At 54.3% G+C, this 69,718-nt stretch overlaps 1 protein-coding gene and 1 pseudogene across 1 annotated transcript; both read left to right on the forward strand.

Annotated features, from left to right (window-relative positions):
- Positions 1-11,671: 11,671 nt before the first annotated feature.
- On the forward strand, positions 11,672-51,761 carry BCOR (BCL6 corepressor). The gene is made up of 15 exons (XM_040999934.1): positions 11,672-11,845; positions 29,388-29,520; positions 30,924-31,002; positions 31,581-34,439; positions 35,060-35,113; positions 35,607-35,793; positions 40,654-40,914; positions 41,390-41,632; positions 42,102-42,427; positions 42,633-42,893; positions 47,654-47,820; positions 48,602-48,747; positions 49,466-49,543; positions 49,782-49,938; positions 50,566-51,761. The coding sequence occupies exons 2-15, from the start codon at positions 29,435-29,437 to the stop codon at positions 50,855-50,857; spliced, it is 5,196 nt and encodes a 1,731-aa protein (XP_040855868.1). The 5' UTR covers positions 11,672-11,845; positions 29,388-29,434; the 3' UTR covers positions 50,858-51,761.
- Positions 51,762-59,728: 7,967 nt separating this feature from the next.
- LOC121171362 lies at positions 59,729-60,071 on the forward strand (annotated as a pseudogene).
- The last annotated feature ends 9,647 nt before the right edge of the window (positions 60,072-69,718 follow it).

The raw sequence follows: 69,718 nt of genomic DNA on the forward strand, positions 1-69,718 counted from the left end.
TGCGAAGCGGGTCTAGGCAGGCGGCTTCGGAGCTGTGTGCAGTCGAGCCGGGCCCCACTGGGCATGAATTTCCTTCCCCGTAGGTACTTAGATCAGCGTTTCCTCCAAGCCACGCGGGAGCCGGGCGAACCGGGGCTTTTAACCCCCTGCGTGCCGGCCCCGAGGCGGGGCGGGGGGGAGGGAGAGTGCCGCAGGGAGATCGCTGGACGCCGGGTGCGAGCAGTTTTGCCTTGGCGAACTGGAGCCAGGAGCTCGGCCCCAGCGTCGCACGCACGCTCTCCCTGGGGCAGAGCAGGCCGTGAGGTCTCGTTAGGTGTTCCAACCCGCCCAGGGGGCGCGCAGTCAACCGACCAGCCTGGCGAGGCGAGGTGCGGGCTTGGAGAGGCCGGGAGGGCGGAGGCTGCGGGAAGGGGGCGATCGGGAGGCCCCGGCGGGAGCCGCCCTCCCGCACCCTGCTCGCTGGCGCGTGCACGGCTCCCGCCCCGGGGTGGGGGCCTTGCGCTTCGCTGCACGGACGCGGCTCCCGGCTCGCAGCTTCCCTCCCACGGCCCGGCCCCGGCGGGGAGTTAATGATTGATTTACTGGCTCCGCGCGGCCGGCGCCCTCCCAGCTATTTGTCCAAGCTGAGGAGTTGCTGGGCGAGCAGCGCGGAGGCCTAGAGAAGTGGGGGTCGCCCGGGAAAGGGAAACTGCGGTGCGCTCGGGGATGGAGCGGTCACTTGATGAGATTCCCTCCTCCCGCGGCCTCCCCCCCAACTGCCTTGGGGCGTCTCTTAGCCGTATCCCGGGCGAAAGTGCGGGGAGGCCCGGCCCGGGCTAAGGCTGCAGAGTGGGAAGCGCCACATGTAAATGGGTTGGCAGCTGGTGATTAGGTCTCCGGGTTTTATGAGTCATAATGGGCCTCCTGCCTGGCCCTCAACCTGCTCGCCGTGGACCCGGCGCGCCGTGGCCCAGGCGGTGTGGACTGTTGGCAGTCGCGCCGAAGGGATCGCTCAGGAGGCCTGGGCCGCCAAACGCGTAGCGCAGGATTTCCTCTCATTTCTCGTTGAAGGCAACACAAACACCTTAAATCAAACCGCTCCGACAACCGAAGGCTCCACACAGACACATCAATAAGGATTTCGCCTCCCGCGTTCGAACGCACAGAAACACTTGTCCTATTTTTATGCAAATGACACCACACAAATAGATCTCGCAGGCGGGGGGGGGGTGAAGGAGGAGGGGCGCCGCCGTCCCAGCCGGGGGTAGGATGGGGGTGGCCGGCTGCTGCGAGGGGGGAGGGGCCGCCCAGCCCGCACCCTGGGGCCCACGCCGGCTAGGACTGCAGCGGGGCTGCCATTGGCCAGGCGGCCCGCCCCGCGCGCAGTGGCTCCCTGCCAGCGCCGCCGAGTGGGCCTCGTCCCCAGGCTGCCTGCAGAGGCGGATTAGGGAAGGAGCGAAGCAAGCCTATGACTAATCGCGGGGCCTCGGACCGGAGCTCCAAGGCCATGTGCGACTGACAGGATCGACACTAGCAGAGGACACGGCGACGCCTCGCTTAATTGCAGGCTTGAAAAATCGCCGCCTGAGCAACTCGGGTGCAGAAAGGCGCAGTATGCGCGTCCGATGGGGAGCACGCCTGGAAAGGGGTGGCCTGTTTTCTCGCCCCCCCCCCAAAGGAAGGGAGGCTTGGCTTCCCCTGGAGCCAAACACCTGGCTCTCTCCAGTGTGCCAACCCAGTAAGGCGCAGTGGGCCAGTCAATGTCGGATGAAACCTGAAGCACTAGCCTTGCGACCCTTGCTCCGTGGAACCCACGACTCGCCTTCTGACTCTAGACTCTAGAAAAAGGAGGAAGGTGTTGGATAAACCCTCAAAATAAAACCACACGCCCTCGCGAAAACACTTTCTCTTCCCTCCCCTTCCTTCTCCACCGGCTGATACAAAGCCCCCCAGTGAGCAAAGGGCCAGACGGGACTATCAAGAGCGAGGTCCCGGCACCCCGGGGCTGCTCTTTACCCACGGCCACAAGGTCCCAGTGACCTAAGCCACCCTCCTAGAGCGCTGCTGGCCCGTCCAGGGGAAGCGTCCTTAGGCTGGCTGGCTGGCTGGCTGGGGGGGGGGGGGGGAAGCCAGCGAGAGAAGTTTCCACCACGCTCTGGTCTGCTTGCTGCCAAAATCCCCGGGCCCCTCCCCGCCCGCACGGTCTTCCGCTGCCACCCCAAGTTTGGTTTACACGAAGAGCTTCTTTGGGACAAAAGGAAACGTTTTTTATTTTTTTTAATTTTCTTTAGACCCCCGAAAACAAAGATGGGGGTGTAGGGATGTGAGAAGGCGTGGCGGGGGGGGGCGTCAGCTCGCGTCCCAATGCCAGACCGAAGAGCAGAGCGTTTGAACTGCAGAAGCTGCGCGGGGCGGGAGGAAGTGCGAGGCGGCTGGCGGGAGGCGGGAGGGCGGCCGGGGGAGGGGCGCTGCGCCATGTTTCCGTGTCACCCGCCGAGTCGCCGGCGCTGGGCTCGGCCGCCGGCTCCCGCCTGCCTCCGGAACAGCAAGAAAGCGTGCGATTAGCCAGCCAGACAGGCGGGGACTCCGGGCCCGCGCGGGGCCGCCGCACACGCCGCCCGCGGCCCAGGGCTCGCGCCGCCTCCTCTCTCCCTCCCCCCCCTACCCCGCCACCCCCCGCCCGCCGGGTAATCATCCTCCCGCTGGCAAAACAACGCCTTCCCCGGCCGGGCCCAGGGCCAGGAGAGTCGCGGAGGGCGGGACGCGAGGCGGGAGCCGTGGTGATGGCGGGCGGGGGGTGGGGGGGAGGGGGGAGATGAGGCTGGGCTAAGCTGGGCAAGTCGGCCTGGCCGCCCGATCGCTTCGGGGCGCGGAGATGAGGAGGGGGAACCCACTGCCCCTCCCCCACGTGCAGCGGCAAAGTCCCGAACCGCGGACCCCCTTCTTGTATGTGTGGGGGAGGGGAGGCGCTGGTCTTGCGGGGACCTACTCCCGTCGTCCCCCCTCACCCCCCCGCCGGAGGCTACCGTGGAGCCAACGGGGAGATGAGTGTGTCTGGCTACGAGAGCGGGGGCGAATACTGGGAAGGCTCCCAAAACAGGTTTTGCCCCATCTGTCTTGCGAACGACCTGGTAAGGCCAAAAGCTCGAGTCTCCTGTCCCCTCTCTTCCCCCCCAGTGGTGGCGGTCCTTTCACAGCTGGCAAAGAGACCCGCTCCGGGGCTAGCAGGCTCTAGGCTTTCGGTTTGATCGCCCGGAGGGATTGGGAAGTGGCCGAGGATCGGCTGCTCCGGGCCCGGGTCTAGAGAGCCTCATTTTCTCCTCCGTGATCCCTGCACACAACCCTAGGCAGCCTCTCCCAGCACCACGCGCCCAGCTGCAGGGCCCGGGAGCAGGTGTTCCTGCCCGGCCGGAGTGACAGCTCCGCGCCCCTCCCGTCCCAGCTGCGGGGCTGGGAGGGAGGGGCTGTGCTGTGGCGGTCGTGGAGGGACGTGTCCCCGGACCGCGCGAGGACAGTCCTTCCCGGCTTCCCACCGGGGATACCCCCAAGACGCGGACGATCGCCTGAGCCCGAAGGCGATCAGGCCAGGGGAGACGCGCGGCCAAGGCTTCGTCTGGAGCTGCCCTGGGGGCCGGCGGAGGCCGCTCGGGGCGGCGCGAGGGTTTCCGGTCCCCGTGACTGCCGCGGCGGCGGCCGGGCGGCCGGGAAGTTCCCGGGGCGGCCGCGAGGAGCACCCTCCCGTTGCTGCCGCCGTCGCCGCTCGCTTCTCGGAGCGGCGCCCTAGCTAGCCTTTCAGCGTCTGCCCAAGGCGTTCTCGCCTGGCGTGGGAGATCTGGGGGCTGCGAGGTGGTCCCGGCGCAGCCCTCCCCCCCGGAGGAGAGGGGCTGGCGGGGGGGGGGGGTCCCTGCGGGAGCGGCGGCGCGCCTCCTGGCGGCCCCCCAACACGCGCGCGCGCACACACACACACACACACACACTTCGCCGCCGCTGATATGGCGGGCACGTGAAGCGCAGCTCGGCGCCCCGGCGCCAGCCAGGGAGCGGCCTGCCCCGCCGGCTCAGCTTACCCGCGGATCCAGGAACGCGGAACCGGGGCCGGGTCGGGCCCCGCACCCCCCCGGTCCGCCCCACGCCGGGGTTTTGGGGCCGCGCCAGAGACGGCTCGCCCGAGGGGAACTCGGGCTGACTAATGGGACGCGTGTGGGCCTTCCGTGAGGCCCGCTGTCAGCTCGCTGGGCGCTAAAGCCGCGGCCAGGCTTTTCGGGGAAGGGCTAAAGGAGGGATTTCCCCGCCCGGCGGTTTAGGCTCCCCGGGGACAATCCGACTGCGGCTGCCCACCCCTAACCCTCATCCCTGGCCTTTGGGTCTTTTTGCTTTTTGCTGCTTGGTCCCCCCACCGGAAAAGGCAGATGGTGCGCACCGGTGTGCCAAGGTCCTGATCCGGCCCAGGGACTTCAGGAGGTGGGAGCCCGGGAGATAGAGGTGGGCTCTGAGCTCCGCCTGGGGAGGGGGACCTGCCTGGGGCGCCTGTGATTGGGGGGTGGGTTACCAGCCACTAGGCTTGGGGGGAATTTGCAGCCCGCCCTACGGGCCTAAGTTCGTTCAACAAATACAAAAGTCTTCCGGAAATCCCTCCGTGAGATTCCTGTGTTGGGGGGCTGAAGGCTTTCTAAAACTCCGGCCCCGCTGGGCGATCTGGCGTTTCGATCGTGGGATACTTTTCTGTCCCTTGACAAAGGGGACCTGTAAAAATCTCCCGAGTTTCTTACGATTTAGCATTAACAAGCACCTCATGTTGACACAAGTTATATGACCCTTCCAAACATAACTAGCTGTGTAGCTTCCAAGCACCAGCTCAGCGGAGACGACAGGCACGCCGTGGCCGGCACACACCGTGGCCAGCACCCGCACCCGAGAGAAGCGAACCGCGGGAGCTGCCTGGCTTGCACGCGGGATAAACGCTCCTCACGCATCCCTGCTTTTATTTGGCCTAATTACACTAGTAATCCTGCTCCCCAGGAGAAACCCTAAAATCCCCACGGTCCAGGTGCGACTCTTCCTGAGGTGGAGCCCTGCTGCTGGGAAGGGGGTACTTACGTGGTGGAGGGGAGGTGGTTTTTAAATGTCATTTCCAAATGAAAATGCTTTTCCTTCAACCTTTTTCCTCTTTCTTTCGTTCCTTCCTTCTTTCTTTTCTTTCCTTTTTTTTTTAAAAATGTTGATGGTGTTTTCGAAAGGAGCATTTTTGCGAGATAAGAAGTGACCGATCAAAATCGCGCAGGGCAGGTTGTAAGCGCCGCTTCGCCGCAGCTTAGCCTTATCTTATCTTTCACACTTGCATGGCGGAAAAAAATTGGCTTATCTTTATCCCCACCCCCTTCTCGCCTTAATTGCTAAAAAACACTGGTGTGTTAAACCCGGAGGACGGAGGTCTCTGGATCCTGGGTAGAAAGAGAAGCCTGGAGAGCATTGGCTGGGGGGTGGGGAACAGACTAGGGTGGCACGATTTCTCCCCCTTCCTCCAAGTCTGGGTACAGGGGCTGGAGTTTGGGGTAGACGGCCTCAAGGCGAGATTTTTAATTTTTTTTTTTTTCACAAAGAAAAAAAAATCTGGGGGTGGCCTTCAGTCCTGCGGCTTCCCCAGACCTCGCTTTGTCAGCATTGCCTTTGCAAGTCTTTTCCCCTACGTTGCTGGAAAAACGAACAAGCAAGCAGGCAGGCAGGCGTTGGGGCTTAGGTTGCGGCCTCTCCTTCTGCCGTCTTTCCCCTTCTCTCTACACATTGGCCTTTTTGGGGAGGAGGGATGCGAGGCCTGGGACGCCTAGCCTGTTGGAAATCATGAAAATATATGCGAGTGCCTGCAAACACACTTTTAAATCATGGCGTTTCCCCTCCACGCTGGTATATTTAAACTCCAGAGCGAGCTGGATCTCCTCCCTCCCGGTCGTTTGTCTGTGTCACCGACAGGCCGCTAATGGCCGGGCTTCCAGGCGCTGTGCATTATACATTAGCCTCCTCCCTCCGCCGCACACAGAAGGTTCTGTCAGGCCTCTCAACACAAACCACCCTGCGCCCCACCACCTCTTCCCACCCCCAGCACTGGAGGCCGGCAGGGAGCTACAGCACTGCGAAGGCGCAGGGGTGGAGCGGGTGGGCACTGGGGGGTGAGGAGCGGAGGCAGAGCCGAGGGGGCCTGGGAGGTGGAATAGGAGCCCATAGAATCTGCCCACAGATTAAACCGTTTGGAATCTGCCCCCCCTCAACCCTGCGGGAGCCCCCGAGCTTTGCCCCCGTCTGCCACCTTCGAGAAGCAATCACCTCGCTCCATTCACCTCTGTGACCGAGTTTGTTGTGCGGGGGGTGGGAGGGTGGCGGGGGGAGCTCAGGGGTTATGTAGAAAGAGCACGCACAAGAGAATATCAGCGGCCCCCATTCCATCTGCTGTTTTGCACCTTCCTTGCTGCCCAGGGGGCCAGGGGCTGGCTGAGTCTGCCGTATCCCTTTGGCGACTCCCGCGAAGGGGTGGAGGGTGGCTGTGGCCCCGCGGGAGTGGACCCCAGAGTCAGCACACAAAAAAAGGGTAGGGCAAGAGATGGACTGGCGCCAGCCGGCAGCGATTTGGAGGGCTCCTAATCTGGGACCAGGCCCAGCGCAAAGGACCGCTCCCCGGCAGCCTGGGCTCCGGAGCCCACATCCCGGAAAGGATGCGGGAGGGATAGGGAGGGCGAGGCTACCATTGGGCCCTTTTCCTTGCAAAAACACACTCCAGAGGCAGAAGAGCCAGTAGTGAGGGGAGCAGCCCCTCGACCACCCCGGAAGTGCAGCCTCTCTTCTCAAGCGCCTGTGTGGCCTGGCTCAGTGATGGAATTAGAGTGTCACTGGGTCAGCCCAGAGTTTTTTGTGCCAGGAGCCTCCACGTGTGGATGTTCTTGCACCTTTAAAGTTAGTCAGTGTTCACAGACTACCTCGGGTCAAATATGTTATCTATTGTTCTCTGGGGTCATCCCAGTGCCACCTGTTTGAGAACAAACTCTGAGGAGAGCTCTGTGAGGCCTAGGGAGAGACCTTTTGGGGTCTATCCTCCACCTGGGTCACCTATGAGGCTCCCACACAATGGCATGGCCAATTTGAGGCTCTGCTTCTTCCCCCCCCCACCCCCCCACCCCTAACTCAGGTGAGGAAGAGGCCCTGGCAGGTCTTTCTTTGCACAGCCAATCTGCCCCCAAGAAATAGGCAACTGGGCTCCAGGCCTGCTGCAGAGGCCCAACTAACCCGCCCACTTGCAAAACCAGCTCGGAATGTGCAGCAGGGAGAAAGAACGAATGTGCTAGAACCCAAGGTCCAGCCGGATGGCGTAAGCTCCAGAGCCTTCCAGGAAGCTGGGAGCAGGTAGAGGAGAGGCAGGCCGCCCTGTACAGCCTGGGGGCACCTCTCGTTTCCACTCTGCCTGCACCAGCTCCCCTCCCTTAGAGCTTCCTGGTTTGCTTGCTCGGTTTGCTGGTCTCTGTTTGCCTTCGCCTCTGCTTTCATTGAAATCCTCCCCTGGCTGAGTGCTGGGTATAGCCACCTGACCCTTGGGTCAGCTCCCAAGGGACTCATGGGAGGGGAGGAACGGGAGGAGAGACAGTGTAGGCCGGTGGTGGTATCAGCCCCCAGAAGCCGTTCCTGAGTGGGCCCGTGGCCTGGGAGTACTGCGGGTCCCCGTCGCTCTGTGTTCCCCTTGCTGGTACAATGCTGAGTAACCAAGTTTGACCTCTAGGTGTTCTCACCTCCCCTGTGCTGTAGGACACCCCAGGAAAATGCCACCTTTTCAATCCCAGTGAGTCACGAGTTCTACGCTCCTCCGTGCCTCTTGGGACTCGCTTAATATTTTTTTAAAGCCCACAGAGTTGTAAAATGTATCCCTAGGAGATGGAGGAGAAACCCTGTAATCCCACTAGCAGGCACTTGGATGCTGTGGAGGCGAGGCACCCTAAAACAGGAAAGGTGAATGGTACAGATTCAGTCCAAGACAAACCTACAGGCCTGTTTGCCTCCAGCATCAAATTTCCCACCCCGCAGTCAGCGTCCCACAGCCCCTACCCATTTACAGCACCTCCCCTCATTTCGTTTTAACTCTTGGACTTTTAAACTCAAACAGGCCCCACCATCAGCAGCTGCGGGAGGCAACATGCCCTAGGCTTCATTCCTGGATTTTCCGAAAGTTCTGGATGCTTACTTGCCACTGGGAACCCAGGGAAAAATCTGTGCCTGGGGGGTGCTTGGAAGGAGACTTGGGGAGACAAGAGAAAGTGCCCGGGCACTGGGCCAGCACCTCTGCCAGTGCGGCCTAACCGAGCCGGAAGAGCCTGGCACAGCTCCTCTGTCACCCGGGCCAGCTCACCCGCCCAGCCTGCACCAGCTTCCTCGGCCTGGAACCGCATTCGGCGACTTTCCCTACAAATACCCAACTTCAGCCTTCCTGGTTATTTTAGTCTTTTGAATAAAAGGAGTGCGCTTCAAAAAGAAACGTTGCTACAACACAACCAGGGGCCTTTGCTGCAGCTCTGTCTGCAACTCGCATGCGTTCAGTCTAGTAACTTTTAATGTCTGGCCCTAAAATGTCTTTATAAAAAAATAGCTTTACAGCATAATAGTCCAGGTGTCTTTCTGCTTGTTACTGGAGATTAAAAAAATGTGTGGGTTAGCTTTGTGAGACATCCGCCCCCAGAAAGACTGCGGGAAGAAAAAAAAAAGAGAGAGAGAGAGAGAGGCAGACATTCCATTCTGCAGGGGCTCAGCCCCTGGACTGGTTCTTGCACCCAGTTAAACTGGGCACTGCAGGAGGGGGACACTGGCTTTGCCTGCCTTTTGCATCAGTTGTTCTAAGCAGCTCCGGAGCTTGAACACTTCATTCTGGTTGAAGTTTCAGGTTTAAATGGTAGAGAAGCAGAAGTGAAACATCTCAATGTGCTGAGAACTCCAACAGAATGAATAAAATCGCACCTAGTAGTCGTCCCAGTGCGTTGTGAGTCTAATTTTTTTAAGGGAAAATATCTACTAGCGAAAGTTGATTTTGGCCTTGACCTTGACTTAGTAATCAACTTGAGATGCTTTTGATTATTTTTGTCATGGGGACACTCCAGGATATTATTTTTTAAATATTTATTTTTATGGAAAGTCACATATACAGAGAGAAACATCTTCCATCCAATGACTCACTCCCCAAGTGACCACAACGGCCGGTGCTGTGCCGATCCGAAGCCAGGAGCCAGGAGCCTCTTCCAGTTCTCCCACGCGGGTGCAGGGTCCCAAAGCTTTGGGCCGTCCTCCACTGCTTTCCCAGGCCACAGGCAGGGAGCTGGATGGGAAGTGGAGCTGCCAGGATTAGAACCAGCGCCCATACGGGATCCCGGTGCGTTCAAGGCGAGGACTTTAGCTGCTAGGCCATCGCCCTGGGCTTTCTCCAGGATATTTAAAAACTTTCCGTGTGGATTTACAAGCCACCACCATTTCGGATTTATATTCTCATGCAAGCCTGCACCATCTTGTCCTTAGGCAGAAAGATACACTCCGCCCCCCTTCCCCAGCGAGAAGCTCCAGGCGGTCACCTCTGGCCGTGATGTCCTGCAGGCCCGCAGTCTGGGTGCGGTTAGACCGGAACCCCCCTCCCCCACTCCCACCCTTCCCGCCAGCCTCACGAACCGGGCTCTTCGGTTCGCCCTTGAGGCTGGGCGCTGGTGGGGGGCGGAGTGTGGGTGTGTTGCGCGGAGAGGCCGGAACCTCATTTCTCCGCTTCCCCCTCCCCCCAGCCTGCCTCCTGCCCTCCTCCCCGCGCCCAACGCCGCGCTGAGTGCGCTGGTGGATCTCTGTACGTGTCAGTAGAATTGAACTGCTGCGGGCGCAGGCTGTACGCCGCCGCCGCGCCTGATCAGCCCGACGCTACCGAGTGGAAATTTATGGAGCAAACGGCGTAAGCCAAAAGTTGTTCCTTGCCAAGGGAAATAAAACACTGGAGATCATCTCCCGAGCCTTGGGTGAGGGGCCCAGGCAGACCCTCCAACCTGGTGAGGTCGCAAACCTGGAATGCTGGACATCCCGGAGCGAATCCGGCGGATATCTGTTCCCCGACCCTCCCCCCGCCACCGGTCCCCCCCTCCCCGGCCCCTGGAACCCCTAAGAGGCTACTCCCCCTTCCCGCCCCCTCCGCCTGCAAACAATTCCCACACAATTGAAACGTCCGGGGGAACTCGGGCGCAGAGTTAGGGCGGAACGGCCACCGTTGCGTTGCCCGGGGTGGTGTTTTCTGCTTAGCTCTTGACACCGAAGTGGGAAAAAGAGCTCCTCCGGGAGGAAGGAGCGGACGGCAGCAAGACGAGGCGCCGACGCACGCCCGCTGGGCTCTGCGGGGGTCTCGGAAGGGGGACCCCAGGCCGAAGGGGGAGCGCTGCGCCGGCGGCGGAGAGGTGGCTGCCGCTGGGGTTTGACAGCTTGGGCTGAGCGCAGTGCGAGGCGCTTTATGGTAATTGCGGTCCTCCACTGGCCTTCTGGGTAGCAAGGGGAGTCTCGGCGCGCGGCTGTGAGAGTCGCCCCTGCCGCCCCCGGTACGATCCCGCGGGCCGCTACCGCCGCCGCCGCCTCCCCAGTCAGTCTCGGGCTTGCCCAAGGCGTGCGCCGGGAGCGGGCGTGCGCAGCCAACTCGGTGTGAGCTGAGAAAGGGGAGGGCTGGGGGCGTGTGTGTTGCGGGTGTGTGTGAGGGGGGGGCGCCACCCAAGTGGTCCGAAATTCGGAGCTGGAGAGGCCCAAATGCGCCCTGCCAGGGATGGATGACGGCCGGGGAAACTCGGGCAAATCATTCCTGGGGGAATCGCCCCGCTTCAAATCCCATCGCGGCGGCGCCGCAGCGCGGAGGGTAAGCGGAGACTGCGAGAGCTCAAACTTGCGAGAGCTGGAGGCGGCGGCGACGGGCGGGCGGGAGGCTGTAGCCTGAGCGCTGTGCCTGCGGGGGAGGGGAGGCGGCTGCTTGCTGGGAGGGAAGGAGGGAGGGCGGAGGGAGGGGGAGGAGGAAGAGGAGGGAAGCAGGGAGGGGGGACGCGTTGGGATCACGGCGTGCGGCGGCAGACGGAGCCCGGGCTCCCAGCGGCAAGGTGAGGCAGGGCTGCGCTCCTCGCTGAACGCGGGCAGAGCTCGGCGGCTGCGGGGGGAGCCGCAGCCGAGACCCACGATCGAAAGCGGGAGCGAAAGCGGGAGGCGGCGGAGGGGGAGCCCGCGAGCCGCCAGGCGGAGAGCCCAAGCCGCGCTGTCGCCGCGCAGGGACGACTTGGCCAACACACACACACACACACACACACTCACACACATCCAGCCCGAGCGGGCGCTCGCGGCGAACCGACAACATGGCGCTGGGGTTCCTGCCCGGGCGCGGGAGGCAGCGGCGGCGCGGGAGCTGCTGCTGCTGAAGCTCCGGCTGAGCCCAGTCCAGCTGCGGGAGCCTGAGACGATAGCGCGGGGCTGTCGCCACCTGCCCGGAGGCTCCGAGTCCGCCCCGCCCCGCCCCGCCCCCACTCGGCCCTGAGCCCACCCCTCGGCGGGGCCGACCCCGAGGGCAAGCCGGCTGGCAGCAGACGGCGAGGGAAGCGAGCGAGCGCGGTGCTGAGAGCGGGCTGCGGGCAGCCGGGGACGGCAAACTTTGCTGATCGCCGCGCTTCCCCAGCCCAGCTCCTTCTTCGCTCGTTACCGTCGCCCCCCCCACAACCTCCGAACCCCGCACACTTCTCCCTCACCCGCTCCACCTCCCCGCCTCGACTCCGCTGGGTGGCGGGGGGTGCGGAAACTTCAAAGCGCCGGATCACAGGCTCCTTGACTGCTCCTCGACTGGGAATTTCAGGTCAGTGACCGAAACACCTTTCCCGGGGGAGGCCGCGGGCGGACGGGCGAGCGGGCGCGCCGAGGGCTGCCATCGGCCCCCCTTCCCGGGGAACCCGCCCGCCGCGGGGTTTTCTCTTCGGACTCTTCGTGGACGCCGCCGCGAAGCTTTTCTGCTTCGCGCTTTCCTTTAGCTGCTTGGCTAGCTTTCGTTTTGATTTTATAGCTGTAAGTTATTAGAAATGCAGCCAACCCAAGCGGCCCCGCGAGGGCACCAGGGAGGGAGGGGCGCAGTGGAGAAGGGTCCCTGCTGTTTCCTCCTACCCCACGACCCCTGGGGGGGGTACGGAGCAGAAAAGGGAGTTCGCAGAGTGGAAGTTTGCAGCCAGTGTGTGTGTGCGCGGTCACAGGGAGTCGAACGGAGTGGCGCCGGGCGCGCGGGGCGGTGGGGGGGGGGGCGCCCGTTGGGCTGGAAGCTGGGGAGCTCGGCTCGGCGTTAGCTCGCGAGCAGGAAGGGGAGGGCGGTGGGTTCCCGTCTGCTTTCTTTTTCTACTCGGGAAAGAACTGTAAAAACCCCCAAGCCGCTGCCGCTTGGTCTCGCCTCTCCAGGGGCCGCTCGTTCTTCCAAGTGGAACGCCGGCGTGTGCGTGCGCTAGGGTGTGTGTGGCGGGCGCCTCGGGCCGAGCCGAGCTCGACCTGCTGCCGCCGCCGCGCAACTCGGCAGGGGAGTCCCAGGTTTTTTCTCGGCTTGCCCCAAAGCGTTGAATCACGTGAATTAAAAAAAAAAAAAATCTAGGAATTCTTGCCGAGCCAGGGGTTCGGATTCGGCCCGTCCGCCCGCGAGGTCGGACGCTTTGTTTTGTAAATGTTCTCTGTAGATTGCGTTCCGCGGCCCCCTCCCACCTCTGCTCTCTCCTCCTTCCCACCGCACTCACCCGTCGGTGGGGGAAGGGTGAATTTTTAAGTTCCTAGTCCCCCGGGGTGGGTGTAAAATGTGATTGGGAGGGGGCCGGGGGCCGGCGCGCTTGTATCGGGCTGTGGGGGAGTCTAGTGGGAAGCCCTGATGGGCGTGTGAAAGTCTGGGGCTGGAGGAAGTTGGTCCCACTTGAAGGGCGTGCGGCGCGGAGGCTCGGGGCGAAGAGGAACTTGCGCACCCGGGCGCGATCGGCGGCCCCGAGAGGGGCGGGCGAGGTGCTGACGCGCCGCGGGGCCCGCGCTCGGAGCGGCGGGAGGCTGTGCTGCAGAGCATTCGCCAACTCGGGGACTCCGGGCGGCGGTGACGAGCGCTTGCTGTTTACGAAGAGAGGCGCCGGGCGCCGTGAGCGGACAGTGGCAGTTGGAGGCACGCGTGGTGGTCCCGGCGGGGCTTGCAAATGCTCGCACGCTCGAGGGCACACGTACCCGCGTCCCGGAGATCGCCGAAGCTGGCCGCACGGAGGCCGAGACCGGACGAGCCTTAATTTGCTGTTAATGAATCTTTTCCAGAAAGTCCGCGATCTCTAGCTGGAAGCTGTGAGTGCCCGCGCGCGAGGGCGCGCGCCGCCGGCGTCTGGAGGTGGGGGTTGGGGGAATGAAAGAGCGAAGAAGGAAGCAGGAGGGTTATGTGTATTTAAAAACAAACCTTAAAAAAAAAAAAACCCAGCATGCTTCAAATAGGTATTCGTCCAGCCTCGCTGTGTCTCGAGAGCTCGGGGTTTTGGTTTGTGTGAGTGTGGGGGGGTTCCCCCCTTTTTTCTAGCCGAGAGGAGGCTAGGAGAGGAATGATGGCATTTGATTCCAAAGCTAGCCTGGGGCGGGGGGGGGGAATCCTTAAAATGGCCTGGGAGTAAAAAACGAGGAGGAAACGGCCCAACCCAGAAGGTGGTGGGTGGTGAGCTCAGACAAGACTTGGGTGTTTCTAGCCATCTGACACTTCCTGTGGCACTGCAAACGGACACCGCGGGCCGAAATCAATCCTTACGAGGTGTTAGATTCGGTTTTGCCAACAGAATTGCCTGTGTGGAAGGCATTTTAATTGTCAGCCTCGGCGACCGGTGTCCGTGGGCACTTGGGAGACACACTGGCTCCTTGGCCCCTCCTACTATACCTCCCCCCACTCCCTCCCCGACCTGTTATCTGGCCTGGGCTTTGCAGTGTTGGTTCTCATATTGATATCAGGCACGATTTCGCCGCGTAAAGGGCGGTGGGGGGGGCGGGGAGAAGAGGCGCTGATTAATATGCCGTCCAGGTTTTATCCAGGGCTGGCCTTCGGTGTGGCGGGTGAACACCGCCACGCACGCGAATGGCCTGGGGTGGTGAGGGGAGTGCGCCGGGTTCGGGCGCCAGGCGCGAGGCCCCGCAGGTCGGGGGCTGGGGCTCGGCCGGCCCCTGCGCTGTCCTTTGAGACGCTGTCACCAGTAGGTGACTGAGAGTTAATTAGGAAGTGTTCTCCGGATCAATGGGCCGCACAGCTCATTAGCGATTCTCTCCAGCCCCTTTGCAGGGCCGGACTGGCCTCCGCCTCCCACACAGGCCAGGGCTCCGAGGTCCCGGCTGCGGAGAGCGCCGCTGTGAAGCGGGGAGGGGCCGGCAGCCAGGGACAGCGGGGAGGCGAGTGTAACTTTGCGGGGCGGCGCGTCGCGTGCGGCGCCGCGAGGCCCGCGCAACCGACTCTTTTCTTCCTGCTCGCGGTCGCCTCCACTGTGTCTTTAACTCGCTCCCGCTCGCGTCGCTGCCTAGCTGCTCCTCCCCGCCTCCCTCGCCTATCTCTTGTTCTCTAAGCACGACGCCTGTGCTCCCCGCCCAGTTTGGGATTAGACAAGATAAAAATAGGACTGCCCTGCGCGTAAGAGCTGGGACTGTGTCCCGGTAGCATGGCTGGTGCGAGCGCCAGGGGGCCGGGGCCCCGCGGTGCGCTCTGGGCACCCAGCGCCAGTAGGCTCCTGCCCCCACCCTGCAGGCGCCGTCACGCTCCTGAGGTTCTGTCCCCCGTGAGCCGTGCGGGCCGGGGACCCGGGCAGGGTCTCGGGCGCTCTCGCGGGTGTTGTTGGTGTGCCGGTGATAGATCGGTCTAGACAGGCATGCAGGCTCCCTCCCGGCGGAAGGGCGGCCGGGAAGGTTGGGGGGGGAGCGCAGAGACGTCGTGCGGACTCCCGCGAGCGACGAGTGAGCGAGCTAGCCTGCGGGCCCAGCGAGCTGGAGTGAAGGCTGTGGGGGTTTCGTTTAACCCTTTAAGGGTGATGGGGTTTGTGTCGGGGGGAAGGGGCGCTGGGACTAGCAGGAATTCCTAGAGGCCAGTGGCTGGGGGGTGGGGGGGGAGTGGTCGCCTAGGCTGTGAAGTCCCCTTTCTGTGACTGGTCGCATCCTGCTGCAACGGGATCCTTCCACAAAAGCTGCTAGATGGCTGGTCCAGTTTGATTGGGTACGTCTCAACAGAGTAACTGTGAACACACATACAACGAGGGACACCCTCACTTTGGGAACTCGATGCGTGAGACACCACTGTGCACCTCAGAATTCTGTGGCCTTGAAAGAAGGGGAGGGATGGGTCTGCGCGGAGCGGTGATCCCGCAGAGAAAGGACTGAAGCCCCACACGCCCAGCCTAGCGAGTTCACCAATGTACGGGACAGAGCCCAACAGGCCCTTGAGTCATCTATATAAATATAGATGTACTTTTAACCACGAACTTGTGGGGAGTTGGATGTGTCAGTAGACAGCCTCCAAACAGGACTTGGACACAAGTGTGTGGTGAGACCCATTATTTGTGTCCACCCACGTGGGGGGCTGATCTTGACTCCAGTGCAAGTCTGTGAGCAGAGTACCCAGTGCATAAAATGCCCTCTCCACTGCCCCCTCTCCCTTGGAAGGCATTCTCTGCCCACAGCAGCTGCATAGTGGCCCAGGCCTGGAATGAGCCCCATTCCACGCAAGCAAGGAGAATATAAGGCTAGGGAGCGAATAGAGAAGACAGGATTGCTCGGATTAAGATGTGCGACTGAATGACAAATCAAGACACTTGTGCTGAGACAAATCAAGACACTTGGGCTCAGATGCCCACACGGAGTGCAGAGATAGCGGAAGAACTGGCCAGGAGGCCCGCAGACGCAGCTATGCAAATACCGTGATGTATAGCAATATCAAAAGAAGGAAAAAAAAAAAGGCCCAGGACTTGGTGGAGCTGCAAACTGGGGCAGAATTTCTCTAAGTTCCAGAGACAAAAGCCCATTTAAAGGTATGAAGAGGGCCACTAGGAAACACAAAAAGCATTCATATGTAGACATCCTTGCTTAGGTACACTGGCTGAATGACAAAAACTCCTGCTTGCCTAATGAAGGTGGCTGCGGAAGTGTGGGCCCCGGCCCACACTCATTCACAGGCTAATGGATCTCTGGCCCTGCTGGGAAGCTAGTGCCCCAGCCGCCGGCCCAGCCGAGGTGCCTCTGCTTAGGGTTTCTGGATCTGGCTGGGGGAGGGAAAGGTATGTGTAGAGCAGGTAGAATTCCTAAAGAGTTTTCCAGTCCTTGAGCTGCGGGGCGGGTTTGGTGGGGCAAAGAGAACTAAGTTTTCCACTTGGCAGCGGGGAGGAGATGGTGCCGCACGTCTGGGGTCCTGTGTGCGGCGAAAAACTGAAAGTGTGGCCTCTGGGAGGAATAAGGGGAAGGAGGGGAGACTGTCCTGTTGCGTGGTTTTTTTTTTTTTCCTGGAAGAGACCACGCAGGGGCCGGGGGCCAGGACGGCTTGTGTAGGGTGGATTAACAGACGGCGCCTGGGTGACCCAAGACGCGCACGTAAACTCCTGCGAAGGGTTTGGTTTTGCCCGCGGCGTCGATTTGCTGCGGTCCCTCTTTGTCTAAGCGCAGCCGGGAATTCCAGCTTTTATGGGGAAGACCGCACTTGGGTGGAGCCCGCGCAAGGCCGGGCGGGGCAGGGCTGGGCGGGCAGGTTCGTCGGTCCGCCGGTGCCGCCCCAACCCCAGGACCGGTCCTCGGCAGCGCCGGACAGCCCTTGGCGATGCCACGATGGTGTGGTTTCCTCGAGGGCTCCCGGGCCCAAGACAACCCGGTTGCAGGACTGCGTGGGTCGTCCTGGGCCGCCGCGCACCCCCCCCCCCCGTTCCCAACCTCGTCCCCCGCCGGCCCGAGGAGTGAAGAAAGCCTTTTGTTAGGTCCCGAGGTCACACCCTTGCTCTGGGGGCTGCCGAGGGGGGCGGGAGAGCCGCGCTCCGGACGAGGGAGCGGACCTTCTCCCCGCCTCCTCCGATGGGGCCTGGTTCTTTGCCAGTGTTTATGGCCGACGGGATTCCGCCTGTTTGCCGAGCCGGCTGCCGCTGCCGAGGCCTAGGTGGCAAAGCCGGCAGGAGAAAGCTGCGGGACTGGTGTGAGCGGCTTGCGTTCATTCCCCTGTGGTTACCAGGCGCCGCTTTCATCGCGAGCACTTGGCCAGAGTGGCCCTCGGGCTGCTCCCTGCCCGACGGCTTTGCCAGGTGGCCCGGCAGGAGGTTTTCAGGAAGGACTACGTGACTTTGTTGGCTGATGGTGCGTCCCTTCGCTGTTTGCTCACTTCCTTGTATTCCCCCTTGGAGGGTCTCAGAAATGTGGTGGGGGGAGGGGGTGCCTCTCACTAGGGTACTGTCTCGGAGCTCTGTCTCCTTGGCTGGTAGTGCCCACGGACTAGGCTCCCCGTGGCTAGACATGCAGGGCAAGTCCGCGAGGAGAAGATCCTGACAGCATAAAATATAATTTGTGATCTAAAAGACAGTTTCCAGTATAATCTCATTATGCACCACAGACTCCTGGTGTTATTTTGTGGAAGGCGGACAATGATCAATTTACATTGACCCGGGGCTGGGCGAGCTTTTAGATGGTAATTGCCATATTGATTTGCATGCAAAAAGGAGACCTGCTAAAATTAAAGACCGGAAGCTAAATTAAACCAAATTTATTGTCTAGGTGCAAAGCCCGGGAACTGTTGGGGGAGGGGGAGTGAGTTAGGTCAGGGTGTCAGGGGCCGAGCAGGTGAGAGACGGGAGGGCTTCTTGAGGTCACAACTTGAGCGATTTTAGCATCTGGGATCTGCTAGAGTGGGGAGGGTGATGGATGTAGAGGGGAAAAGTTACCTCCCCAAAAGAGCGCTCTTGTTGGAAGGCACCTGGGTCTTTCGGTTGCTGATGGTGAATGTGAAGGGGAGGGGAGGGTTATACGGGGTCTTCCTGCACCATGTCCGGCCCCCCTCTCACTTCTATTGTTCTGTCTGGGCACTGACAATCGTGCCAGGGATCACGAAAAACTCTTGTGTGTATGTGAAGTTTAGGAGAAAACAAGTAACCCTTTCCACTTCCCGCCTTGCGCTTTCTCCCCGTCACGCCCTCCCCACACCCAAGCCCAGTGCCTGTGCGCGCGCTCCTGCCGGCGGTTTGCTGTTGGGACTGCTACAAAGTTCCTGTCCCGACGTGATGGCCATCCGGCTGTGTTGGGACAAGGATCCCTTGGGGATGCAGTCCAATCCAGCTGGTCCAGCTTGGCAGGGGTGGGGGGTAGGAGTCGGGTCGTGCCGGAGGTGGGGTGGGGGCGTCGCTCCCCACTCCCCTCCCGGGTTTCTAGGGTTTCTAATCCGGCTACGAGCTGGGGAGGGAAGTGGGGAGGGCTGGAAACTGTCCGCTCGCTAAGGCCGGAAAGTTTAAAAAGAACGAAAGCCACTTGCGGAGGGCTGGCCCGGAGCCAGGGGCAGCCTGGCCGCCGGGGCATATTCGGCTGGTGAAGCGGGTGAGCGGCCGGCGCCGCCGGCGGCCTTCAGTCCTTCCCGCCGCCGGAGCTCTTACCCGCCCGGCTGTGGAGCGGAGCCATTTCGCACATCCGGAGCTTAATCGTGGGGCGGGGGGGGGGGGGGGAGCAACTAATTCGGGGACTGTAGAGTGTCCGTGCTGGTTCCTCGCTGAGCCGAGCTGCAGCACGTCCTTGGCAGTGGAGCCGGGGGCAGCCCTGGAAATAGTGAATGGGGGAACTGTGGAGGGCTGTTGGGTCGGTTATGAGGTTGTGGGAGGAAAGGCTAGGGAACTGGAAGATACTCCATCCCCCAACTCTGGCTGTTTTTTCCCCTTGTGGGAACACTGGCCTGATCCCCCTAGGACTGGGGTCTTGTAAAGTGGTTTCCCTCTGAATTCTCCATCGGAGCCTACTTTGGTCTTGGAGGTCTTTTTGTTTGAACTCTAGGCCTTCTCTCCAAAAGGGCTGGAGAAAGGCAAAGCGCGGCCTTGTGGGGGAACCTTAGCTTGGCTTACAGCTGGATGCTTTCCTATAGGCGGGCTTGGAGGATGCGAAGGGGAGAAGGGGGAGGTAGTGAAAGATTGTCCAAGGCATCCAGAGGGTTGAGTGTGGGAGGGCTGAAGCCTGGTTGTGGACTGAGGTGGGATGTGTGTTAACCATGACCCTCGTCCTTGGGGTTGGGGGGGTATACACGACCTGAGGAAACCTCGGGAACTTCTTGAAGGGGACAGTATGTGAAAATCCAGGTTTCCAAGGGCACAATTAGACCCATAATTGGCTCCTCTCCGCAACTCCAGGACTGAGTTTGACCGTGGCCCATTTTTACTAGCTGTGTGACCTTGGGGGCAAGTTATTTATGGCCCCTGAGCCTCTGTAAGTTTCTTCATTTGTAAGACTGGGAATAATTATCCACCTTGAGGATCAAAGAATACTTGGCACATAGTAGGCCCCAAGGATTAATAATTATGCTGAATGGCTGAGCCTGTTGCTATGGGCAGCTCTCCCCTATCTGCTGCCCAGGAGACCCTCTGGGACTCCCGAGGCCTGGCACCCAGGGCGCAGATTAAAGTTTCCGTTTGGAGTGAAGGCTATTCTTCTGGCCCGCCCCTCTTTCCCTTTGTTACTGTTCTTTGCAACTTACCCTTTAAAAGATTCCATATGAAAGGACTTGGAATGGGATCCTTGTATGGCGAAGAATTGATTCCAGAACCAGTATCCGGGTGCTGCTGGGCTAGTCCTGCCATCATGGGCGGGGGGGGGGGGGTATGGACTGAGGGGGGTGGGGAGCAGCAGCAGCTAGAGTGGACAGAGCTGGTTGGCAGAGGTGAGGGGTGGCCTGCCATGGAAGCCAGAGGTGCTGTGATTGGCTTGATAGGGATTAGGTCCGGATGTTAGCAGGACGCAGTGTGGTTTTCAATAAAGTCCACCAGGCATTGCTTCTTCTATATCGATATGTATTTAAAAAAAAAATACTAGCAAGAGAAGAAAACCAGACCCAGACCCGTATGGATCCAGGCCTCTAGTAAGGTACTGTGATCAGATTTCGTGCTGGACTCCCAGAGGGGGCAGGTCAGCGTTTGATTGAAGCTACACTTGGTTCTTGACTCTCAGGGGGATGCCTACTCTGAAACAGGAGCCCTCGATGCCCCCCCCCCCGCTTTTTTCCCCCTCTTCCCCTAAAAGCTTTCGTGCTGAAAGAGCTTCAGTAGGCACGAATTGCTGGTCCATCTCGAAAGAATGCCTTGCAGCCTTCGCTGACACTGATGTGAACAGTGGATTCAGTATGGTTCCCTCCGTTCCCTACTTTTAGCTCACTAGATTAGAGGTGGTGGCTGGCACAGGATGCGCCTATCTGCTCATTGCTGCAGGACACAGCGTAGGCCAGGCCTAGACTCCCAGACCACCTTAATCGTTGCCCTTTGGGGGTTCCTCTAGGATGAAGCGAAGGTGGGTAACTATTTTCTCCCGGGCCATGGAGGCTGGTGATGGAATCCGGGCAAGACCAGAGCTTTGGGTCTGATTTAAAACTTGATTTAATTGGAGAAACTCCTAGGCGTTTCACAGTTTGGTGCAAATGCAAACTTGAAATAGCTCAAGGCCTACGTCATTTAGGAAAGAATAAATGAAGTACAGAAATGCCCAAACTATGTAAATCCTGGAGTTGTCTGCCCTCCCATAAACACATGGCAAGTGCCGAGGCATTTCCAGTCAAAACACCCATGGACCAGGCAGCCTCCATCCTTTGTATTTCTGATTTTATTAAGGGCATTGTACACGGCTTTGAGCAAGCACAGCCTGCTGGCTTTGTGCCTATTGGGGCTCAGCAGATGGGAGGGGTGGCAAACGGATGGGGCGGGTGGTGGCAGGGATACTGTGTTTAGATGGGTCAGGAGAACATTGCCTGTAACTTCTGTTGGGCAAAGCCAAGACCAAAGAAAGTAGTGCTCAAACCACACCCCCATCCAGGGACTCAAGTTGTGTGGCCCAGGTGACAGCTGATCTCAACTTCCAGCCCAGAAGGTAAAAGAAGGCCTTTGAGTAGGGACACCTTCCCCAATGGTTCTTGGAGCTTCAGTATTTCTCAGGCTAGCAGGATCCTGGATCCGGGTGGAAAGTTTATAACGAAAAGTAATGCCTTTCTTAAGTCATAAAATGAGCCTTGTATGATTATTTAATTAAAATCTATTTAAGGACCGATTAGGCGTGTAATTTGCGCTAATAATGACGATTATGGAAATGTTCAACTTAACCAAAAATCATAAAGGAGACGTTTTGATCACTGGGGCGACCAGGAAGTATTCAGTAAGTTGGGCAATTCCTGGAAGACCAGAAGCGTTGTGCTGTGGGGCTGTAGACTGCACGCACCTGCCTGGACTCTGTTGTGACAGGGCAGGGAGAACTGGCCGGCCTCCCTTGGCTCCCAGGCCCAGCGGGGCTGCGGAGGACAGGCCAGCACCCCCAGCCCATCCCTTCACTCCCACTCCCGGTCTGCTGAGCTTGGAAGCCTGAACACCCTTCTTTCCTACACCCGCCTTCCCCAGGCTACCGGGAAGAGCAAACGGGACTGGGGGATGGGGAGGGGAGAGGGGGCTGCTGAGCCCGCACAGAGACTTCTGCGAAATGGCGGTGCTCTCTGGCAACAGTGCTGACAAACCCGCATTGCCTCCTTGGCTGGCCTTGGCTGGAGCCTGGAGGGGGTGGGGTGGGGGCGCCGGGGGTCCCTTGTTCCGGAGAAACCTGCCAGCTGCTGGGCTCGGTGCGAAGGCAGCGAAGGCAGACACAATGCTGCTGTTGTTGGTTTGATCTCTAACTGTGGATTGTTAGTCTGGCTTTAACTATGTGGTAAGGGGGGAATGTGAAGGCTGTTTACAGCGAGTGCAAATAATGTGACAGCTGTTGGCGCGCGAGCAGCACTGCGCCTCCTCAGCGCTTACACAAAGCGCGCACTATACAGGCCCGCCGAGGAGCGGCACAGGGGGCTGCCACTTTCTGGCTGACGCTTCCTCACGTAGCATTGCTTGCCCCCCCACCCAGTTGCACCTCCCTAGAATACATGCGTGTGTACACACTCACACACACCCCTTCTACCATTGGCACTGCCAGAACTGGGCTTGGGAGTACGGCCGCTTTCTCTTGTGGTTTCCCCTAACTTGCCAGACAGAGGGAGCGGCGAAGGCCTGTTGGGTCATGGACAGGTGTCTAGCCGTGATTTGGGGGGACTTCAGTTCTCAGCTGCTTTTTTCTTTTTCTTTTTTTAAAAGAGAGGTGGGGGGAGGATAACTTAGGGTTACCTAGTCCTAAGAAGGCTCTCCAAAACGGGCAGAGGCGCTGAAACCACTGTTCTGCCCTGGCCCTGTTATTCACACACTTGCCCAGATGGTACATGCAAAGTGTGTAGGTGCAGATTCCCAGGACTGTGTGTCTTCCCCCGACCACCCCCTCCCCCCAGAGAGCAGGCTGCCAGGAATTGGCTGCCCGCTGATGCTGACCCACTCCGTCCTTTCACCTTCCTGTTTTCCAGAGCAGGATGCCCAGGGGGCAGCCCTGCGGCCTGCCCACAGACAGCACCACCCACTACTCTGGGCATCAGCTAGATGCCCACAGCCACAGGCCTTCCCCTGGGGTTCCTGGTAGCCTGCCAGGCAGGCCCTGCAGGGAGGTGCCAGGGGAGTTGGGAGAGCAGTTGGTGTCAGCAATCATACTGGCTGACCCCAGGAAGGCAGGCTTTAGGATGGCCAAGTGTAAGGGCTTGACCTGGGGCTGGTGGAGGAGAAGGTGGGGCAAGTATGTGTGAAAGCCACTGGGTTGCCCCTAGGATTTGGAGGACCCCCCCCCCCCCACGCACACACACACTTCATTTTCCAGGTTGCTCTCTGGATGAGCCTTGCTGGACCGCCCATAGGATGCTTGTCGATGGGTCAGCAGCTGGCTGCTCAGTTTCACTGCAGGACCTCCACTTTTAGCTGGATTCCATATCGGGGAACTGGGAGATGCTTCTGGAGTGATACATGAACTTCAGTGCCAGTTCTATAAATTGGTCTCTTTTTATGACGTGTGCCATTTTCTGTAGGAATGCTGCTTGCAAAACGAGTTTCGCCTTGGAGGAAAGGCGGAAAGATAAACAAGCCTGCAACGCCAAAACACTGGCAGTCTTTCCCTCCTTCCAGCTCTCTTAAAGCAGCCAGCTTGTATTTCCAGGATTAGACGCTCATGCTTGTTAGGAGGGACTTGGGTAGGCTTGCCTCCCCCCCCCCAAAGCAAATGCAAATTAGAGAAAAATAATTTTCTTTCAACGATATGCAATGTATTAGTCACTTGTTATCGTGCTCCGAGGCAGGCCTCATTTGTGCGTCTGCCAGCTCGCTCACATCTGCTCCGCGCTGTTCAGGGCATTTTAACCTTGGCTGTGTCGTGTCTGGTCCCACGGATCAAGGAGGAATCATTAAGCTTGAACGGCTACAGAAATGCATGGGTGTCCCTCTCCCCTACAGTTGTCCCCCCACGGCTTTGTTTGGGGTTCCAAGACTGATTAGCCAATCTGGGATCCCTATTGTCCGCTCTGGTGCTTCCCTCGTGTCCCCGTCAGCCCCGGCCTTCCTGAAACTCAACCCATGCCTAGGCTCTGGGCTTTCAAGGGAAGCCGCCTGGAGATCACAGGATCCCTGTCTTGGGCGCATCTTTTGTGCGCTGAAAGTTCTTTTGTGGTCTCTGTGTATATCAATGTTAGCTGCCTTTGCTAGCCTTACGGTATAGGCTGTTTTCTGTTGAGAAGAGGGCACGTTACAATGCCTTTTCTTCCTACAAAGCCCTGGTGGAGACAGGAGTGCAAGGACCCGGTGTTTGGAGGTGTGCTATGAACCGTTTATTCTGGATTTATTCCTAGGTTGCACACACTGAAAATGGGGGCCCCCTGCGCTGCACCACAGGGATTAGAGAAGGCTTGTGTCGGGGGGGGGGGATGGGGGAGGAGAAGAAGAGGGAGACTAACGGGGTTTTCTGCTGCTGGGTGGCCTCCCATGTAAGGACACCTGTTTACAAATCCACCCCCTCTGAATACCCATGTGGTTCCCTGATTTCTGGTGTGGCATGACCACGGGGGAAAGTGAAAGGAACAAAAAGCCAGTGCGGTGGCCAGGACAGGCTGTCCCCAGAGGAAGAGGAAGTGAGCGGGCTGGGAAAGGACTACACACCTGCCTCTTGGGGGAGGGGGTATGTGTCTAGCAGCTACCCTCCGGGTGAATTCCTGCTCCTGCTGGTGTGCCTCTCCCACCCCCTTCCCTCAGCCCTGTTTCCTCACAGCCTTCCAGGGGGGGAGTGCTCCTTTGGGGATCCCAAGGGATCTCAGAATGACAGCAGGGAGGAGGGTGGGTTGGCTTTTCCTGGGAGGTCTCAGAGCCAGCCTCTCCCCGCACCAGCCCACCCCCCATCCCCCCAAAGTTTCTGTTTGTTGGAATGTAGCAGGACAGAAACCATGGCGGGTACTCGTGAAGGGGGGCGGACACAGAGTTTGCCTGCTGGGTCGCAGGGTCCCAGGGGTTAACTGGGGTCGGGACTGTCCTGGAGACACTTCAGAGGAGTTCCTGGAAGGCCTGGCGGGGGCGCCATGGGAGGACGCGATTGTGCGCCGGGTCCTTGGCTTGGCGGAGGAACAGCGCGACTGTGTGTGGTGGGAGAAAAATCCCTTTGTTGCTTAACGTTGGTGCTCAGCGCTCTCCGCTCTGCAGAGGCACGCTGGGAGGGGTCGCCCATCCCCCTCTCTGGCTTCTGCTGCTCAGGGCCAAGTTCACTCCCGACCGTGGTGGCTCTGCTTTCTGACCTAGGTGACCCTGGGACGAGGCAGAGAAGGTTTTGGGGGCTTGAAAGGTCAAAGCTGGGCAAGTTTCTTATTCCTTCCCCTCCTGCTCCCCAACTCGATCTATTAGTCATGCAAAACTTGGGGGTGTGGGTGGGGATGACCCCAGAGGTTGCAGTCACGGCCAAGGCTCTAGCTAGCAGTGTGCCAAGAGAAAGCTTCTGGCCCTGCTGGAGCACTCCTCCCACCCACAGCTTTCCCAGTCTAACCTTTAGGATACCCTTGGGGGCGGCTGGAGCCAGGGCAGCCACCTGGAGGCCTAGGACCTGGGGATAGCCTTGGGGGTCCCCTATTGCGGAGTTACATAACACATGAGGAAGCAGCCCAGTGGGACAGGCTCCACACTTCACATTCCAGAGCTTTCCATTCTCCCCCCACCCACCCACCCACCCCCACGCTCACAGCCCCTTCCCCCAACATTCTAAAAATAGCAATGCTTCCTTTCCACACACCACCCCCCCTTGAAGTAAAGTTCCCTGCAGAAACCCCTGAAGGCTGTTTTAGTTTTGAGTGTTGCTGAAGGTCTTTATCCAGCCCCCTAGCATCTTTACCCCAGACGCCACCCCACCCCGCCCACCTCCCCTACAGCCCTGCCTCTGGGGACCTACAGCTGCTCTGGGGGCTTGTCTGAAGTGTTATTGAAGTCAGATGCTATTAAATGGAGTTCAATGTGTCCAGCACCAGCTATTGCCAGGCAAAACTCAAGTCCATAGTGCAGCTTAATCCTCTGGAAAACATGGTGCCAAATATTTACAGAGGTGGGCTAGGCTTGGAGAGCTTCAGTCACCTGCCCAGAGACACACAGTGGGTGAAGGTGAGAGGCTGTGGGGGTCACCATGTTCTCTGCCTTGCTGCCTTGTGAACTGTGTGTTCACACAGTTTCCAGAATAGGACACTTGGAGGGTACCACCTATCTCTGCTGGGCCATCGGAGCTGGAAGTCCCTGCAAACAGATCCCATTTGGTGGCCACTGACTGGCTAAGTGAACCTAGGCAGGGGGTGCGCCTTGATTTGCAGGAGTTGGCGTGGGTGGGTGGCGATGGACGCTGTGCTTGGCCCTTGCCTGTGGAGGTGGAAATGTTGGGTGGAGCTGATGGATCGTCACCTCGAGGGCAGAGGCGACATGAAGCGCAAAGTGGCCTGGTGTGGCCAGAGCCAGCGTGGTAAGGGTCCGGAAGACCCTGGCACCAACCCCTGGGCTTCCCATTCAACCTCTCTGTTGTTTACAGGCACCTGCAGAGGAAAACCAAGCATCCCTGTCTTTTTCGCTTAGCCTGTAGGCAGGCATGAGTGTTGCTCCCAATGTGTAATATTCTTGCTCAGAGATGCCCAGGTCAGGTTGTTGCCCCCTAACCTGGGTCCCTCTGACCCCTTTATACCAGTCAGGCCCTTTGCCCTGCATGCAGGCCAAGTGCAGGCACTCGAATCAGAACCCTTGGCTCTGGAGCGATCCACTGCTCCAAGTGTGTCCAGGGTGACCCAAGTTCTCCTTTTATTACTAGCACCCTACCAAGAAGGAAGACCATGTAGCAAGTGTGCAACACCAGGGCTCCACGGCTCTTTCCCGACCTTGGACCTGAGTGTCCCAGCAGTAGGCAGGCTCTGTGGTCCTGGAGTCTGTCTTTTAGAAACCGGACGCCCTCCACTCCTGGCCTCAGCCATCTCTCTCCCCTTCATCCCGATCTGCCTCCTTGCCCTCTGGTCTTCACACGACTCATTTAGAACTGAGAGCCAATGTGCAGCTTAGCAGCCATGCCTCAGACAGGTTGGTGCTTGTAAAGCACCTTTCATGAGTGACTTCACACGGCCTGGCAGTTGCAGAAAGTATAGCCTGCATGTGGAAGAAGAGACATGTGGAAAACTAGGGGCTAGTGAGCCTCCCCCGTGGCAGCTGGACGCCTGGCCCTGCTGTGGGTCCTGGTGGTCAGATCGGGCCAGATCACTTGTGTCCCATGCTTCGGTTCCATGGCTGCCAAGCTTAGCAGAGTTGTTGGAAACAAAGGCTGGCGCTATTTTGACAGCACCTTCTATCTAGAAGCCAGCAAAGATGAATGTCAGTGGCCCTCTGGCTTGGTCTTTGTGTTTCTTACCATACACAGTCCCCATGGGGAGTGGGATGGGGGGTTGGGGTGCATGGGGAATGGTGATGGCTCCGTGGAAGTACACACGTGCTTGGGTGTTTGCCGATGACCAGGAGTTAGGCCGCTATTGCTTTGTCACCCCGGAGAAGGGGCCAGGCATGGTCCATGTGCATTAGCTCCTTGCACTGTGTTCCATCTTTGGCCAGGGACCTGAAGAGTTAAAAAGTCTTTAGCTTGTTGCAATGAAATTATAGCTGGCAGTGGCGCCGCTGTTTGTTCAACAGACCTCCACTTTTAAACAGTTCACAAGAAGTTCATGGGGCAGCTAAAGACTGTTAGTGTGTGTGAGTGTGCATGCATAACGGTGCCTCCTCCTGCTCTCTGTCCGAACCCAGCCCCCTTTACTGCTCCCCTCAGCACCCTCCCACCCCCCAACACACTGACGTCACTGACATGATGCACTCCTGGCCTCAATTTTCCAGCTGACCCCTGCGCATGTCACAGCTCTTGGTTCTGAGGGTTGGTGTCAAGAGAGAAAAGCACGAAGGACGAAGGCTGGGCTTAGCACGCAGTGGTGCCTCTGTCTCCTTAAGGCACCGAGAGGTCCTGGGTCACAAGGTGACCACTGAAGGGGAAGCCAGTATTGAAGAACCACCAGGCCAGAATATGGAGGTCTCTTAGGCACATGCCTGGTTGAGCTTCATTTCTTTGCTTGCTGTTGTGATATGGCCTGAGGCAGCAAGGGTTGACTTTTCCGCCTTGTTTGTGAGAGCAAGGTTTCCCTTGGGTTAGAAGTGTGGATAGGAGCTGGGGGTGGGGTGCCTTGTGGTCAGCCTAGCGCACCAGCGGGTGGCCTTCTCCCCTTGTCTTAGGTGTTCAGGAGTCTCTTCCTCTGGCCCCCTTCCAGCTCTTCCAGCTTCGTTGTTGAGCTCTAACTGTGCATGTAGGTTTTCATTAACAGCCGGTGTTCAGGGGGGCGGGGATGGTGCTGGTAGATCCAAGACCTAGCTGGAGGACAAAGAAGTGGCTAGCCTGGCCCTTGGCTTCAGCCCTCCCCAACCTCCCACCCCTACTCACTCTCAGCGGGAGTCCCTGATCTGGCCCTGGGTCCTGGTGTCTCCAACCTGGGGACCCGCCAGTCTGCTCCCCAGCGCTAAAGTGTAAAGCAAGCATTTGCATATTTTCCCCCTTGCTAACAAAGGAAATGTGTGGACTTCGGGAACATTTGGGCTTTCGGAAACTGTGTGGGTGGGTGTGTGAGGGAGGAGAAAGAAAAGTTCCCGTGGTGATCCGCACGCCCAATTATTTCGCACTTTGGGCTTGGGTCCCGTGGAAAAATGTCGCCAGCAGCCGAATCCGGACAAGGGAGACTGCGGGGTTGTGTCTGGGAGCAGGGAATTGCCGGGGGCCATGGGTCCCAGGCTTTAAAGGCTCCCCTACTTATTAACCCAGCATTTAACAGCAGGATATGGGCTGAAGCGCAGTCAAAAGAAACGGCTCACTCTCCAAAGAGCAATTAAAATCGTGCACGAGGATAAATCACGCGCCGTGATAATCCTGTTAATAAAATGCAGCTTGTCCTGACCCTTCACTCATGTAGCAAACTAGAATGTGCTGTGGGGGGAGGGGGGGAGGCAGGGAAGGTAAGTGGGGGAGGAGGTGGCCTGGGCTCCTCTGCCTCCCACAGTCTTGCTCCCTGACCCTGGTGGCCTTGAGCCCATCAGCCTGGGGTGCCAAGACCTCAAATGTGCGCAGGTGTCATTATGTTACTCAGCCAACTTCCTCTGTACCTCCTAGGCAAAATCACCCAGGCAAAGGCCTCCGGTGGGGCTCCTACCAGCCTACCGCATCCTCCCCCCACCTTTTTTTTTTTTTTTTTGCACCCTCAAGATTAAATTCTGTGCCCCATTGGCCGCAGTGTTTGCCTCTCTGCCAGAGATCCACCATCCCATTCATGGCAGCGGTCCCTGGCCCGGCGGCTGCCGCCTGGTCTCCCAGTTAAATAAGCTCTCCCTTCCCTTTTATAAGGGACAAGAACCAGTGATTTTTTTTTTTTTTTCCTTGACCACCATGCACTTTCAAAGGCTGGGAACAGCAAGGCACAGCTGCTGCCGAGTGCTGCTGTGACTTAGACAGGCCGCCTGTTTGGCTTTAAACTTCTCGCCCACCCTTCCCGCCCCCCTCCCCTCCCTCCTGCCAAGGGTGTTGCATTGCCTGTACACCTGTGAGTTAGCCAGCCCAGTGCACCTTGGTGAGGCTGTGTCTGGGATGAAATGCTGACAAAGAAAACCTTCTCTTAGTTCCCTGTTGGATTCTTCTTTATTCAACCTCCTGTTTTTTTTTTTTTTTCTTTCCATCTTCCCCCTACCCCGTCTTTTCTTTTTAAACAGACTAGACGCTTAACACTTAACGCAAACCTGTTCTCCAAGAAGACGACATGCTCTCGGCAACCCCCCTGTATGCGAACGTTCACAGCTGGATGAGTAGCGAGAGGGTCCGCATGTGCGGGACCAGCGAAGACAGGTAAATGTGCCTGCTGGGCCCGAGTCCCTGAAGAGGGAGCCAGTCTGTGCCGAAGCAAGCCCCCGGTGACACCCCCTCACCTTTCCCTAGCTGGAGGGGGTGCCCAAAGAGAGGGGTGGGGAAGAAACCGTCCTCTTCCTCCCCCCCAACAGCCCCTCCCCCCACCAAACCACCCTGCTTCGCTGGCAGCCCCTGATTTACAGTTGTAACAGGCAACCTGGCTCAGCCAAGCATTGCCGCCCTTTAAAAGATTAGCCCCGAAAGCGGCCTTTCAGTGCACTTTTGTCCTTAATTTATTATTTCATATTTATGAAGGAGAATTAATCCCAGCCTATATGCTGCTTTAAGTCTAAATGTCAGGAGCATGGGCCCAGGTGGATCGGTATTCGATGTGCTTTTTAAAACAAATAGTTGGCTCAGTAATAAACGGGAGAAGCTAGCTACCCTCTCGTGCAAGCAAGCCCTGCGTGTCTGGTTCTCTTCCCTGCTCGACTGCTGAGGCCACAGGCACCTACCTGGCTTTCAAGGCGCCTGTCCGTCCGTCATGGGCTCTTGTGCTGCTCTGGGAGTCGGGGAGCGGGGTGCGGGTTGGTAGAGGCAGCCAAGCTGGAGTTGATTGAAGCCACTCTTTGGGGGTAATGATGAAACTTCGCCTCCGCTGCTTGTCAGCGATTGGATCCTGGGGATTTGGAAGTTGGCACCAAGCACTGTCTTTATCGATGCTCTCTGATAACAAGTCCCAGGGCAGCCACAGCAGCCTGGCACAGATGCGTGCAGCTTCCTCTGCAGCCTGGCGCAGCCAACATTTGTATCGTGTTATCGTGCGTGTGTGTATGTGTGTCTGTGCGTATGTCCCCATCCGTATCCCCACCCCGGTCATTGTGTTATAAATGATGTCATTATCACCGTAGCAAAACGAGTTCTGTAGGAACTTGGCTAACTTTGTTTTGGGAAAAAGTTTTGAAGCCCTGCCCTCCCAGATAACCCCAAAGGGGTTGAGGTGGCCAGAGCCACAATCACAGCTCCCTCTAGTCTTTCCTCCCCCCGCCACACACACACACACCTTGGCTCTTTAACTGATAGATTTCCTTACCATGTGTCCTCAACGCTTATAAGGACTGGCTAGGATGACAGCAAGTGAAATGGGCCAGTTTGGTTTATAGAAGAAAATATTGGCATGGAATGTGTGAAGTTTGGGTCTGCTCACCCAGGGGACGTATTTGTGATTCCTTTTTGGGATCAAGTCGATTCACCATTGGGGGCAACTTTGACTATGCCACAGTGAGGGGCGCTGGGAAGTCTGGGGGCGAGGGGGGAATGAATGGCCTTTTTTTCCCTGGGGTGGGGGGTGGATCTCCGAAAGTCTGCTCTCTGACTTCCCCCGTGTCTTTCTTTTTTAATAGGAAAATTCCTGTGAATGATGGTGACACTTCAAAAGGCAGATTGGAACTGAGGGAAGAGAATCCCTTGAACCACAACGTGGTAAGCAATTCCTGGCTTCTGTTGATGTGATAACAGATCTGTAATCAATCGTGGGTTCATTTGCATGTCGTTAAAGGCCTGGCCCCCCGCCGTGGGTGGGCGGGGCGGGGGGGTGATGGTTAGCATAGGGCCACGCAGGAAGGCTCTGCTACTGGACAATTCATCCTGTCCAGTTGTCTTCGTGCTGGCCCCCAAAAAACGCCAACCACAGCTTGGCCCCTGGCCTGCATATTGATTGAAAAATGAGCCAGCTCAAACCCTGCTTTCCTGTCTTCCCAAGGAACAGTGTTAATTTGCCTTCCGTGCTGCCTTTGTTGTGGGGGGGAAGGGGAAGGCCCCAGCCCCAGCTTCAGCCCCTGCCAGGCCCCTGTTTCAGTTAGCTGTCTCCTTGGAGCGAAGCGTTTTTTGCTGAGAGTGAATTTTCCAGAGTTAATAGATGACCGAATTAGCGTATGGGCCTCGAATCTAAAGGTTGCATGCTTGCCAGGGCCGGATGAGGTGGTGGTGGCTGCGGGGCTCGGGGGAGGGGCATCAGACTAGAGTGTTCGGAATAAAACACATGGTGTTTTCCCACGCAGGTGGATGCAAGTCCCGCCCATCGCATCGATGGCCTGGCTGCACTGAGCATGGACCGTGCCGGCCTGCTCCGGGAAGGGCTCCGAGTGCCCGGGAACATTGTTTATTCGAGCTTGTGTGGACTGGGCTCAGACAAGGGCCGCGAGGCTGCCACAAGCTCCTTAGGTGGCCTGGCTTTCTCTTCGGAAAGGAACCCAGAAATGCAATTCAAACCCAATACGCCCGAGACTGTGGAGGCCGCTGCAGCCGCCGCTGCCGCCGCCGCCGCCGCTGCTGCCGCTGCCGCTGCAGCCGGGAAGCCCCCCAATGGCTTTAGTGCTATATATAAAACGCCATCTGGGATCCAAAAAAGTGCTGTCGCCAGCGCAGAGACGCTAGGCTTGGACAGGCCTGCCAGCGACAAACAGAGCCCACTCAACATCAATGGTGCTAGTTACCTACGGCTGCCCTGGGTCAATCCTTACATGGAGGGGGCCACGCCAGCCATCTACCCTTTCCTTGATTCGCCAAATAAGTATTCACTGAACATGTACAAGGCCTTGCTACCTCAGCAGTCCTACAGCCTGGCCCAGCCACTGTATTCTCCAGTCTGCACCAATGGGGAGCGCTTCCTCTACCTGCCCCCACCGCACTACGTCAGCCCCCACATCCCATCATCCCTAGCTTCACCCATGAGGCTGTCCACTCCTTCAGCCTCCCCGGCCATCCCACCGCTGGTCCACTGCGCAGACAAAAGCCTCTCCTGGAAGATGGGAGTCAGCCCAGGGAACCCGGTTGATTCCCACACCTACCCCCACATCCAGAACAGCAAGCAGCCCAGAGTCCCCTCCACCAAGGCCGTGAGCAGCGGCCTGCCAGGAGACACGGCCCTGCTGCTGCCGCCGTCGCCACGGCCCTCGCCCCGCCTCCATCTGCCCACACAGCCGGCCGCAGACACCTATTCTGAATTCCACAAGCATTACGGCAGGATCTCCACCTCGCCATCAGTCACCCTGTCGAAGCCATACATGACAGTCAGCAGTGAGTTTCCCACGGCCAGGCTGTCCAACGGCAAGTATCCCAAGGCCCCGGAAGGGAGCGAGGGTGCCCAGTCGGTGCCCGGGCACCCCCGGAAGACTACGGTTCAAGACAGAAAGGATGGCGCTTCACCTCCCCTGCTGGAGAAGCAGCCCGTTACCAAAGATGTCACTGACAAGCCGCTGGACTTGTCTGCTAAAGTGGTGGACGTAGACGCCTCCAAAGCAGACCACATGAAAAAGATGGCACCCACGGTGCTGGTCCACAGCAGGGCTGGAAGTGGCTTAGTGCTGGCCGGAAGTGAGATTCCAAAAGAAAGTTTGTCTCCTCCAGGAAGCGGCTGTGCTCTGTATAGATCAGAGATCATCAGCACAGCCCCCTCATCCTGGGTGGTGCCCGGGCCAAGTCCTAATGAGGAGGACAGCAGCAAAAGTGTTAGCCTGAAGAATAAGACCTTGGACTGGGCCTTACCGCAGCAGCGGAGTTCCTCCTGCCCCCGCATGGGGGGCACCGAGGCCGTGATTGCTACCGTTTCGGGGTCCATGTCAAGTGGGGGTCGCCCGGCCTCGGCGTCACCAGCCCCCAATGCCAATACTGACAGCACCAAGACTAGTAGGAGCTCCGTGGACACCACGCCGTCCGTCATTCAGCACGTTGGCCAACCCCCAACCACACCTGCCAAGCATAGTGGCAGCGCCAGCAGCAAGGGCACCAAAGCTAGTAATCCGGAACCACCAAGTTCAATATTCCTCTCTCCCAACGAGGCTTTCAGGTCCCCACCGATTCCCTACCCCAGGAGTTACCTCCCTTACCCAGCCCCTGAAGGGATTGCCATCAGTCCACTCTCCTTGCACGGCAAAGGACCTGTGTACCCTCACCCAGTTTTGCTGCCCAATGGCAGCCTTTTTCCTGGGCACCTCGCCCCAAAGCCTGGACTGCCCTACGGACTGCCCACAGGCCGGCCGGAGTTTGTGACCTACCAAGACGCCCTGGGGCTGGGCATGGTGCATCCCATGTTGATACCGCACACGCCCTTAGAGATCGCGAAAGAAGAAAAACCCGAGAGGCGATCACGCTCCCACGAGAGAGCCCGCTACGAAGAGCCCAGCGGCCGCAATCGCTTTTCAGACATGTTGGAGGCCAGTGGCACCAAGCTTCACCCCGAGCTTCCTGGTGACAAGACCATGAAGGCCAACCCCAGCTGGAACCCAGGAAAGACCGTAGTCAAGAGCGACAAGCTCGTCTACGTGGACCTGCTGCGAGAAGAGTCCGAAGCAAAAGCTGAGCCCAATGCAGCCAAGGCCAGCTTTGCCGCGGACGGGGCAGGTCAGAGCGTGGAGGCCGCCAAGCCCCCGGCGGAGCCCGCTCTGCAGCCACTCCGGGACTTCATCACCCTGCGAGAGGACTTGGGGCGGATGGGCGATTTCCATGACACTTATGCCTTCAAGCAGGCGCCGGGCCAACCCGTGTTCAGCCTAAATAAGGACACCAGCCCGGCCAGCACCAACAAAGAAAACCTCGGGATGCCAGCGGCCACGCCCTTCCTGGAGCCCACCCTGGGGGGTGATGGCCCTACTACAGTGGCTTTTGGTAAAAGCCAAGAGGATCCCAAACCCTTTTGTGTGGGCAGCACCCCTCCAAGTATGGATGTCACCCCCAGCTATACCAAAGATGGAGCAGAGGAGACAGAGCCGACTGACGGCAAAGTTCTGAAACCGAAGCCATCCAAGCTGGCCAAGAGGATCGCCAACTCGGCAGGTTACGTGGGTGACCGGTTCAAGTGCGTCACCACCGAACTGTACGCTGATTCCAGTCAGCTCAGCCGGGAGCAGCGAGCTCTGCAGGTGAGCCCCCTTGGGCTGGGAATTCAGGATCTGGTGGAGGGGTGGGGGGAGCGTGGCAGGGCAAGGCACCAGGCAGATGTGAATGACGCTTAAGGTAAAATTGGAATGCTTGCAATGTGCCCAGGAAGGGGATGCGAGTGGTAGTGCACTTGGGCGGTCCGTGTGCTTTAGTCTGTAGTTTATGCCAAGAGCTGTGCTCAGATGCTGGGGGTGGAAGTTTTAATTATGTCAAAGGCTATCTAGAGACTGTGTGACGTTTGCCTATCAATTGCTTTGATTTCTCTGCCTGTAAGATAGCAGATAATTGTACAAACACTGCTTACAATGCCATACTTGATACTTGGAGCAGTGTAAAAGCCGCATGTTTGTGGGAATCATACAATTTTGTCACAGAGGGACAGAGTGAGACAAGTTAGGTTAAAGGGATAGAGTATGTGTTTAATTTGCTGGTGACGTATGATAGATGTTGCTAGGAATTTCCTTAAGATATTTTAGTTTTACTTACAAGATGAATGAAGCCAAATTGTTTTTGCAATGTTAAGAAAAAAAATTGGTTTTTGCTTATAAAAATGGATGAAGTTATCTAAATGATCCATTGAGTGCCCATTTTAATTACATAGATGGAAGGATTACAAGAGGACAGTATTTTATGTCTACCCGCTGCTTACTGTGAGGTCAGTTCTTCAAATTTTTATTACTAGAATCTTCCATAAACCTTTTGAGTTAAATTTCATTTCCAAATATTACAAAGGGAAGTTTGTGGGCCATGGTCGTCTTTATTCATTTGTGCATTTGTGTTTCTTTCCTGTCGTGCTGTTGTCGTGTTTTTCCTTTGCGTTGTGCTTTCTCTTGTGTTTCACTTATCTCCGAGAGAGAATGTCTGTCTATGCAATCGTGTATGTGTGGCTATGCATACACACCGCATACCTAATCTATAGCCGTATGACTTAATGAATAAAAGAATATGTGGCTCCTCACATATAGATACTCTTAAATTATATCACTAAATACCTGAGTTGTATCTCATAAATTGTGGTTGGTTTTGGGCAAACTTTTTCTTTTGATATGCTTTCCTTTAAGGTAAGACCAATGAAATTGCTTTTATGGTAAGGTGTTGTTTTTCTTTTTTTTTTTTTTTTTTTTCCTTCATCTCCACTCTCTTTCTAGCGTGCAATGATGCGCTTCTCAGAATTGGAGATGAAAGAACGAGAATGTGGCCACCCAGCTACCAAAGACACCGAGGTGTGCAAATTTGGCCCCGCCGACTGGGACAAGTTGAAAGGAAATCAGGACAAAAAGCCAAAGTCGGTCACCCTGGAGGAGGCCAGTGCTAACCAGAATGACAACGAGAGATGTAAGTGAACCCGCACAGCTGGCTAGGGGGCGGGCTGGCTGGGTACCATCAGGATGAGCACAGGACGAATGTAATTGCAGATCCTGGACAAGAGACGGGGTGTGCCCACCCCCAAAAATGGCCTGTTGTGCTGGTGCTGTCTGCCCTGAGCGGTCGCCTTGGCCTTGGCTTTCGCTAGCTATAGCATTAACCAGGTGTTTCTACATTTCAACACTGTAGCAAGCCTCCAGGCCGGGGGGCACCTTCACCAGATTCCTTTCTGAGACTGTCTCCTTCCAAAGAAGCACTGGTCCCCCATGCCTGGTCGCGGGTCCATCCAATAAAACAGTGGTTCCGTTTCCTAACTGAGGTGTGTGACATTCTGTCCGCCACCTGCCACTGTGTGGCCTGAGATGGAGGGACCTTGCGTTCTCTCCTCTGAAGGCGTATAGGTTTGGTTGAAGTGGGATGGGGGAGGGCGCCGTCAGGATGAATGTGGTTGTTTAGCGCATTAGTGGCTACAAAGCCCTACAGAAATAGTGTGGCTCTTTGTGCTTGGCAGAAAGTGAATGGGGTCCTAGAGATCATGTGTGGAGAGAAAGCCAGGGCTTGCCTTCCTCCGGCTTTAGTTGTAGGAGCTGGTCCCCCCACTGGGACCGAGCTTGCGATGCTATCTGGGGATGAGACTTTGAGAGTCAGAGTGGAATGTCTTTGTCTTCATTTCTTGAATGCGCTTGCTGGATTGCTTCGAGTGGCAGAAAGCCGAATCCTCAGTGAAGGTGATTTCGGGCATCTGAGTGAGCACAGCAGGGAGAGCAGGTGCAACAGATTCCCCAGAAGGGGCGTTTCCTAGGGCTCCATGCAGTGGAAGGTGTGGCATTCCCAGTTCAGTTCATCTGTGTCTGATGGAGTTTGGGAGATTGCTGGTCAGGGAGCGAGTCCTTGTTCACTGCCTGACCCATCTCCAGGGAATCCCCTGTGGTTTGCTACAGGCTTTCTGGGTATGACGTTGTTGAACGTTAGTTTTGCAGAAAATAGTTTTGAGTTGCTGGCCGTGGGGAACCTTGCCCATTTGGCAGAATCCCTTGCTCATTTGCACCTTGGGAGGTGGCCGTGTGGCACTGGAAGGGCCAATTGTTCATGGGTGAGCCTGCGGAGAAAGCTTTCTTCCTGGCACGTGCCTCATGACATTGGCTCTTGCGAAGGTATCTGGGAGGACTTGGCAGAAGTGGGCACCGTGGAGTGAAGACTGAAGGAGGCAGTGGGGGCGGGGAAGGGGTTGATGGGAATTCAGCCAGCTTCAAGTCTTCTGGTCTTGTCTCTAGTTTCCAAAGAAGGAGGTGGTTTGTGGTGGAGAGTGCCATAGACAAGTTGCTATCCTTTGCTGCCACTGCCACATTGAGCTACCAAATTAACTTTGCCTTCACAGCCTTTCGTGGGAGTCCTGCTTTCTAAGGGGGCTCTTCAGTTCTCTCTTATGAGTTTCACTGTGACCAAGAACTAAACTATCATCTGATAGGAGAGGGAGTAGGGAGGGCTCGCCAATCCGGTGCAGGAGGCAGCTCTCCCACTCCTGGAGGCACCATTGGCTTCTGAAATGGGGGAGGAGGGGAAGTTGGGCTTGCTTAAGGAAAGTGAATGAACACCAGTCATGGCTTTCCTATCTTCTTTACAGTAATGTGGGTGGCCGAGTCAAAGCTTTTACTGTCAACTGGTCATTGTCGAAACTGATCCAAATTCTGCTTTTTGGGAGCCATCAGCAGCATTAGGAAAGTGGAGAGAGGCAACAAGGAGGAATTTTTGAGCACAGTCACCATCTCCGTTGTTCACCACTTGGCTGGAGTAAACCTAGAACCTTCGGGGAGGGGTGTGTCTCGGGGAACTTGGAGAAGGCCTGAGTCAGAGGGCCTGGTTGGGACCTCGTTCCCCTGGCAAGTTGCTTTCCAAGGGAGCACGTGCAGGCTTTGGGAACCCCTTGGAGGTTGCAGCAGAGAGAGAGAATGCGTATTTTCAATGTAGGCTGTGCAAGTCACAGCAAGAGCAGATTCTGCTGGAGGTGACACAGTTGCTGCCCAGGGGCTTGACCTCTTGAATAACCTCGGACTCAACACTCTGCCTACTGGTTTGTTTTAGGGCTCATTGGGCATGGCTGCCTCAATGGTGCGGTTGCCGTGTTGCCTGGGTGACATGTAAATGTCATGTGGTGGTGCACCTATGAGGTGGTGCTGCGGCACAACTTGGTAGATTGTGTGAAGTGTGTCACCTGACCATGGTTTGGGGGAGAAAGCAAGTGTCAAACCAGTAGCCACACAGCCATATTCATGTCATGGAGTTAACAGTGACCCTGGAGTCTAAGGGCTAGAAGCCCTGTCTGTCGCTCTTGGGCCACCTCGTTGGTCCCCAAGGGTAATCCAGGAGGTAGCGGTTTGAGGAGGTCCTGTGCCAGCTGTGAGGACTGGGCATGGAATGCATCCCCTGCAGTACGTGGCACTTGGGGTGCGGTTTTTCAGGATCGTCTCCTGGCTTGTGAACCATCACCCTAGTCAGTGAAGATGTCTACGTGGGCAGTCAGAATCTGTGCCCCAAGAAGCTGGGAGATTGGGGGAAGAGGATAGACCCAGTTTGCAAGTTATTCCTGCGAACGGAGGAGAAAGCAGCACTGGCTGCTGCCTGTGCCTTTGGGTTTACAGTACGGGCATCTCCGGATGTGGGGGAGCCACCATGACTGCTCTGCCAACACCAAGGCACAAGTGGAGCTGGCGAACTAGCGGGCAGTGAGGCGCTTTTCCCATCTTGGCAGCCCGAGAGGAGGCAGGTGGCAAGCCATCTCACCTGGGCAGGTGAACTATTAGCCCAGGTCTTCCGGGTGGTTTTCTGTGGGCCAAAGTTGTGGGCATTTTTGGCAAAAAGATGGGGTAGGTGAATTTTCTACTCCCTATGCTGCTAGGAAGTTGGCAGTAGGAGTGACCACTTGGAAGGAAAGACCTTCTCCCCGAAAATAGATGTCTTAGGATGCAGGAGGTGTTAAAAACACCCTGACTCTATGAGCCCTGGAGTTCAAGTGTCAGATGGTGAAAGTGAATCTAAAACGGGTGGAGAGAGATTGTGCATCTGCCATGACATGAAGGGATTAGGCTGCTAGGAACAATGCCAGGCCACTCTCATCTTCACTCTTATCTCTGATCTCTGCTTTTCGAAGCCCACCCAGTTTCAGCCATCTTTCCTACCTCAAGAGTTAGGGGAAGGAAGTGCTTTAAGAGCTTTTAAGCACTACAGTTCAAATCCAAATTGGTCTCAGGACTTTAATGCCCAAGTCTTGGGGCCTCCCCTTGGCTGCCCCTGGGGACATGGTGGCCACGCTGTCTTTGTCCCACCTGAAAACAGGGGCCAGATATGGGGGCAGCCCTGTGGCTTACTGAGCCTGATGGTAGGCCCCTGTTGTGACGTCTGGGGTCTGGCTAAGTCATTCCCAACTCAGCTCTGCCAGTCTCCGTGGTGCATCACCAGGAGGAGGAGGAAGATTGCAAGGCACTGGGTGGGGGTGGGGAGGTAGGTACAGCCCTGTCTGTTGTACTGTGGGAGGGACACCCCCAGAGAGGAAATGAATGAAACCTTCCAAGTGTTGAGAGCTCAGGTTAACCCCACCAGCATTGCAGCTTGAACCCATGGTCATCTAGAACTGGAGTGTCTGCCCAGGTGGAGGCCTGGCGGACAGGTTCTCCTAGATGAGGGGAAGTTTTCATCATTGTATCCAGGAGCCAGCGATTTCTGCTTCTCACCTCTGTGCTTACCAAGCTCTCAGACTCACACCTCGGGAGAGGAGCCGGAGCGTTTTAGTGGGCCAGGGGCAAACACCTTGATGGTGGTCATTTCCATATTAGAGAAGAGCAGTGGATGCGCTGTTCATCAAGCTATGGCACAAGTGGGAAGGGCTAAGCTGACGCTAGCACAGTCCCCCGGCACTGGGATGGGCAGCTTCCATAAAGCCACACCTGCTAGTGAAAAGGAGAGAGGGGCGCCTTGTGCATGGAAGTTGGCACAAAAGGAGCAGGAGTGCCAGATGGGATGGGGTGACTGGGCCCTTGCCAGTTCCTTCCATCTCTAGTGGACAGGAAATGGGAGCCACTTCCTGATGACAGACACCTGATTCTCCACTACATGTGTGTAGCCATGGAATTGAGTCCTTTGAGGTTGCCTTTGAACTTCAGCTAAGGAGATCTTGCCTTTGGCTTTGCCCAGCATCCTTGGCCCTTGCACAAAACGCTGTCACTTTTGGCTGGCAGGACTGTCAGGCCAGGCTGAGCTTTCCACGTCTCCCAAAGGTCAGTCATCATCTCCGCTACTGACCCTTGTGAATTTGGTGCCATCTCTTCTGTAGAATGGCATTTTGGGAGGTGTGGAAGCTATTTTGTTAAATCCACTTTCCATTCATTTCAAAAAAATTTGCCTCATACCAAAATGTTCCTAGAGAGATGGTTTAGGGCAACAACCCTGGCTTGTTTGGACCTTAGCTGCTGCAAAAGCCGAATACAGTGTGTGCACAGACCTCATCTTTATTCCTTCATGCCCCCACGTCCTCAGGGGCACTTGAAAAGCTCAGGGCAACACACAGTCGCAACATAATGGTGTGAAAAGTTTACAGTATGCGTGTAAAGCTTTTCCCCGCCATGCACTTTCTATGAGCTTGTTGAGGAGCGCCCCCCAACACACACACGCCAAGGGCATGTGAGTGTGGCCTTGATACTGTACCCCCCAATGTGTGAGCTCCCGTGGAAGCAGATGACCTGGCCGTCCTGCTTACACACAGACACACAGAGCCCACCTTCTCAGGGGAACTGTCTGCCCCTCACTGTAGGTGGTCTTGTCTTTTCTCCTGTGCAGGCGACTTCAGTGCAGCAAACAAGCATGAGCCCTTTGAAGGCTCAGAGGACAAAGACCTTCCTGTGGAGAAGTACTTTGCCGAGAGGCCACCTGGCAGTGAGCCGCCCGCACACCAGGCGGCCGCTGACCTGCCGCACAGCCCCACTGTCCGCTTGGATAGGAAACGCAAAGCCTCGGGTGACAGCAGCCACCCCGACACCGCAACCGAGGAACTGCCAGAGGACCCCGCGCTCAAGGCCAAGCGCAGACGGCTTTCCAAAGGTGAGGCCTCTGGCGGCCTACTGGGGGCCCTGTGCATGTGGGCGTGCGCGCAACCCCGTAGACAGAACCAGTCAGGGAGGGGGAACCTCACCACTCCCACACTGCCTCCCTGAGACACCCGTACCGCCCCCCACCCATGTGTGCACCCCTTCCCCCACCCCACCCCAACCCTGGCGTGCTGCACCCCACTCCCCCAACCCTGCCCCCAAACAGGCACTCAAAAGCAAACGAGGTGACCAGCTCAGGCAGAGGCGGTCACCTCTCCCTCTCTCCCCCCCATCCCTTCCCCTCCCCAAGTAGTGATATGTATAAGACAGTTTTGTTCCCCGCTCCAGGGAGCTTGGTGATTAATTTGTAGTTATTTCTCCATTAGATGACTGGCCTGAGAGGGAAATGACAAACAGTTCCTCTAACCACTTAGAAGACCCACATTGTAGTGAGCTGACCAACCTGAAGGTGTGTATTGAATTAACAGGGCTCCATCCTAAAAAACAGCGCCACTTGCTGCACCTCAGAGAGCGGTGGGAGCAGCAGGTGTCGGCCGCAGAGAGTAAGTGTGCCCGGCAAGGCAGAAAGGAAGTGGCCCAGGCACTTCCGTCTGAAGTCACCATCCAGGGAAATAACCTCAGCGAAGAGAAAGCCAGCAGGAAAAGGACCGAGGCCAAAGGCAACAGAAGTTGGTCCGAAGAGTCCCTTAAGTCCAGCGACAACGAGCAAGGTACAGCAGTGCACCTGGCTGCCTGGCCTCCTGGCCCTAGGGGAAAGGGCCTTCCAGGTCTTCATCTCCCTCCTCCCACACCCTCCACTGCACTTCTCCCACCCCAGCTGCAGGGCACCAGCCTGGTTTTGTCAGGCCTGGGGCCCCTTAGCTAGCCTGAGACTGAGCCAGGAGGGAATTCTTGGGTGGCTACTGGGCTTGCAAGCTTAGGGGGTGGGTGGAGCCAAGAGAGTGGGAGGGCTCATCTTGTAGCTCTGCAGTGAAGAAGCCCAGCCACTTGGCATTTTGTGGGTTAACCTCTTTGCTGGCTCAGTGTGGGATGATTAAAAAAAAAAAAAAATACTGGAGCCGTTCTGGTGATGGGGGTGGAGGTGATCGGGGTGCATAGACCATGGGCTTTCCCCACTGCCCCCGCCACCCGCTTACACACACATCCCTGTAACGCCTGCTTCTCTCCCTCCCCCTCCAGGCTTGCCTGTGTTCTCCGGCTCTCCGCCCAGGCCGAGCCTGTCATCCACCCATGTGAGCGGGAAGAAGCAGAGTCAGCCAAACTGCACGCCGGCCCCAAGGCTGCCTGCCAAACAGCCGAGAATTAAAGAAAGCCCGAAGACAGATGCGCTGTGCGCCGACGAGGAGGACGACTGCTCGGCGGCCTCTCTACTCCAAAAGTACCCCGAGCACAGCGAGAAGCCGGCGGGCAAGAGGCTGTGCAAAACGAAACACCTTATACCTCAGGAGCCCAGGCGCAGCTTGCCGCTGCCAGGGGATTACTATGTGGACAACGCCGACGGCAAGGTAACCCCTGGACCCCTTCCCCCGCCTGCTCACCAGTCATCACTCCTTGGTACCCGCCCCACCCCCCAGCCATCCCCGCCCAGCCGTCCCCTCCCCACGAATGTGAACAGGAAGCAAAGTGCCTTTCTCTGGTGGTGATGGTGGTGGACAAGGTGTTGGCAAGGATGCAGCCTTATCTGTGTGGCCTCGCCTGCCTCCCTAACAGATGACCGTGCGCAGAGTCCGAAAGCGACCTGAGCCCAGCCCGGACTACGATGCGTCCCCGCCAGCCAAGCAGGAACCCAAGCCCTTCGACCGCCTGCAACAACTGCTGCCAGCCCCGCAGGCCCCACCGCAGCTGCCCCGCTCAAGTTCTCCTCAGGAGACCACCCAGTCGCGCCCGATGCCACCGGAAGCACGGAGACTTATCGTCAATAAGAATGCTGGCGAGACCCTCCTACAGCGGGCTGCCCGGCTGGGCTACGAGGTCTGAGCAATGGGAGGCAGCTCCTGGGAGCTGGGGCGGGGAGGGAGTTGGAGGGCAGAGCCCGCCCCCTCGGCATGAGGGCCTGACTGCTAGTGTTTGCGGGGCCTCCTGCCTCTTTGGTGGCTGGTTCAATCGCGCTGCTCTGAGAAGAAAGGCCTTTCTGATGTTTAGTCCGCATCCAGGCTGGATGGCTGCTTGAGCCTCCTCCAGTGACCGTCGCTTATCTCTCATACGAAATCAGACATGCGCCAGGGCCAGGCTACCAGGGGAATTTTAATGAGCCCTTCTGGGTTCTGATGAACCAGAGGGAGAGGTTATTTATTTGTTCTGTTTGGGGTTGCGTCTTGCTGTCCTGGAGGCAGCGGCTGTGTGAGGTCACAAGAGGTACAGATCTAAATGGTTTTTTTCTCTCCCGATTATCACTTATTTATTTACTTTAAAGGCAGAGAGGGAGACACATACACACACACAAACAGATCTTCCATACGTTGGTTCACTCCCCAGGTGCCAGCCATGCCTAGGTCTGGGCTCGGCTGAGCCAGGAGCCAGGAACTCCATTGGCGTCTCCCACGTGGGTGGCAGAGACCGAGCACTTGGGCTGACCTCTGCTGCTTTCCCAGGTGCATTAGCAGGGAGCTTCATCAGAAGCCAGACAACAAGGATTCAAGCCATCAATTCCACATGGGCTGCTGCTGTTGCAAGCTGTGGCTTCACCCACTGAGCCACAGCACTGGTCTAAGATAGGATGAGGCAGCCCCAGAGGTCAGGAGGAGGTGTGCCATCCCTTCTGCAAGCCCTCTCAGTGTGGCTGGGGGAGCATTCAACCCTGGGCTCCGATCCCTGCTAAGGCTGTCATCACCTCCGTGTGGCAGGAAGAAGTGTTAGCCCCTGTTTCAGATGAGGAGACTGAGTTCCAGAAGGCTTATAAGCGACTTGTCCAGGCAGCCCAGCACTCCCTGGGACTGGCTTGGTGCAGTCTGAAAAGCTCGGTGAGGTAGATGGCATCTGCTGCCTGGCACCCCAGTCAGTTGAACTCAGTGGTGTAATAGCCCGTGGAGCAAAGGTTTTTTTATTTTCTTCCCACTGGCACCAACCCTCTGGTAGCTGACTGTGGGGGTGGGGGGGAAACAGCTCAGCAAATGGTGTGTAGAGGACAAGTGGGGTAGTGGGCTCTATGCTGGCTTCACTTTGGGGACCCCCTCGACCCTGCTACTCAAGGCCTTGCACCTTGAGTCTTTCCCACCAGTACCACGCAGCCACCGCGCTCCCTGCCTCCCCGCCAAGTCATGAGTGTGCAAGTAACACCTTGGAAGCGAGCCATGGGGCCGGCCTGTGTAACACTAACCGGGTACTTGATTGTGTGTGCCTTTCTGGGTCTGTACCAGTGTGTCTGTCTCAGAGAGAACTCTCCAGAATGATTTGGTAATTAATCCAAGTGACAGCCGCTTGGTTGCCCGCAAGTACCTGGGGGGGTGGGGGAGCTGCAACATGCTAGCGGGCAGGGCCACTTGTGACTAATGGTGGGTGAGAAAACAGACGTGTGGTTCCAGCAGGCACCAGAGACGAGCGAGGGCAGGAAGGCAGTGAGCTGCCCAGGTTCTGTGGCTCGGGACTCCTGCCTTGGCCTTTGATCTTGGCATCCTTGGCACGCTATTGCCGCAGAGACGGTGCTCTGGCCTCTAAGCGAGCATTTCCACGTTGGAGGCTTTTGTATATACAGCCTGCGTGGGCGTAAGGCTGGGCTTCTGGAGTGCTTAATGCAGAGTCTATAAGGCTACCAGGCTGGCCCCTGCGAAAGCCTAGGCTACCCCCTCTCCCCTTTCAGAATGTCACTTGCATGGCGTAAATTGCACAGGGCATCTGTTTTGATACTGGAGGCTTCAAGTTGCTAGCTGAAAACTTTTGACTTTCTGAACTTTAACTTTCCAGGATTGGGGGAGCAGAGATTTGTACACGGTTGGCGTGGTGGGCCATGGTGGGCGAGCATCGCAGTGGAAGGTTGTGTCAACTGCCTTGGGGGTGGCTTTTTGGAGTTTCTTCTTACTGTTGCTTAGCTGACGATGCCACGGCCTGCGACGGGTTGGCTAGGCTTGGTTAGGGCTTCCTCCACTGCTGTTGTTTCTTGGTGCTAAACGGCAGCCCCTGTCCCCAGGTGCATCTTACACGGACCACCTGGGCTGCCAGGGAGCGTCAGACTTCTCCCTCCCCGGCAAGAGGCCTTCGGTTTCTTAGGCTACAGTGCCAGCGTGCGACCACATGCTTGTGCTTTTAGTGGTGATGGTTAAATTTTCTATGAATTGAATAAGTTATGTTTTTAAAAAAGTTAATGAGGCATTTAATTAATTAGCAATGTCGGGTTTATGGCCTTTATGGTTACATTTTGCGGTTAATGGCATTCAGCTTATAGCCACTTACCAGAGAATTGTCCAACAAAAACAGTTTGATTTGTTGTTGTTGTTGTTGTTGTTGTTGTTGTTGTTGTTGTTGTTTGGGTAGGCTGCCCTGCGAATGCTCCCATTGGTAGCTCAGACAACGGGGTTCTGCATCTGCTTTTGTCACCATTCTCTGTATTGGTCATGGTGCTGGCTGTCCCCCCTCTTTGGCTGGGATCTCTGTGAGCATGCTTGACCCACACAGAGAAAGAAAGTCTCCAAGGGCTTGGCCACGGCTGGCTGGCTGGCCTCGGGGAACTGGGTGGCAGGGGAGAAGCACTACGACCGTCAGTGGTGCCCACGCGGTTGAGTGAGGGCAGGCCACAGCAAGCTATCTGACCTGGTTGTCGGGTGATGCTTGCCTTTGCTCCCGTCCTCTGGGGGGAACAAGCTGGCTTGCCCTTCCGCTCCGCTGTCCTTTCATTTCTTGGCTCCCTCACATCAGCCGGAGCAGCGCTGACGGTTTCCAGGTGAAGGCCATAATTGTCAGAACAAATAAACCCGGGGTTGGTAGGACACCAGGCAGGCCGCCGGGATCCGAGTAAATTGATCTGCGCACAGCAGTGGGTGGTGCTCGGAGCTGATCCCGGAGTCACATGATGGGGGCCTCTCCCCGGCTGGGGCACACAACTCATTAGCTTGCCGCCATGCACTCGAGTCTGGCTAGTGACGGCCGGTGAAAAGAGCAGCAGCTTCATGCTGTATCCTGGATACCAGCGCTCGGGGCAGGTGGCCTGCGAGCTGCGAGGACTGCGGGCTGGGCTGCAGTTAGGACCCGAAGGCAGGAACCTGCTGCAGGCATGCCTTCTGGCTTTCTTGTCTTGTTTCTGGCCTGGAGTTGCTGCTCTGACCGGAAGCAGCGAGGCACTAGTGTGCAAACCGCGGCTGCCGGGAGGAGTACATTCCTTCTTAGCACCACCTTGATTGGCTTGTCCTAGAAAGGGCAGATCAGATTAAGACCCCACCTCGCATTCCTGGGTGGCTCAAGTTGGACAGCGGAGTGATTGAAGAGAACTGGGCCCAGTGGCTCTAGGCTAATCCACTGGCAGGGCGAATTCCCAATCCCACAGCCTTGGCCCGCTTTTCAGACCTGCTTCTCTGCTTCTTATCCAGCTTCCTGCTACTGCAGAATCCTGGAAAGCAGCATGGCTCAAATGCTTGCACACCTGTTACCCATTATGCAAGAACCTGAGAAAGCTCAAATGAGCATTGAAAAGGAGTTGTCACAAAGGAAGTTAGCTGTGTGCCACAGGCACCCCTCAGCATGTGCAGCATGGGTTGGGTCGCCCACCCGCTTCATGGCACCTGCAGCTCTCTGCTGGGCGCCTTGAGCAGGGCGGTGCCAGGACATGTTTTCTGATGGCAGATCCTGTTCCATGTGTTTGAGAACTTAATCAAGGTAATAAAGCCATGGAATAAATTGCTGCTTTGCTAACTAGCAGTGGTTCACACTAGTGTTTTCACAAGCCAAAGAAGGAAGGTTAGCTCCAGCGATTCCCATGCAAACTGTCAGTGTGGGGCGCATCTGGGCAATGTGTCAGTTGCACTATGTGCTGTATTACAGCCCTGCCATTCACTCAAGTCAGTAGGAACAGAGCCCATGGATTTGGCCCCAAGGGAGGTGGCGAAGTGAGGCTTGGGGGAAAAAAAAGGGGGGGTAGCCTTATTTAAAGCCTGTCATTTTTTGATGATTTATGTAGTTTACAGGGAGCCTCCTCTTGAACTTGACTTCCCATTTGAACAGAAACAGTGCAGCCCAGGCTCTCCTCCTAGTCTTTTTTTTCATTCGCACTTTGTTTTGGAAGGCAGACCAGACACAGGGATCTTCTCTGCTGCTTCACACACACCCCATAGCAACAATTACCAGGGCTGAACCAGGCTAAAGCCAGGAGCCTACCAACTTCCATCCAGGACTCCCCGCACCTGCTACCTACCAGGGTGGGCATCAATGGGAACTTGTGTCAGAAGCAGGGAGCTGAAACTCAAACAAGGGCCTGGCTGACCTGCACACTCGTTGAATCTGTTGTACATGAGTAGTCTTCACTGTTGTCAACTTGGGCTATCACCCACCACTGCCCGCTGCATGAGCTGATCAAGTCGACTGTGCGTTGGCATCTTAGGAGCCAGCTGCTTAGCTGTCTCTGGTTCTGGAAGGGCTGGGGGGCAAGCAGAGGCCCCAGTGACGTGCTCCCTATCACTCATGTGATTGGCTTCCCCAAAACCACGACCCAGCCCGCCTGAGGCCCCACTTCCGGATGTGTGTGTGTTTTGGGAAGCAATGAGCATGGTGGGGTTGACCTGACAGTGTTCCTTGTCCCCTCTGCACAGGAAGTCGTCTTGTACTGCTTGGAAAACAAGATCTGTGATGTCAATCATCGAGACAACGCAGGCTACTGTGCCCTGCACGAGGCCTGTGCCAGGGGGTGGCTCAACATCGTGCGGCACCTCCTGGAATATGGCGCTGATGTCAACTGCAGTGCTCAGGACGGAACCAGGTCAGTGGCGTGTCTTGCCAGGCTCCTGCCTGGCCCTGTGCTGGGACCCAGGCAGTGGCTTCTCTGGGTACACGGGGAACCCCCTTAAGGAACGGCAGCAACAGGTGACCTGCAAGCACCATGGTGTCTCTGAAATCCCTGGGAGTTGGGAGAGAGTCCCTAGGGTGCATCTCCCCTTCTTGCCACTCCTGCTTCGCTGGCCCTCACCCTGTCCTTGGCCCCAGTTTATTGGTCTGAGACCCAGGTCTGAGTCATCACTAGTGTCTAGCTTGCGGGTGGCGCTGCCGTGAGGCAAGGTGCTGTGCTATTCCCCAGTGGCCCCTGGGCTCCAGGGCCTGGAGTGCTGCTGTCTGGCAGGTGTGACATCCTGCAGGGTCAGGTCAGTAGGAGTCTGGATTGCCTTCTGTGTGAATGAGACTCCGCCCCCACTCCCCAGGAGCCTGTTGCTGGTTTGAAGCTTTTTTTTTTTTTTTTTGAGAGGGGGTGGAGTTTGAGTTCTTCCTTAGCCTTGAATTCAGGTAGATGTGCTTTGTGAGAAGGAAGCTTGAAGCAGTGCCTTCACTCACAAGGTTGAGGGTTAGGTGATGTGTGCCTTGACCTTGGGGACCTTGGTCTTCCTGTCTGTGCAGTGGCGATGATAACACAATATACATTCTGGATAAAGTGCCATGCCCAGGAGACGCTCCCCATGTTCCACACATGTTCGGTGCTGTCTGTGGGCATCCACCGGAGACAAGTGGCACATCCGGGAACTCAGTGCCACCATGTGCCTCTTCCCTAGGCCTTTGCACGACGCCGTGGAGAACGATCACTTGGAAATTGTCCGCCTGCTGCTTTCCTATGGTGCTGACCCTACCCTTGCCACGTACTCAGGTAGAACCATCATGAAAATGACCCACAGCGAACTGATGGAAAAATTCTTAACAGGTACTACCAAAAGGACCCAAGAAATGGTGTCTCCCTCATTGGCCCCTGTTGCTTGGCACTTGACAAAGCTCAGGCATCATGCGTGGGAGGCGGGTGGGGACCCAGTGATTAGGCTCTTTGGCCTTTTATGTCAGGCAACCTTGTTCTTGCAAAACTAAATGCTTTCCCCTAAGCGCCTTCCAAGAGTGTTTTTGTATTTTCTGGGACTCGCAGGTCTACGTTTGGCGTCAGCCTGAAATGACTCAAACAGCCCATACACAAAAGGCTTCTACCAGCTCGTGTGGGGTTTGTCGTAGGAAAAATATGTTCCTGAGCCCCAGGCAGATCCCTAAAGCAGAAACTCCAGATTGTCTTGCATGGCAAGGACCTGCAGTTAAGCGCCTAGCTACTAAAGTTACCCCTGGCCCACCCTTGTTTACCTGAAGAGATGCAGGAATAAACTGCTCCTCTGTGTCTGCTGAGAAGAGCTAAGAGTTTTAGCTGGTGGCTCCTGTTGGGGTGGAGTCGGCATACATCGGTCAGATACTATGAGAACAGGGTTGTAGGGAAATAACATCCTTGATGTATACAGAGAGGCAATAGGAGCGGACCGGCAGCTGGAAAAGAGTTTATGGGGGGGGAGCAGACATCTTCCCCCACCCCCCAAAATTTGATCAGCTTCTTGTTCTCATGGAGTAGAGTATTTTCTTGACTAGGCATTTCCTGTCTCTTTCTCCAGATTACTTAAATGACCTACAGGGTCGCAGTGACGATGACTCCAATGGCTCCTGGGAGTTCTATGGCAGCTCTGTATGTGGTAAGTGTTATAGCAGCCTTATTTTTCTTTATGTATATATTTGGAGTGGGAAGTGAGCACGTTAAAACTGCTTGTGGGCTGGGGGAGGGGAAGCCAGGGCAGAGGGCGGCTGTTGGAAGCCAGGTTCAGTTAAGAAAGAAGTTTGTTGGCTTAGAGCTCCTCCCTTTTGGGGTGGGGCAGCAGCTGACATCTTGCTCTAGTTTACTGATGCTTTTTTCCCTGCTTGTTCCTACATTAGAACCCGATGATGAGAGCGGCTATGACGTGTTAGCAAACCCCCCAGGACCAGAAGACCAGGATGAGGACGATGATGCCTACAGCGATGTGTTTGAATTTGAATTTTCAGACAGCCCCCTCTTACCTTGTTACAATGTTCAAGTGTCCGTCGCTCAGGGGTGAGCATGGCTGTCCTGTGTGTGTAACACAAACCAGGCTTGGGGAGAAGAGAGGCGGGGTAGAGATAACAGTGGGTAATGAGCCTCACATGACACAGTAATCCTTTATTCCAAGGGGTGGCCCATTGCACATGATGTAAACTTCCCTCATTAGAACAGCAAATTAGTGATTGGGGTTTCACAGAAGAGTCAACAACTTGGGTACCTTCATCACCAAAATGCTTTGAGATGTATTAAGACGATCATTATACATGGCACTTGGGACCTTCCAGTGTCATCACATCTGGCTAGAGCTTGTCTTACTCACATGGTTAGGCCATTGTAGCCCAGTGATCAGTCCTTGGCTCTACCCTATGTTCACGAAGGTGCCTAATGAGTAAAATCCCCCTTAGGCTCTGAAGCTATAAACATGTATGCTGTTACAAACAGTGAGAGAAATCATAAAGTATGGCAGGATATATGCAACCAATGAGATACTGTCACTCTCAACAGAGTTGAGGGGTGTAAGGGAAGGAGAGATCAAACAGGGTGCAACTCAGAGTCTTCCCCTAGTGCCAGTAATGGGGCACACACAGAGGTATGGCATTTTTACCAGGAACTCTAACCACTTGCCTTTGCATATCCTAGGCCACGAAATTGGCTACTGCTGTCAGATGTACTGAAGAAATTGAAGATGTCCTCACGCATCTTCCGCTGCAACTTTCCAAATGTGGAGATTGTCACCATTGCCGAGGCAGAGCTCTACCGGCAGGTCTCCACAAGCCTTTTATTCTCTTGTCCCAAAGACCTGGAAGCCTTCAACCCGGAGAGCAAAGAACTGCTTGATCTGGTGGAATTCACCAGCGACCTGCAGACTCTGTTGGGCTCCACCATAGAGTGGCTGCACCCCAGTGAAGGCATCTCGGAAGCCAGCTGGTGAGCTTGGCAGCTCCTTGGCGGATGGCGGACAGTGTGTTCTGTGGGAATCCTTGTGCATATGTGTCATAGTACAGCTATTTCTGTAAAGAAAGGACACTATTACATAGGAAAATATCTCTTCTTTATATAAGAGAAAGTGCTCCAGTCAGAAGAACTTCAAAATCTGTTGTTTTCTTTTGAAACTTTTTAAGTCAGTTTTTATAAAGTTGTTATATAGTGTTTCTTTTACTTTTGGATGCACACATGCTTTGGAATTGGGATAGATTTGTTTTTACTTGGAACATTTTTTTTTCTTTACTTTTTTTTTTTTTTTTTTCTAAAGGGGAAGCAGACATGAGGAAAAGGAGCTTCACATTTTGATTTAATTTCATTAAAAGTTTTGATGCCAGAGGTTCTAAGTATGTAATGTGTGGTCTGAATTTGTGTGGTTGGTTTTGGGGAGCGAATTTGGTGAAGGCACTTGGTGGTGTTGTACCTTTATGTTTTGTTTACAGAGTACCTGCTTGGGCCAGGTAAATGCTATTGGATATAATCCAGTAGTGTGTAATATAAATTCAAACCATATCCACACACAACAACTAATTGTATGAAACTTTTATATCCTAATTTAAAAGCTGTGAAATTAGTTTTCACGCATCAAACCGGATTGTTTATATGTTTAAACATTTTATGCTCTTATTTAAAGAAGACTTTGAGCTATTTTTTTCTGTACCCTGTAAAATATTGAAAACTAACATAATATGTTGAGGTTGCTTGAAAAATGTACATAAAACTAAAATTTTCTGAATTGTGTGTTTATGTTTGAAATCTGTGTTTTAACTTTGTAAGTAAATTCTCTGCCTTTGTATTTATATTTTACAAAAATTTTCTTAAAAGGCAATAAACCCGTTGAGGAAAGGAGAAAACCGAAGTACTTTTGTGTCCTATGTATTTCTAATGTGTTATTGTTGTCACCGGTTTTTTAAAAAACGCTGTTGATGAGACAAAGTTCAGGCCATTTATAATCCATGTAAGTTGGAGGATTCCAAATAAGATTTAAAGTCCTATTCTAAACGCCCAATTCTGGACTTGATGCTTTCTGTCTCTTCCTTCTCTTCTCTGTATCCTTTGATTCCCCTCAGGCTTAGTCATCACCTTGGACCTTGACCTGCTGTAATTCCTGCATCATAGCCAAAACCTTATGTTGATACCAACCAAGCTTTGTTGTGTGTGTGTGTGTGTGTTTTAATTGGGAAGTCATATACAGAGAGAAAGATTTTCCATCTGTTGGTTCACTTCCCAAGTGGCTGCAACAGCCAGAGCTGAGTTGATCCGAAGCTAGGAGCCCAGAGCCTCCTCCACGTCTCACACACAAGTGCAGGGTCCCAAGGCTTTGGGCCATCCTCAGCTGCTTTCCCAGGCCACAACAGGGAGCTGGATGGGAAGTGGAAGTGGAGCTGCCGGGATTAGAACAGGCACCCATATGGGATCCTGGCACGCTCAAGGAGAGGACTTCAGTCGCTAGGCTACTGTACCATGCCGAGCCCTATTGTGTTACTTCTTTTCCTCCAGATAGTTTTCCTCTGTTAGCTTTAAAATCCAAGTGCATGCTTGGTTGGCCTAGTCAAAGTATGTACCTTCCATTGTTCAACTGCCCTTTTTTCCTAAAGTATCTGGATTGGTCAGCTGATGCAAAATTTCTGTACCACATCCATTTATTTGTAGAGGCTAAAATGTTGAGAACTACCCAGACTCCCTTGCAGCTATGTTTCTGTTTCTGAATATCTTTTCTTTGAAAGCAGTGTAGAGTAAATGTAAATACCTTCCTACTGTAGTGGTTGCTGATAAGAAAGACTGAGGAAATGGGTCCAGCCAGTGCCTCAGAGCAGTATTGTAATCAAGTATCTGGAAGCCTTGTGGGTGATGAGGTGCAGTAGTGGTTATGCCATTGGTGGCTTTCTAAGTCCTTGGATAGTAGCTTCAGCAAGTTGTTCTTGAACCTCGTAGTTCTGCAGCTGCCCCTGACTCTTCTCCAACTCTTACAAAAAATCTTGTAACCTGAGCCACTGGGTCACAACCATGTGTTCTCCATACTATGAGATTGCTCATTTTGTACTGACCACTGGGAACCCCAAGGCAGAGCTGACAGGAAGGAGGCCACGGGTATGCTTTGCTTGAGTAAATGGAGAGGAAGTAGAAGACGCGGGCAAGGCATTAGGAGTAGGAAAATCTAGTCGGTCAGCTTGTTCTGACGGGAAAGGGAGTCCTTTATTGGAGAAAAATGGGCAATGAATAAAGTCTACAATGTATCCTGCACACAAAAAGCAACTGACAAGTTTTTGAATCCATTCATTTTTCTGATTGCTTAAAAAAAATCTTGTTTGTAAAAAATAATGCTAATCATTTCATAGATAACTCTTCCACTACTAGTTCTGCCCTGCCCTGGCTGGAAGTAATCACTCTTAATAACGTGTAAAACATTTGCTTTGAGGGAGACCAGTAAAGCAGACCTACAGAAAGATTTTAAGTAAAAGAGGACTGGGGAGCTTGGAGTACTTCAGGCAGCAAGCTGTCTCCAGAGAATCCGAATTGTAAAATGAAAAGCTGACCCACACACTGGGGAATTCGGCTCTTTGTATTCGTATTTGGGCTAGAGGCAAAGGGACAGGCTAAAGCTAACTGGGGTTTCTATCTGGAATAAAGGTCATTCTATTCATTAAACCAAAGAAATAGGTGCCTCCCTACCAGCTTGATAGCCTAGCAGCTGAAGTCCTCACTTTGAACACGCCAGGATCCCATATGGGCACTGGTTCTAATCCTGGCAGCTTCCCATCCAGCTCCCTGCCTGTGGCCCAAAGCTTTGGGATCCTGCACCCGCTTGGGAGACCCGAAAGAAGTTCCTGGCTTCTGACTTCGGAACAACTCAGCTCCAGCCGTTGCAGCTGCTTGGGGAGTGAATCATAGGAAGGAAGATCTTCCTGTCTCTCCTGCTCTCTGTATATCTGCCTTTCCAATAAAAATAAATCTTTTTAAAAAAGAAGAAAAGAAAATAGATGGGAGCCATGAACTTGGAGGTGGGGGAGGAGTAATGAACTTGGTTTAGGAAACATGGAAGATTATATAATAGCTCACAAAGCTGGAGGAGCTGGTAGATGTGAAAGCCACCAGGGTGGTTCATGGATGTGGCAGCGCTACCTGGAGTATGGGCCAGAACCCCAGCTGGGTGAGGAGGAGTTGGTACCTGTCCAGGAAGTCCCCTTGGGTATAGAAGAGCTCAGTACAGGAACAGAACAGGGCATGGGGTGGGGAGGAGAGATACCCCCGTGTCTACAGGAATTCCACATGTGTAGTCAGGTGCCCTGCACAGGCAAGGGGTGACCACTATGGGACTGGGAACCCCTTCCAGAACAGAGTTGTTTATTATCACATATGTGGAACCCCCGAAGTGGGGGCTGAGGGGAGGGGAGGAATACAGGAGAGCTCAGCAGGGCTATGGCGCAGGAAATAGGAGGGAGGCAGGCCTTGTGGAAGTGGACAGGCCCACAGCACAGCGGCGTGGGGAGAGGGCACGCTCAGGAGTACCGGAGGCTCATCCCGGTGTGGAGAGTGGGAGTGGGAAGCTCCCTGGGAAAAGGGCCCGGGAAAGCCCAAAGCCTTGAGAATCTACCAACGTGGTAGATCTGCAAAAGGCTCCTCCTGGCTCCTTGGCTCAGCTTTGGACGTTGCAGACACTTGGGGAGTGAACCAGTGTATGGAAGATCTTTCTCTCTGTCTCTCCTCCTTTCTATAACTGACTTTGCAATAAAAAATAAATACATCTTAAAAAAAAAAACAAAAACAGAAAAGCAACAGAAGATGGCCAAAATGCTTGGGCCTCTGCACCCACGTGGGAAGCCTGGTGGATTGATGTCTGACTTCCACCTTGCCCACTCTCACCTTTTTCAGCACATGAAAGATTATCTCTGCCCACCTCCTCTTCTTGCCAGCCCACACCCAAATTCTCTGTAACTCTGCCTTTCAAATACATAATTTTTTTCAAGAAAAGAAATCTTTGTGCTTCTGGGTTTTCTACTCCTTCAGTAAATCTCCTTGTAATGCGCTTCCTATCTGGGTCAACTTGGACCCAGCTCCTGCTCAGCATTGTTCTGTTGTGTCAAAATCAACCTGAGGGTTCAGGCAATGGAACAACTGGTTAATTCTCTCCCTACAAGTGCCGGGATAACATATGGGCACCAATTCGTGTTCTGGCTACTCTATGTCCCATCCAGCTCCCTGCTTGTGGCCTGGGAAAGCAGTCAAGGATGGCCCAAAGCCTTGGGTCCCTGGGAGACCCTGCATGGGACCCTGGGAGACCCTGCATGGGAGACCTGGAGGAAGCTTCTAGCTATAGTCTGGCCTGGGCCTGGCCATTGCGACTATTTGGGGAGCAAATTAGCATATGGAAAATATGGACATTCTGTGTGTGTATGTAGCTTTGCCTCTTCAAACAAATAATAATAATAATAAAGAAATGGCTCTCCTTGTGGGGAGTGGTGTACTGGCTGTGAGGGAGAAATGGCAGCTTTGCTCCAAGTATTGCCGCAGTATAGGCTGCTGTTTAGACTTCGTGTCATTATAGCCCGAAGCAATACCTCTAACAGGAAAAAGCACAGCAGACCCAATGCAGCCTACACATGCAGGGGCGAGCACAGCCACACAGGAACCATTTCAAGTGACTAAAAGCCCCAAAATTGATACTACAATCTCTCATCTACTTACCCTAAAGGCAGACTTGTAGAAATATTTTAGCTTGGGCCCAATGCAATGACCTAGTGTCTAAATCCTCACCTTGCACCCACCAGGATCCCATATCGGTGCCAGTTCATGTCCTGGCTGCTCCACTTCCCATCCAGCTCCCTGCCTGTGGCCTGGGAAAGCAGTAGAGGATGGACCAAAGCCTTGGGGCCCTGCACCTGCGTGGGAGACCTGGAAGAAACTCCTGGCTTCAGATCAGTTCAGCTCAGGCCATTGAGGCAACTTGGGTAGTGAACCAGCAGATGGAAGAACTTATTCTGTATTTCCTTTCTGTATATCTGCCTTTCCATTCAAAATAAATATTTCAATACAAACAAAAAACATGAAAATGGGCTCAACACAATAGCTTAATGGCTAAATTCCTCTCTCTTTGTATACTCCGGATTCCATATCGGCTCCGCTTCATGTCCCGGCAGCTCCACTTCCCATCCAGCTCCCTGCCTGTGGCCTGGGAAAGCAGTAGAGGATGGCCCAAAGCCTTGGGACCCTGCACCTGCATGGGAGACTTCTGAATGCTGCCTTCAGATCAGCTCAGATCTGGGCATTGCAGCCACTTGGGGAGTGAATCAGCGGACAAAAGGTTTTACTCTCTGTTTCTCCTCCTCTCTATATATCTGACTTTTTGATAATAAATAAATCAATCTTTAAAAAAATAAAACCCTGACATTGATCAAGCCTCTACAGTTAGCAGTGTTCGGTAGCCATATAATGTCAGCCATATGTGTGAGTCCAAATTCTCCTAGCATCTACATTAAAAAAAGAGAGATGTATAATTAACTTCTATGATAGTTTGTCTCAACTCAGTATACCCAAAGTATTACCGTTTTGACACACAATCAATATAAGATGTTATTAATGAGATACATTTCGCTTCTTGTGGTGTTAAGATTTGGAAAATCCTGCTGCAATTTTGTATTTAACAGCACTTGTCCACATGAACTGACCACATTTTCAAGTGCTCTATAGTCATGTGTGGTTATTGGTTGCCACGTCACCTACTTATCAATTGACAGGAAATATACAGGGAATGGAGAACATACTAGAACATGGGGCAAGCGTTTGGCACAAGTCAGACCCTTAGGAGGCTCTGTAAGATGTTTGCCTGACTTTGTTCAACAGATAAACTGTAAGGAGATAAAAAGATGTGGGTGAACCTTGAGGCTAAGACACTCGGGAGAGTCACCAATAATTGCAATGGGCACACCAGAGCCCAATTTGAAAGTCAATTAAAAAAAATCATGAAAACCAGGGGAAACAGGAATCCTAAATATATTATTTCAGTCCTTGTCTTTTTAGCAATACATGCTGAAATAGTTACTGAATAAAGAAAAGATATTATCCAGGGGAAAGAGAAGATGGAGCCATAGACAAAGTAAACCTCGTCATGTTTATAACCTAAAGCTTAGTTATTTGATTAATAGAGAGGCCGAGAAATTGAGAAGCAGAGCATTCGCATCTGCTGGCTCACCTCCCACATGCCAGGTGCTGGGCCAGGGCGGAAGCCCGAAGTCCATCCAGGAAGCCAGTGAGTGGAGCCATCACTGCTGCCTGCCAGGGTGTGTGCGAGGGCAGGAGGCTGGAGTCAGGGGCTGGAGCTGGGATTTCAACTGAGGTCAGCCTTCTTCTTCTTCTTCTTTTTTTTTTTTAAGATTTATTTATTATTTTTATTGGAAAGTTAGATATACAGAGAGCAGGAGAGACAGAGAGGAAGATCTTCCGTCCAATGATTCACTCCCTAAGTGGCCACAGTGGCCCCAGCTGAGCCAATCCGAAGGCAGGCGTCAGGAACTTCCTTGGGGTCACCCACACGGGTCCAGGGTCTCCAGCCTTTGAGCCTTCCTCAACTGCTATCCCAGGCCACAAGCAGGGAGCTGGATGGGAAGCAGGGCTGCCAGGATCAGAACCAGCACCCGTATGGGATCCTGGCTCCTACTACAAGGCGAGAACTTTAGCTGCTAGGCTACCACACCGGGCCCCAGGGTCAGCCTTCTTAATCACGGGGTCAAATATTCATCATCAAGTTTATAATTTTGGAAATGAGCGATGAACTCTTCTCTGCCTCTCTGTGTGTTAGCTTGCAATTTTCCACAATGAAAAGTTAACTTTTTGAAAATGAATGTTAGCCACCGTCCTGTGGGTTGTTGTGAGTATTGAATCCACTCACACAGGCAGACTGAGCAGTCCAGGCTCAAGAGAGAGTATAGAGTAAAAAAGGTTTTAGAACCTCCTTTAAAAAACAAACAAAAAATTCTCTACTTAATAAAAACAAACAAAACAGAACAAAAAAACCAAAGGAAATGAAGAAGCTGAGAAGAACCTGTTCCTTTACATACAATTGTCAAGCTTCTACTTTCTAGTTCTTTCTAATCTCTGCCACTTGGTTGGTTCCTAGGGGCAACAGGGAGGGAGGGCATGGTGAATGCAGTGCCGGTGCCTGAGTGCGCAGGAAGCAGGTGTTTCTGGATGAATCTGGCTTTTTACCGGATACTACACATGCTTAAGTACTTTCTAAAATCCCAATATAAACGGAGGAATAAAGGCAAACACTGAGCTTGAAACAAACGGAAGCGCACGATCCTAAAGGCATCGCCAACTTAGAAGCACCAGGAGCCTGATTTGGCAGGAGCATTGGATGCAGTCAGCAACATGCCCCTTGGGACAATCACAAACCCATCACGGGGCTTGCTCTGCTTCCAAACTTCCCCTCCTCCCTTCCAGCTTCCTGCCGATCCCAGAATGTTGGGAAGCAGCAGGTGCTGGTTCAAGGATCCTGATGCCTGGACAGAGCGCCCACCTCCTGCCTTCGGCTGGGCTCAGCCGCTGCTATTACAGGTGCTGCAGGCATTTGGAGAGCAAACCATGGGATGAAAGAACTCTCTCTCTCCTTCCTCCCTGTCCCCCTGTTTTTTTTCAGCATTCCAAATTAAACAAAAATAAATCAAGAAGCCAAACGTTACCTCAAATATGTGTTTTAATATCTTAAAAAAAAATTTGTCCTGGGCCCAGCGTGGTAGCCTAGCAGCCAAAGTCCTTACCTTGCACCCGCTGGGACCCCATATGGGCACTAATTCTAAACTGGTGGCCCCCTGCTTCCCATCCAGCTCTCTGCTTGTGGCCTGGGAAAGCAGTGGTGGACAGCCCGAAGCCTTGGGACCCTGCACCCGCGTGGGAGACCTGGAAGAAGCTCCTGGCTTTGGATCAGCTCAGCTCTGGCCCTGGCAGCCGCGTGGGGAGTGAATCAACAGATGGAAGATCTTCCTCTGTCTCTCTTCTCTACGTATCTGACTTTCCAATAAAAATAGATAAATCTTTTAAAAATAAGTTGTCCTGGGACTGGGCATGGTAGCTTAGTGATTAAATCCTTGCCTTACATCCAAGGGATTCCATGTGGGTTCCAGTTTGTGTCCCAGCTGCTCCATTTCCCTCCTAGCTCCCTGCTCGTGGCCTGGGAAAGCAGAGAAGGATGACGGAGACCTGGAAGAAGCTCCTGGCTCCTGACTTCGGGGCAGCTTAACTTCAGCTGTTGTGTCCTCTTGGGGGTCAACCAAAGGATGGAAGATTCTTCTCATTGTCTCTTCTTTCTGTGGATCTGCCTTTCTAATTAAAAAAGATTTATTTTTTAAAAAAACATTTATTTTTTAAATTTTAAAAAGATTTATATATTTTTATTACAAAGTCAGATATACAGAGAGGAGGAGAGACAGAGAGGAAGATCGTCCATCCACTGGTTCACTTCCCAAGTGGCCGCAAAGGGCAGAGCTGAGCCGATCCAAAGCCAGGAGCCAGGAGCTTCCTCCGGGTCTCCCACATGGGTGCAGGGTCCCACGGCCTTGGGCCATCCTTGACTGCTTTCCCAGGCTACAAGCAGGGAGCTGGATGGGAAGTGGAGCTGCTGGAACACAAACCGGTGTCCATATTGTATCCCAGTGTTTACAAGGGGGAAGATTAGGCACTTAAGCCATCCTGCCAGGCTCTGTTTGTAGTTTTTCATCATGCAGCTTTCCACTGACTTTTTGAAGACCATTGATACAAAGCAGATGCTTACTGAGTGATCAAAGCGTCATGTATGCCAGCCGTGCGACCGAGCGGTCCCTCAGATGCCACAATGCAGATCTTCGTGAAGACCCTGACAGGCAAGACCATTACGCTTGAGGTGGAGCCCAGCGACACCTTCAAAAACGTTTTTCAAGGCGAAGATCCAGGACAAAGAGGGCATCCCCCTGGACCAGCAGCGTCTGATCTTTGCCAGCAAGCAGCTGGAGGATGACCGCACTCAACATCCAGAAAGAGTCCACGCTGCACCTGTGCTCCACCTGCGGGGCAGCATCATCGAGCCGTCCCTGCACCAGCTGCTCCAGAAGTACTACTGTGACAAGATGATCTGCCGCCGCCGCAAGAAATACGGCCACACCACCAACCTGCGCCCCAAGAAAGCCAAATAAGGCACCACCTCCCAGGGGGCTCCCGCACCCCGCAGCCCCAATGAAGTTTCCTTTGGTTGACCTGAGCAGCAAAAAAAAAAAAAAAAAAAAAAGTCATGTGTGTACACAAGGAATACTATTTGGATGAGGGCCTGGCGCAGTAGCCTAGCAGCTAAAGTTCTCACCTTGAAGGTGCCAGGATCCCTTATGGACGCCGGTTCTAATCCTGGCAACTCCACTTCCCCATCCAGCTCCTGCTTGTGGCCTGGGAAAGAGGGCAGTAGAGGACGGCCCAAAGCCTTGGGACCCTGCACTCACGTGGGAGACCTGGAGGAAGAGGCTCTGGGCTTCTGGCTTCAGCTCGGCTCAGCTCCAGCCGTTGCGGTCACTTGGGAAGTAAATCATTGGATGGAAGATCTTCCTCTCTGTCTCTCCTCTCTGTTTTTCTGACTTTGTGAAAAATAAATAAATCTTAAAAATAATAATAATAATAAAGGAAAGAAAGATGAAACACTGACTCATAGTGCCACGAGGGGGTGGGGGGATGATGGAAGCAGGAAACTTTAAATCACTGCTACGGAAAGAGAGGCAGCCCAAAAGACCACAGGTTGTGTTTCTGTCTTTAAAACAAACAGACATAAAAAAATTATTTATTTATTGGAAAATCAAAGTTACAGAGAAAGGGAGAGACAGAGAAATCTTCTATCTGCCACTGGTAATAATGGCCAAGGCTTGCTTGGTCAGGCGGAAGCAAGGAGCTAGGAGTCTCTTCTGGGTCTCCCACACACATAGGGGATGTGTATAATCAGCCTCCCCTGCTTTCCAAGGTGCATGAGCAGGGAGCTGGGTCAGAAGTGGAAGTCCTGGGGCTCAGCTCCGCCCCTATTTGGAATGGGAGGTCAGCAATGAAGGCGGCAGCCTTGCCCATTAAGCCACAGCACTAGCCTCATGTGATTCCTTTTATATGAATGATCCAAAACAGGGAAACTCACCCAAGCAGTCAGTGGGGCAGCGGTTGCCTGGGACCGGGGTGGGAGGGAAGGGAAGAACGTGTTCTCGAATTGATTGTGGAGACGGCTGCACGAGGCTGTGAGTAGACTAAAACCATTTAATTGCATGGTCTAAATGAGCGGATTTTATGATATGTGAATTATGTCTCAATAAAGATTTTTAAAGGGAACTGCATTTCTCAAAGCAGGAACGTTTAGCTTGCTTGTGAGTCTGCAAGTTGAGCAGGCCTCCCTGGGGACAGCCCACCTATGCTCCACTGAGCTGACTTGAGGGCTGTGGCTGGAATCTTCTGGATGCTCCTCTCCCTGCCTGGCTGGTGGCTGACGCTGGCCTTTGCTCTGCATGTGGAGTAGAGGGCCTTTTCCTTGCATAGTAAGATGTAATGGCTTGGTTCCAAGTGCCAGCATCCCTTGAGCAAGGAGTGGGAAGCGGCACCAACCCAGAAGACGCAGTTCTGGTCCTGACCTCCCTTTCAAAGTCTGGCATTGTCACTTTTACCGCCCTTGGCTGTTGGAAGCCGGGAACTGAGGTCAGCCCACATTCGCCAAGTGATGAGTGAGTGGGTACCTCTTGTGGGAAGAGTGTCTGAGCACTGGTAGGCAAGTTTGCAAAAACACACTACACCCTTCTTCCCGACATCTGCCACTCCTGGCAGGGGCAGGCCAGTGTGTGCGTGCATGAGTGTGAACAAGGGGCACGGCTCCTACACATACCATCTGTATCTGTGTCTGTCAGTCTCTCTCTCTTGGGTGCTTCCAGAGGGCGGCAGGGACAGTGCTGAACCACCCAGCGTAGGCCTTTGTCTAAAGGGACTGATGGAGCTGGGTGGGCCGGAATACCTGGTTTTGGATCACAGCTTCTGTTCCCTAGCCCAGCTTCCAGCTAATATAAATAGCAGGTGGCTGCTCAGCGAGTTGAGTCCCCGCATCTACTTGAGGGATTCAGATGGATGCGCTGCTGTTGTGTCCATTTAGGGAATATGCCAACACATAAGAAGATTCTCTCTTTCTCTCTTTCCCCATGCTTTTGCTTCTCAGATAAATAAAACACACAACAATTTAAAAAAACTTTTTTTAGTACCAGGGCCAGAGCGTGTTCTAGACAGCCTGTTGCTGCAATGACACACCTGATCGCCAGGTCTTCGGTTTTGCCAAAACAGTAAGTAGGAGCCAGCAAACTGGATTTGGAAGTGAACTTGCATAATTGCCCTTGACACTGATCAGATGATGGGTGGGATCAAACAAAAGCAAGGGCAAACAAGGCTAAGGTGGGAAGCCACAGACTGTACTCTTACATAAAGCCATGGAGTTGTTCACACGTATGATGCTAAGGAACGGAAGAAGCATCCTGTTCTCCGAGGGCCTGTTCACACCCTCTGTGTTTGGACAGAGAAACCTCTATCCAAAATGCCCCCTAGATTTGGTGAGCTCACTGTGCCCTGGGTTTTCTTAATTTCTAATAAATTAAGTAAATTCAGTACAGAAAATGAGTTTAACGGTTTTTAAATTTTTTTTTATTGAATAGTCACATTTACAAAGAGAAGGAGTGACAGAGAAAGATTTGTTCGCTGGCACTCCCCAAGTGGACACAATGGCCAGAGCTGTGCCAATCCGAAGTCAGGAAGCAGGAGCTTCTGCTGGGTCTCCCACACAGATGCAGAGTCCCAAGGCTTTGGGCCATCCCCTATTGCTTTCCCAGGTCACAAGAGGGAGCTGGATGGGAAATGGAGCAGCCAGGGCGCAAACCAGCACCCATATGGGGTGCCGGTAGATGCTATTGTGCTGGGCCCTGAATTTTAACATTTTTTTAAAAAGACTTATTTATTTGAAAGGCAGAGTTACAAAGAGGGAGACAGAGAATGAGAGAGATAGATCTTCCATTGTTGTTTCATTTTCTGAATAGCCACAACACCCAGGGCTGATCCAGGCCACAACCAGGAGTCAGAAGCTTCTTCTGGGTCTCCCAAGTGGGTACAGGGAGCCAAGCACTTGGGCCATCCTCTGCTGCTTCACTAAGCCATAACAGAAAGCTAAACCAGAAGTAGAGCAGCCATATCATTAACCATTGCCCGTACAGGGTGCTGGTGCTGTAGGCAGCAACTTTACCTGTCACACCACGTGTTAACCTGCTCCAATTGGAAATTTTTAGCTAGAAATATAAAAAACATTTTTAAAGCTTTATTTTATGTATTTATTCAAAAGGTAGAGAGAGAGAGGTCTTCCACCCTCTGGCTCTTGGGTGGCCTTTGTGGTACAGCTGCTTAGACTACCTGCATCCCATAGAACAGTGCCTGGGGTCAAGTTCCGCCTCAGCTTCCTATCCAGCTTCCTGCTAATGTGCACCCTTGAAGGCAGCAACTGACTGCTTCAGCACACGGGTCCCTGTCACTCACTGAGATGACCCAGATGGCATTCAGCTTGGCCCAGGCCTGCTTTGTTGCAAACATTTGGAAAGTGAACCAGTAGGCATCATCCTTCCATGTGGGCTCCAAGTCCTGGTTGCTCCACTTCCCATCCAGCTCCCTGTCAATGGTGTGAGAAAGCAGCGGAAGATGCCCCCAAGCACGGGGGCTTCTGCCACCCACGTGGGAGATGCAAGTGTAGCTCCTGGCTCCAGCCTGGCCCAGGCCAGTGGTTACAGCCCTTGGGGGAATAAACCAGCAGCTGGAAGAGCTCCCGTCTCTGCTCACTCTCTCTTTCTCACTCTTTCTCTTTAAAACAGATTTATTGTTAATTTTTGTTGGAAAGTCGGACATACAAAGAGGAGCAGTGACTGAGAAGGTCTCCCATCCGTTGATTCACTCCCCAAGCAGCCTCAGTGGCTGGAGCTGAGTTGGTCCAAAACCACGAGCCAGGAGCCTCTTCCAAGTTTCCCATGTGGGTGCAGGACCCCAAGGCTTTGGACCATCCTCTACTGCTTTTCCAGATGGGAAGTAGGGCAGCTGGGATTAGAACCAGCACCCATATAAGATCTCGGTGTGTGCAAGGCGAGTTTAGTCATTAGGCTACTGCAGTAGGCCCTGCTCATTCTCTCTTGTCCATGCCATTTAAATAAATAGCTGAATCTTTTTTTTTTTTTTTAAGATTTATTTTTATTGGAAAGACAGATATACAGAGGCGAGAGGCGAGAGAGAGCTGAGCCAATCTGAACTCAGGAACCAAGAGCTTCTTCCGGGTCTCCCAAGCACATACAGGGTTCCCAGACTTTGGGCCATCCTCTACTGCTTTCCCAGGCCACCACAAGCAGGAAGCTGAAACTTGTTGCTGTTGTTAACAAGTTACTTATTTAACTGGAAGATAGAGAAATTGCCACATGCGCACAACATATACACACTCACGGAGAGACAAAGACTCGTCCAGCTACTGTTCACTCCCCAAATGCCCTAGGCTAGAGTGAAACCAAGAGCCAGGAACTCCAACCGGCTCTCCCCGATGGGGAGCAGGAAGCCAAGTACCAAAGTCACCAGCCATTGCTAGCCAGTTGTGTTCGCAGGAAGCTGGATGGGAAATGGAACCTGTGGTTCAGAACTGGCACTCTGGTGACAGGGGATGCTGGTGTCTCAGCCCTTCGGGCCACACTGACTGCCCCCTGAACATCTTCCATTATATGAATAAGCCATCCATCAAACAGGGTTTCTGCTGATACACCTTGAGTCTTCTCTTTCTATGCATGTGTCAGGGATTTTGTTGGTGGTGGTGTTTTTTCATCTTGCCTGGGTATTTCCTAATTAGCTTTTTAAAACTTATTATACCATGAGTATTTTTCTACATCCATAAAGATGCTTCTCTGTCTTTAATTTCTAGACTTAACATGACATTTTACTGCACAAGGGTTTATTTCAACAACGCCCTGCTTTACCAGTCAAGAATAGCTTTGGATTTGAGAGCCAAAAACCAAAACATGAACAGCAACCATCAACATAGTAACAGCAACAAAACATGAATTAAATAAGTGGCCTAAATAATTTACAAGTTGAGGCCTCATTCATTCTGGGGAAGTCTGGAGGGAAGCAGGGCAGTGCTCATGTGGCAAGCGTACCACTTCAGGGAAGCAGACAAATACACCAGTTCAGGGAAGAGGATAAAAATACCACTTCAGGGAAGTGGGTAAGTATACCATTTCAGGGAACTGGGTAAGTACATCATTTCAGGGAAGCAGATAAGTATATCAATTCAGGGAAGCAGACTCCATTGATCTCTTTGCTGTCTTTCTCAATGCACATGAGTTTTTGCCTCAAGATCCAACAGAGGTACTGAAAGTCTGGCCATCCTACCCACATCCCAGACCACGGGAAGGAAGAAAAGGCCAAAAAGCAACAGCTGTTTCCTTTAACACTTCCTAACAGGTTCTCTCCACCAGCTCCATGCATGGCCCATTGAGCATAACGGAACAATATGTCTTGACTAGCTGCAAAGGAGCCTGGGAAATACAGTCTTTATGTTCTATCTCCTGTGCGTCCAGAAATCCTCATGACCCAACAGTAATCTCATCATTTACCATGGAAAAGAATAAAGAATCAGCATCATGTACACTGGCTGATTCCAGATTTCAGGTGGGGAAAGAGGGCAGAAGTGCCTGCAATTTTTTTTAAACTTTGTACATTTTTATTGCAAAGTCAAATATAGAGAGAGGAGGAGAGACAAAGAGGAAGATCTTCCATCCGATGATTCACTCCCCAAGTGACCGCAACGGCCGGTGCTGCGCCAATCCGAAGCCAGGAGCCAGGAACTTCTTCCAGGTCTCCCACACGGGTGCAGGGTCCCAAGGCTTTGGGCCGTCCTCAACTGCTTTCCCAGGCCACAAGCAAGCAGGGAGCTGATGGAAAGCAGAGCAGCTGGGGTTAGAACCAGCACCCACATGGGGTCCTGTTGTTTCTATACTTGATCTTAGCCTAAAGAAGCGGTGATCCTGCCGTTTCTAAGGGGAGGTCTGGCTAACTGAGCTGCGGCACTGGGCCCCAGCAGTTATTCTTACTGGTACTTGAATGATCCCATCTTCCGGCTTTCTCAGGCTGTAAGCAAGGAACTGGAAGGGAAGTGGAGCAGCCGGGATACAAACTGGTGCCATATGGGATCCTAGGTCTTGTAGGAGGAGGATTAACCAATTGGGCCACTGTACCAAACCCCAAAATTAAAATTAAATAAATTGTTTTTTAATTTGAAATTAGATATACAGACAGGAGCAGAGACAGAGAGGAAGATCTTCCATACACTGGTTCACTCCCCAAGTGACCACAATAGCCAGAGCTGAGCCTATTTGAAGACAGGAGCCAGGAGCTCTTCTGGGTCTCCCATGTGGGTGCAGGGTCCCAAAGCTTTGGGCCGTCCTCAACTGCTTTCCCAGGCCACAGGCAGGGAGCTGGATGGGAAGTAGGGCTGCTGGGATTAGAACAGGCACCCATATACGACCCTGGCTCATGCAAGGTGAGAACTTTACCCTTAGGCTACTGCGCCAGGCCCAAAATAAATAATTTTTTTTAAAAAAGTAACTGTGATGGATTGAAATGTGTTACATATGCTCACTTGTATTATGAGTTATGATGAGAGAGTGAACACACCACTTGGCATGTTTCAGGGTCCCTAGGAACACTAACGGGAAAGTCAAGTAGGTTGACCTGTTGTCTTTAGGACAACCAGCCATTTGAGGAGGAGGCAGACAGCAAGGAGGAACACAGAATAGTACCACTGGGCACTTCTCTAAGGAACAATGCGCCTCATGGTAGCTGTCAAAGCCACCAACATCACCAAAACAGGCTTATTATTATTATTATTATTATTCGAAGGTGCATTTATCCAAAGGACAGAGTAACAAAAAGGGAGGGGGGAAGAAGAGAGAGAGACAGATCTTCTGTCCACTGGTTCATTCTCCAAATGGCTGCCAAGCCAAGAGGTCCGAACTCCATCCAGGTCTTTCATGTAAGTGCAGGTGCCCGGATACTCGGCCCATCTCCCAGTGCTTTCTCCTAGGCCAAAGGTGAGAAGCTGGACTGGAAGAGGAGCATCCAGGACTCAAACCAGTGCTCATATGGGATGGCGACACTGCAGACTGTGGCTTACTCTACCACACCACAATGCCAGTCCCAGAGAGACAACATCTTGACTATACGGCTTGAGCAAAAAGAGCAAACTGGAATCCAAGTCTGAGGGAGCCCCTCACTCTGTATCCCAGTTTTACAAGGAATACAGCGGTCAGAGAAGCGTCAGTCACCTCCACGGGGACTGCAAACAGCAAAACTCAGATTCTGCAAGTCTCCATGAGTGATGTGCTGTCTTGCACAACCCCCAACCTGGTCATAAATTTGCCATTTCGGGTTGGTGTTAGGATGTCTGTCTCTGAACCCTGTGTCCTGTCCTGACGTATGTGGCCCTTCCCATCGTGTCTTTGGTCCATCTGCATCATCGTCTGGAGCCAGCAGGCCAACTAAAAAAGTGACATGCCTGTAACCCAGGTCCGAGGCGATGGCCATGTAGTTCAGCAGAAGTTTCCCACCTTCTGGACTCAAAAATGGCCTTTCCGGGCCTGGCAGCGTGGCCTAGCAGTGGCTAGAGTCCTCGCCTTGAATGCGCCGGCATCCCACATGGGCACCGGTTCTAATCCCGACAGCTCCACTTCCCATCCAGCTCCCTGCTTGTGGCCTGGGAAAGCAGTCAAGGATGGCCCAATACTTTTGGACCCTGCATCCGCGTGGGAGACACAGAAGAGGTTCCTGGCTCCTGGCTTTGGATAGGCACAGCACCGTCTGTTGCGCTGACTTGGGGAGTGAATCATCAGACAGGAGGAGACTGTCAGACAGGAGGAGACTGTCTCTCCTCCTTTCTGTATATCTCACTTTGTAATAAAATAAATAAATCTTTTTTAAAAATGGCCTTTCCTTAGATCCTATAGGCACCCATATATCTGATCTTTTCACCTTGGTCTTCTAGAAATCTCTGCCTTGCCTCAGATTCTTTCCTTTCTCTGACGCCCTCTCACTTTTAGCAGTGCCCTGTGCAAACTTTCCCCTTGTCCACCAACACCTCCACTCACCAGCCCTGCCCTCTCGACTTTGCTTCAAGATTTTTTCCCCTGGGCCTAGTTTTACTGGCTGGGTCTCAGTTCCCGATTCACTGGTGCAGCCCCAAACCGAAGTATCACATGAAGGCCTTAAGTAGCAAAATCTTGCAAGGGAAAGGTGTGCCTAGGGGCAGGCAGATGGGCTGGCAAAGAGGGAGGGCTGCTTAGGTGTAGTCCTATCTTGTCAGGGAGTTGGGTGGCTGGGGCCGGTGAGGTGGTAACAAGTGTTTTATTCTCCCATCCAAATACTAACCAGGCCCGACCCTGCTTAGCTTCCGAGATCAGACGAGATCGGGTGCGTTCGGGGTGGTATGGCCGTAGACAAGTGTTTGATTCTAACCTTGACTCTCTGGAACCTGGGAGCGGGCCCATGTCCCCACATTTAGCCACATCTCCGACCTGCAGCACCGGCCTCCTCCTGCCTGTGACCTGAGTGACACTGGGCAGCTTCCGGTCAGAGGCATCCTCCACTTTTTCAGCTGAAGTTCACAGTCAGACATAACTCCTTCCCCTCCCTGACTGTCAAAGTGCCCCAACTCCAGTTGCCAACCCCCTGAACCACACATACCACCCAGCCCCGTCTCTGAGGACTACTGATCAGCCACCGCATCAGATGATGGCTGGCCCAAACTTTACTCTTCGGTGGCTTCGAGTGTTCATTCGCACAGCCCTGCCTCCTGCCAGCTATTTTGTCTGATTCTCCCTGGCCCTGAGCCTTCTGCATGAAGCTTTCAAAATCTTCTCTCCTCTTGGAGCTGAGGCCCCACACACATCCCTGCCTCTGCTCACAGCCCTTCCACGATCTCTGTTCAATGGTACAGCTCCAGACCTCGGTGGGAAAGGGCTGGCTGCTTGATGCAACCGTGAAAACGATGCGTATGCACTTGCTTCTTGTGACAACTTGCCTGGCTTTGAGGTCTGGCTCCTCTTTGGATCCCAGCTCCCTGCTCAAGCACATTTGGGAAAGCAACAGAAGATGGCACAAGTGCTTGGACCCCTGCCACCCAAGTAGGAGACCTGGATGACCTGCACGGAGTTCCAGGCTCCTGCCTTTGCCCTGGCCCAAACATCTGTGTCTCTCACTCTCTCTCTGCCTTTCAAATAAAAATAAATAAATCCTTTAAAAGCAAATGAGGTAAATTTTAAGCCACTGGCACAAACCTAGGCTGAAAACGAAGCTTGTAGAGGTCCAGGATCAGCAGTCTGCTGGCTTCTTGCCCTTCCTCTCATTGAGCCACAGGCTCACTGCCTGGTTGCACCCTGGGGCATTCCAAGTTTTTTGAGGAGAGCACCCCAGTTCCACTCAGCCCTCTGCACGTGTTGCTGCCTTGGGCGAGGATGTGGCCTGACCCACCCTGAGTTCCTTAATGATGGGTTTAAAGGAGGGAGACAATCCCATCTCTCAACCCCAGGTCACTGGCTCTCCACTGGCCACTTTGTAACCGGGCAACCTACCTGGAGGAATGCCTATTGTCTGCGTGAAATGACAAGATCTCCTTGTGGCTGGTTGTGGCGCCTGATTTTTTTTTTTTTTTTTTTTTTTTTTTTTTTTTTTTTTAGTGCATTTGCTGCTTTAGTAGGAGGGTAGACTCAAGACAGCTAAA

The sequence above is a fragment of the Ochotona curzoniae genome, unplaced genomic scaffold, assembly GCF_017591425.1.
Source record: "Ochotona curzoniae isolate NIBS_2020 unplaced genomic scaffold, NIBS_Ocur_1.0 contig_1274, whole genome shotgun sequence".
NCBI classification, from domain to species: domain Eukaryota; kingdom Metazoa; phylum Chordata; class Mammalia; order Lagomorpha; family Ochotonidae; genus Ochotona; species Ochotona curzoniae.

Excerpts from the sequence above, each read along its gene's own strand:
- BCOR (XM_040999934.1), top strand. The coding sequence starts at position 29,435 with ATGCTCTCGGCAACCCCCCTGTATGCGAACGTTCACAGCTGGATGAGT. Across the intron at positions 42,894-47,653 it reads CTGCCCGGCTGGGCTACGAG|GAAGTCGTCTTGTACTGCTT; the intron begins GTCTGAGCAATG and ends CCCTCTGCACAG. Across the intron at positions 48,748-49,465 it reads GATGGAAAAATTCTTAACAG|ATTACTTAAATGACCTACAG; the intron begins GTACTACCAAAA and ends CTCTTTCTCCAG.